Source organism: Cibotium barometz, chromosome 15, assembly GCF_041138505.1.
Source record: "Cibotium barometz isolate CiBa-2024 chromosome 15, ASM4113850v1, whole genome shotgun sequence".
In the NCBI taxonomy this organism is placed as follows: domain Eukaryota; kingdom Viridiplantae; phylum Streptophyta; class Polypodiopsida; order Cyatheales; family Cibotiaceae; genus Cibotium; species Cibotium barometz.
In genome coordinates, this window is record NC_141060.1 from 33,298,221 (window position 1) to 33,370,309 (window position 72,089).

At 41.4% G+C, this 72,089-nt stretch overlaps 1 protein-coding gene across 1 annotated transcript; it reads right to left on the reverse strand.

Annotated features, from left to right (window-relative positions):
- Positions 1-24,350: 24,350 nt before the first annotated feature.
- Positions 24,351-30,311, reverse strand: LOC147631198 (polygalacturonate 4-alpha-galacturonosyltransferase-like). Its single transcript, XM_086809533.1, has 11 exons — positions 30,061-30,311; positions 29,186-29,835; positions 28,786-28,820; positions 28,517-28,576; positions 28,113-28,250; positions 27,829-27,997; positions 27,698-27,741; positions 27,252-27,580; positions 25,912-26,269; positions 25,192-25,779; positions 24,351-25,089 (listed from the first exon to the last, which is right to left on the reverse strand). Exons 2-11 carry the CDS (start codon positions 29,349-29,351, stop codon positions 24,814-24,816), a joined length of 2,163 nt encoding a protein of 720 aa, XP_086665659.1. The 5' UTR covers positions 29,352-29,835; positions 30,061-30,311; the 3' UTR covers positions 24,351-24,813.
- Positions 30,312-72,089: the final 41,778 nt, after the last annotated feature.

A 72,089-nucleotide genomic window follows, 5' to 3' on the forward strand; every position in this document is an offset into this window, starting at 1 on the left:
GTAGCAATGTTTGGCCGAGGTCTTGACTAGCCTCGATTCGATTTAAATGGTGAGCTTCCAGTATGGTGGATGAGGGACCAAGGAAGCGGCCTATGAGTGAAGTGCTAGGTGACGTGCGAAGGATCCTAGAGGGTGCTAACCATACGGTGCTCAGGCTCTGGGTCGTCGAAGATACCCGCACGTGCATCGAGGAAGAAAATGGAACAAGGTGTTAGAGTTGTTTTTTGAACTCGGGCATGGATCTGGTTGATTTACCTTGCTGGTTCTCAACGGATGAGTCCATGGCTCTTTTATATGGATCTGTTGGTTGATCTTGCTGATATTCAACGGAGAGTTCATCTGGATTTTTATAAGTGAATATATTTTTGGGTACTATGAGCTAGGAACTATTGAAAAGGCCCCTGAGTGGACAGGTGGTGAGCGTCTTGGTTGCCAATGATGCCATGATGGAATGATTGGAAATTAGAATTCAACAGGATATTTTGGAGGATTATGATTAGTGATACTATGGTTTCATTAAAAGATTGTTTAAAAAACAGCTGAATCTCTGAAACAAGCAATTTCATATTGGGTGTGTAAGTGGTGTGACTATCTTGAAGTTTGCTTGAAGCGCCGGCTAGGGGGCCTGGGAGCTCTTTTCCCTGGTACCCCGGACAAAACATAACCAAATTCCTAAATGGATCCTATCACTATAGTGGTTGGTGGGGGCGGTTGGCTAACCCATGGGATTGGATGGGGTTAGGCTGGACTGATGGATCCCTAAAATGAGACTCAATTCTGTTATGGTACGATAGATGAAGTAAATCCCGGATAGTCTTGTTCTATGGAAAAGAATCAACGGCTGTGCCTCTCGATGAGGAAAAAAGTGTTGGTCTCCATGATCCAAGTGCAAGTTTCTTCCTTGATCTGACCATGTGACTTACGGGTTTGGTCGGATCAGTTTGGTTAGTTAATGCTCTTGACTTTGTTAGAATAAAAATATCCTGGAAGAATCGCCCGTGCTTTCTGAGCGAGGGAAGTTTATCCGGGTTCAGTTTTGGAAGAACCGAGGGATTAGTCTTTTGTCCAGATATACATGGCGAGGCCCCGAGTGAGAGGCTCTGCCCTGCACAAGAAGTGCTACTTCCGCTACTAGCACCCCCAAATTCGTTGCGCGAAGGAGACAGGGATCTTTCAGCTGGTATCAGAGCGAATTGGCTAAAGTGGATCAACCGAGAAGCAAGAAATGTCAAAAAAATTATGAAGTACCAGTAAAAGATGGTAATTGTGTGATGAAATTCATACAAATTGATATTCAGAATGAACATTCATAAATTGGAAATTGGGTCTTCAGATGGAAATACCGTAATTGTATGGAATCCTTGACTTGCTTGAGGCCTAGATATGATGGTTTTTACCTTATAATTCCAAGGACTTTGACTACCCGTATATACCATGGATATAACTACAGCTCTTTATTGATAATATATACGAGTAAATCTAAGACCTTGAAATTTTAAGCAAAATGCTATCCAGATGATGAATTCAAATGCTCGTTGATATGATTTTAGAATTTTGGTTGAGAATTGATGAGTTGATTTGGATTCTGATTAAAAGATGATGATTCTTGAATTCTAGTTGAAAGGAGATAAGTTAAACAAAACCACAATGAGGATGAATGGGACGGATCCCAGTAATGATGTTAATAACTGGGATGGTGATAATGACTTCAGCAAATCACTACGAGATAAGTGGATTGTGCAGACAAATTATTATTGTTTAACCTTTGACCGAGTGGCTCAAATTAAGGGATGACAAATTGAGGACCTAAAACAGAAATTCAAAAAGAACTTTCCAATGTGCATTTGGAATTAATTGAAAATGTGTATAAAGGACCTTAGCCTAAGGGTCTAGATTTTCAAAAAAATTTGGATTATGGTCCAATTAAGGTTCCTATGGACCAATAGGATTAATCCAATTGTGGGGATGAGATAAATCTAAAGAATAAAAGAAAATACCCAAAAATGAGTAAATGCTCACATAAGATGAAGAGTTGACTGAGTACAAGGTTTAGTAGTTAAAAACTATGAGATATTACTAAAAAAATGAGATATTTTGAAATAATGATACATTTTTAACACCTTGGTAAGGAGGGGGGAGACTTTGAGGTAGGCACCTATTTCACACATGTGGATGAGTTTTTAATTTTAAAAAAAGTGATATTTTTATCTCTCCTCTCTCTTGGATCAAACCAAATAAAAAAGGGAGCTAAACTGATCCAAATCTTGTCCAAATTCAGCCAAACTGAAGCTGGAAAATTCTAGAACTTAGTTGGACTCAGTTAGTGGCCTCCCTCACCTATAAATAGACCCTCATTCTTTTGTATTCTCATCTTTGAGCTATACCATGCCAGTATTACATTAAAATAATGTTATTTTCTATTATCCCTTAAAAATCATCTACTTTTGGAGAGATTGGAGCTTCTCTCTCTCTTCAACAATCCTAGGAGATTTCTTCTCAACATACTAAACCAATTGATTGGTTGGGGGCTTCCTTCTAAGATAAAGAAGGAAGCCAAATCAAGAGGTAAGATATAATTTCATGATTTTCTTTAATATTCTCAATGATTTCACTTCTTAACCCCTCTCAAGCTTGAGAAGTTTCAAATGATTTTTTTTCAATGCAAATCAAGCTTTTTATAAGGATTCTAATGATTAATCACAAAAAGTTTATATTTATGCTTAATTAGGATGCTTTTTATGTATATCTCTCTCTCCCCAAAAGAATGGTCATTCTTATGACTAATTCTTATTCAAATGGATGCTTGTCATTGATAAATTCTCAATTCAAAAATCAAACTCTATGCTAGTTAAGCTAGAGGTTAGAAAATGGCTTTTTTATGTTTTTATGCTAATAAAAGTATAGTAAACTTATGATTTAATTCCATAAATTGGATTAAGATCTAATGATAGTTATTCTATCATAATTATACTACAAAGTCTTATTCTTTCCAAAAATATTGAAAATTATCAGTAATAGCAGCGGAGCTATGGTAAAATTTTAAGAAATTAATACATAGCGCATTTTTATGCATAATGTGAAAAGAGGACTTCCTACCATATTCTAGGATTGGTCATCCTATGCTAAAAGAATGATTTTCATCACATTCTTGGGAAACTAATTTTTAGTGTTTATGTATAAATAATTAATTAAAGAAAAGAGAAATTTTTGGTATTTTTTATTTTTATGATAAAAGAGAAATTCCCATGATAATGGAGATCCATGTAATTAAATGAAAAAAGAAAAATTTTGGTATATTAAAATAATGAATTTTTTATTTAAAGAGAAATTTTAGATAAATTTATTTTATGCATAAGATATTTTTAAATGCAAAAAGAGGAATTCCCATGATATTTGAGATCCAAGAAATTAAATAGAAAAAGAGGAATTTTTAGCATAATTCAAATTATGAGAATTTATCAAAAGTAGAATTTTGAGCATTATTGGAAAATATGGGTAGAATTGATTTTTGTAAATCCCATGAATCTTTTACTAAAAAAAAGAATATTGAATATATTTCACTTGAGAAATTTGAGAAAGAGTATGAAAATATCCGTTGAAAAAAAGTACCTTTAACTAGGCCAAGCAATTAGCAAAAATTTAGAAAAGTCCCATTGGTATCAAAAATAGAAAATATTATTGAATGTGAATAGATGTGAATAAGATGTGATTGGGATGTGATAAGATGTGAGTGTGAAGTAAATGAATGTGGATGGGATGAGATAGGATGTGAGTGGATGTGATAAGATGTGAGTGTGAAGTAAATGAACGTGGATGGGATGAGATATGATGTAAATAGATGTGGATGAATGTGGATAGAATGTATGTGATGGGATGGGAATGCAATGAATGTGATGGATGAGAATAGATGCGATGAGATGTGAATGGATGTGAATGTGACGTGATGTAAATAGATGTGAATGGATGTGATGTGATGTGATGTGAGTCAGCATACATGTGAATGGATGTGATGTGATGCGAAATGGATGTGATGTGAGTCGACATAGAAGTGAATGGATGTGATGTGATGTGAAATGGATGTGATGTGATATGATACAAATGGATGGGATGTGATGTGATGTGAATCAGGATAGATGTGAATGGATAAGATGTGATGTGAATGGATGTGATGTGATATGATGTGAATCGGGATAGATGTGAATGGATGAGATGTGATGTGATATGAATCGGGATAGATGTGAATGGATGTGATGTGATGTGATGTGAATCGGGATAGATGTGAATGGATGAGATGTGAATCCGGATAGATGTGATGTGATGTGATGAGGATCGGGGTAGATGTGAATGGATGAGATGAGATGTGAATGGATGTGATATGATATAATGTGGATATGGGTAGATGAGAATGGATGAGATGTGATGAGGATAGATGTAATGAGATGTGATAAGGATAGATGTGATGAGATGTAATATGATGTGATTGGATGTAATATGATGTGATTGGATGAGAATGGATGAAGGACGATGAGAATACATATGATTGGATGTGGATTAAGCAAAGTGAATTGGTTTAGAAGAATGTGGAATAACGGAAAAATGATGTGGAACAATGTGAAAAGATGAGAGTTCGTTAGAAACTATATTTATATATTTTTAAATGATTGTTTTATGTCGAGAATGCTGGGGAAGCATTTTGACCATCTTGTGAATGAGGTCGTGGAGACCTAAGTGATAAAGTTGCAACAATTGATGGAGAGTCAATGGAGGACGTCTCGCGTAGTAAGGTCGGCCAGGGTCTTAACCAACCTCGGTTCGATTTAAATGGTAAGCTTCCAATACAGTGGATGAGGGACCAAGGAAGCGGCCTATGAGTAAAGCGCGAGGTGACCTTGCTGGTCCCCACCACGGATGAGTCCATGGCTCTTTTATATGGATCTGTTGGTTGATCTTGCTGATCTTCAACGGAGAGTCCATCTAGGATTTTATAAGTGAATATATTTCCGAGTACTATGAGCTAGAAACTATTGAAAAGGCCCCTGAGTGGACAGGTGGTGAGCATTCTGGTTGCCAATGATGCCATAGGTATATCAATGAAGGAATGATTGGAAATTAGAATTCAACCGGATATTTTGGAGGATTATAATCAGTGATACTATGGTTTCATTAAAAGATTGTTTTGAATCTGTGAAACGTGCAATCTCATATTAGTGGTGTGACTATCTTGAAGTTTGCTTGAAGCGCCAGCTCTAGGGGGCCTGGGAACTCTTTTCCTTGGTACCCGAGACAAAACATAACCAAATTTCTAAATGGATCCTATCATTATAGTGATTGGGAAGCTGGCTAACCCATGGGATTGGATGGGGTTAGGCTGGACTGATGGATCCCTAAAATGAGACTCAATTTTGTTATGGTACGATAGATGAAGTAAATCTCGGATAGTATTATTCTATGAAAAAGAATCAATGGTTGTGCCTCTCGATGAGGAAAAAAGTATTGGTCTCTATGATCCAAGTGCAAGTTTCTTCCTTGATTTGACCATGTGATTTACGGGTTCGGTCGGATCAGTTTGGTTAGTTAAGGCTCTTGACTACGCTAGAATAAAAAAATCCTAGAAGAATCGTCCGTGCTTTCTGGGTGAGGGAAGTTTTTTCGGGTTCAGTTTTGGAAGAACCAAGGGATTAGTCTCTTGTCCAGATATCCGTGGGCGAGGCCTCGAGTGAGAGGCTCTGCCCTGTGCAAGAAGTGCTACTTCCGCTGCTAGCACCCCCGAATTCGTTGCGCAGAGTGGGCAGGGATCTTTCAATTTTCCATGCTTGCACCAAATTTCTCAAGAAAATGTTGGGGAAGGTTAAGAAAACCAAGAAAATCAAGAACCCATACCTTTTCTTGAAAATTTTGCAAGAAGATGGATCAAAGGCAAGGCTCTGATACCAATGCAAGAAAGGGGAGAGGAGAGAGCAGAGAGAAGAGAGAAGAGAGATGCACTCATCACATGTGATGAAAAATAGGTAGAGGGAGAGAAGACACACACACAGGAGCAAACCCTAATGTATTAAGCAAACCCTAACCATAAAGGGAAGCCATTTCCCTTCTCACACAATGCATAAAGCCATTAATCCATAATCTACAACACACTACTTGTGTTGTGTCCACACACTGCTAACCCTAGCTAATGTCCACACACTATGACCAGCTAGACGCGGTCATTTATGTCTCACACATGTTACTACCTAACATGCCAGCACATAGTGCAACTGGCACAAGCTGACATCGAGCTTGAATCTCAACAGCCCCTCTCAAGGTCATGATGTACTGCCATAGATGAAGATGTAGATGAGCTTGGGCTATCAAAGCTCTCAACACTCCCCCTCAAGCTCATCCCATGTAGTCCCAACATAGTACGGAAGTACTCAAACTTCTCCCTGCTAAGTGGCTTTGTAAAGATGTCGGCCACCTACTCTTCACTCTTCACATACTGCAAATCCACTCTACCATCCAACACTTTCTCTCTGACAAAATGATAGTGGACCTCTATATGTTTGGTCCGCACACAAAAAAGTGGATTCTTGGCCAACTGTATGCTACTCATGTTGTCACAACGAATGACAACCTTACCATCAATAGGCTCACCCAAATCAGCCAAGAGACTCTTTAAGCATACTCCTTCACATGTAGCAATGGCTGTAGCCCTGTATTCGGCCTCTATACTAGATAAAGCAACAATAGGTTGCTTCTTGCTGCTCCAACTCACCACTGCACTTCCAAATGTAAAGGCACAACCACTAGTAGACCTCCTGTCATACGAGCTACCTGCCCAATCTACGTCTGTGTAGCTGTGTACATCTAAGCCTTTACCATGCTCATAAAGAAGACCATAATATGCAGTGGTCTTTACATAGCACATAATGCGTCTCACTACATCCAAATGAGGTTTTCTGGGGATTTACATAAATTGGCTTACTAGCCCCACAGCATAATTGAGATCCGGGCGTGTGATAGTCATATAAATAAGACTGCTAACCATCTTTCTATACATAGATGGATCATCCAACTCTTCACCAAAATCAACCCGCAGCTTCACATTCTGCTCCAAAGGTGTACTCAGGCTTACACCTTGTCATCCCATGATTTGCCAACATATCCAATGCATATTGGCATTGCACTAACCATGTCCCTGCATGATCTTTGATCACTTCAATCCCAAGAAAATATCTCAATCCACCCAAGTCTTTTATATCAAACTGCGCATTGACATGCATAACATCTGTAGCATGATCTCCTGTGACAATCAAGTCATCCACATAGATGACAAGCAAGACAATCCCATGATTTGTTTTCTTCACATAGAGTGAGGAATCTGGTGAAGAAACCTGAAATCCAAGGGAGATAAGACATCGGCTTATCTTATCACTCCAAGCACGAGGTGCTTGCTTCAAACCATATAATGCTTTCCTTAATCTGCATACATGAGTGGGGTACCTCGGCGGGTGTACATATCCTTTTGGCTGTGCCATATAAACTTCCTCTTGTAAATCACCATTGAGAAATGCATTTTTCACATCCATTTGATGCATTTCCCAACCATTTGCTACAGCCATAGCAATGACTGCTCTCGCTGTTCCCATCTTTGCAAATTGGACTAAATGTTTCATCATAGTCCAAGCCTTGGGTTTGTGCATAACCCTTTATGGCACTCAATGGAACCATCTGATTTGCATTTCACCTTATAAACCCATTTGCAACCAATGACATTTTTGCCTTGTGGTAAGCCAACCAAATCCCGAGTTTCATTATGAACCAATGCATCCATATCAACATCCATTGCCTTCTCCCATACATGCTTCCCAATAGCTTATGTATAGCATATAGGTTCCACATGCTTCACCAAAGAGGTCATATATGCATAATGCATAGCAAAGTCACGATATGTCAACCTGTCAACTGGATACCTGACCCTTTGGGATCTCCGCAATGCATGCAGATCACTCTGAACACCTGTCACTCTAGCATGTAGAGGCACATATCCTGTAATGCCAATTCCTTCAACCTTCTTTTTCCCTTTATCCACAGCACTACTCCCAGTGGTCACACTCTCATGTCTCAAGCATCCTGACCATGGACGTATATTGCTACTCTCAAACTCTCCTAGCCCCAGACATAGAAATAAAACTTGCTTGTGGCAAGTTCACATCATGCATATCAGAATCAATGACACTCTCATTCTTTGCCTTGTACCAACTAGCAAGTTCATTAAACACCACATCTCGTGAGATAACTACTTGCCTAGTTTGCGGATTGTAACATTTATATGCCTTGCAATCTTGTGCATACCCAACAAAAACACACTTTTTTGCCTTAGGATCCAACTTCCTCCTCCTCTCATCTGGCACATGCACATAAGCTATGCTACCAAACACTTTGAGGTGTCCAATGTCTGGCCTAAAACCTATAAGATGCATCTCTAGCGTACTTCCATGTATGGCTATTGTGGGTGTCTTATTAAGTACATATACCACTGTGGCATATGCTTTTGCCCAATAATAGTCTGGCATGATCTTTTCATTGAGCATTACCCTAGCCACATCACAAATGACTCTATTTTTCCTCTCAGCAACACCATTTTGCTGAGGTGTGTACTTGCAAGTTAGCTGCCTTCTTATGCCATGCTTTCTCAAGAAATTCTCAAAAGCATGTGAGGTGTACTCACCACCTCCATCTGTCCTCAAACATTTTATCCAAGAGCCATATTGCTTCTCTACAAAAGCTTTGAAGTCCATAAACTTTCCCAATACTTCACTTTTCTCTCTGAGAAAGTAAATCCAAGTCATTCTGCTGAAATCATCAATGAATGTTACATAATAGAAGCTGCCTTTAATGGATGGGTTTTGTGCAGGACCCCATACATCACTATGAACTATCTCAAGTGGCGTGCTACTCATGTTGCCTTCTTTAGGAAATGGCAACCTTGCTTGCTTTCCAAACTGGCAAGCATCATAGACATGCATATTCCCATCATACTTGAATCTAGGCAGCCCACTAACAATGCCTCTTGCCTGCATGTTCTTCAACCTTTGTATGTTCACATGTCCAATTCTTTTATGCCACATGTCAATGTCCTGTACCACATTTCGGCTTTTAGAGAACATGGGTGATTTCAACTCAGGAATCCCAGCATCCAACTTAAATAACCTACTTCTTTCTTGCCTTTGGCAATGAGACTACATCCATTTTTGAAATCCTCAACGAAGCAACCATGCTCGTTGAAACAAACCTATAAACCTTGTTCAACCATTTGACCAACTGAGGCCAAACTTTTTGTAATAGAAGGCACATACAAGACATCTGCCATAGACTTTGTTTCACCATTGTACATAACCAATGGTACACTTCCAACATGAGTGATAGCATGTTGGGAATCATCACCTATTTCCACATAGTCTTTCACATCCATCGGCTTCATATGTTCAAACCATTCGCCATGATAAGTCATATGGTTTGATGCTCCAGAGTCCATATACCAAGTGTCATCCTGTCACCATTTGTTATCATAGATCCCACGACATGTTTCATGGCAAACAAGTGATTTGCACTGCCATCATTACTGCTTGATACAAAATTTCCACCATTTGCATAATTTCCACCATGTTGTGCATAATGTCCACCATGTTGTGCTCTACCCCCTCTCAAATCATTTTGTTTGTGGTAACAATCACGTACATATGACCAAGCTTTCCACAGTAATGGCATTCCACATTTTGCATAGATGCTTGTTGGCCTTGCCAACATCCTCTTCCACAAGGGTTACCTCTGCCTCTTTGAGGTGTATATCCACAACCACCTCTAGCACCATATGTAGGCTGAAAATTCTGTTGTGGTGACCTATCCTACCATCCACGACCATTACCACAACCTCCTGATGCAAATCTCCCCCTGTCTCTAAATCCCCTTTGTGAATAGAAAGCCTAATTTCTGCCGTTATCATCATGGCTAGTAGATGCATCATGAAAAGAGTCACTGAGTTTGATTTCCTCAACAAGCAAGAGTGAAACCAACTCATCAAAATTTGGTAAACCTGTACTCTGAACAGAAATAGATGTATCAAAAGACTTGTACTCCTTGCCAAGACCACGCAAGGTAATGTCTACCAAATCATCATCAGGCATGGGGGCATTGATAGTTGCCAATGCATCTGCATACTTCTTTATCTCTTGAACATAATCATGAATACTCCTTCCTTTCCACTTCACATTATGAATCTGTTGTCTCAAATGAGACTTACGAGCACTAGTATCTGTTTCAAACAGCTTTACCAACGTATCCCATGCATCCTTGGGATTCTCAGCATCATGTATATGTATGAGTATAGCATCCGAGATACATATAGACAAGTAATGCAAAACTTTGTATGCTCTCTCTGACCATTGCTTATGAGCTACAACCTGTTGTTGTGTAGATTGTTGGGGTAGGCTCTGCACCTGTAACAAGGTTCCAAAATCCTTTTCCCTTCAGAAAGCTTTTAATCTTGTAAATATTTTTTAAGGCTTAAGATGAATGCAATATGGTTAACCCTAAACTATTACATGAATAAGAGAGCTTACCTTGACAATGTCAAGCCGAAGGATATGATAACAATGCAAGACCTACAAAACATAACATGAGAAAAAGTGATTAGTAACACAATTATGAGGAATTATCTATGCATGCATGCATGGTGCCTATGTATGCTCTAATATGTGAGAGGATCCCACATCATAATACTTGTGATGACTATGTCTATACATACACATGTAAACTCTATGAATAGAGAGAATACCTTATGCATAGAAAAGAGAGCATAAAAAATATATGCTATAAGCATAAGAGAGTATAAACATTCAAAAAAATTATACTCTCCGTCCATGCATAGCATAGAGACTTAACACATTTCAACTCCATGCATGCATAGCACTCCACATCAAAAAAACAATGAACTCTTTGCATAAGCTTAAGCCTTATGCACAAGCTTGAAGTTTCAATCTCTTTGCATAAGCTTGAAGCTCTATGCATAAGCTTCAATATCTTTGCCTAATCTTAACTCTTATGCATAGAGCTTGAGCATAATGCTTAAGCTTATACATAAGCCTTAAGCTTAATGCATAGATTAAGCTCTGTGCATAGATTAAGATCTATGCATTAAGCTTAAGCTAGATGCATGCATGCTTAAACCTAAGCTAATCCTAAACCCCAGCACCCAAGGGTGTAATTATCAAAATCAAGGTAAATAATAAATCAAAAACAAGAGAAAAGGTGAAGGGCTACCTAGAATCTCAGCAAATTAGAAGCTACAAAACAAACAAAAAACACAGCATGTTAGCTCACACACATACAAAAAATCAGAAGGAAGAAAAGGATAGGGGAAGGGCTTTGATTTAGGTGTTGAGATGTTAAGCTCAACATGAGCTGACACTCACGAGGTGCCTGCATGCCCGTTCGACATTTATGTCACTGGCGGGTTTGGTAGTTAGCACCGACATATCTTCGCCAAAGATTCTACACCTGGACTACACCGACTAGTCCACATCTACCCACTCCACTTAGCATGTTCACATTATGGAACACTTGTATATACTCTATTATGTGTGTTCGTCACTTTATCTTCTTTATAGACCTCTTTTGTTGTGTGAAGAAGAAGAAGAACTTTTCAGCCTCTCACCTTGTGTGTTCTCTTCTAGGGTTTGTGTGAGTGTGTGTGCTTGCAAGATCTCAAGCTCTCTTCTCCCCTATATCTTTTCATGGTATCAGAGCATGGTTCATGCTAAGGGATGAGTGGCAAGCAAGAGAAGCACAAGAAGCGGTACAAGGGTAAGAGCTTCATCTACTCCTTCCCCTTTGTGTTGGCAAGAGAAGCACAAGAAGCGGTACAAGGGTAAGAGCTTCATCTACTCCTTCCCCTTTGTGTTGGCTACTACACCCTTATTAGGCGCTCTTCAGGAGGCACCGGCAAACAAACTCTGATTGAGGAGCTTTCTTTGCAGGACCAAAGCTATAGGATAAAAATATAAATTTTGTTGGAAAAAAAAATTTGATCCAAAAACACGTTTCGAGCACGTCTGGACCTCCATTTTTTTAGTTCACACAAGCGTTCACGGGGTGGGCAGTGCAGGTAAGTTTTGATTCTCTGTAGAACTCTATTTTTGGAACTGCAAGAAGGGTGATTGGATGTGCAAATACTTTGTGTGCTGCAAAGAGGTCTCAAAGTTTCCATTGGGTGTATGTATGCAAATTAAGGTCACTGGTTGTGACACTTTGGGTGCAGTATAGTACTGCTACAAAGTGTCACTGGTTGTGACACTTTGGGTGCAATATAGTACTGCTACAGAGAATACATCAATTTGTGCAGGTCAAACAAGAGTGTTGTTTTTGGTAAATTTGTGTTGCAAACAGGATGTCGAATGATGGAATAAACCAAATTGTTACAGAGAAGCTTGGCAAGAATAACTTCCATGCTTGGAGGTGTATATTGACAAATTTCCTGATGGAAAAAGTTTACCTGGGACTACATTGAAGGTGAACATGAGGAGGCACTAGAGATACCAGAGATTAATCCAACTACCCTACAGATGTAAAAGAATTCAAAGATTGGAATCAAGGAGCAAGGAAAGTCATGTATTGGCTTTCTATCAGCATACAGGACACTATGATTGGGCATATACAGGATCCCAAGTCACCTAAGGAGGCATGGGACATTTGGTGAAGCTGTATAGAACTAACACCAAGGCACAAAAGATTTAGTTGAAGAATGAACTTCATACTATGGAAAAGAAAAATATATCTGTGAATGATTATGCTTTGAAGATCAAGGGCATTGTGGAATCCCTTGCATCAATTGGTGTTTTTGTTGATGATGATGATAAGGTGGAAGTGTGTCTACACTTTTAGCTTACATGCAAAGATTCGGTAGTATTATTTTATTATTATTTTAAGTTGAGCAAATGTTATTTTAAGATACATTGAGCATAATTTTACTCTATTTACTTGAATTCTTGCTTTAAAATGCTGAATTTCTCCGTTACGAAAGCCTCTTCCTCATTGGTTGAGTGCCACTCTCTCTCTCTCTCTAAAACTAAAAGGCCCAAAAATGAGCCCACAATTCTCCTAATGCGACACGCTTTTTGACGCTTATATTGACTCTTATTTAGACATACTTTTTGATGTACATTTTGCCTATTATTTTGACGGTCATTTCAAATTTTATATCGATGGGTATTTCAACAGCGTGGCCACCGTTGAAACTAGGCATTAGAAATAGGTCATCCTTTAGTAGTGCCATTTCTTATGGACACACAAAGATTTTCTCCCCATTGGGAGCTATGCCTAAGGGAAATTTCTTATGTGCAGAAGGGACTTAGTGCCAGGAACCTCTTTCCAATAGGGACTCTTTCCATTTTTAAAAATGGCCAAATAGGCCGTCTTTCAGGTGGAGATGTAAGTATGGGACCATTTCTAGTTTGCTCAAGTGTGCCTCTTTCCAACGTGCAACATGGCCCTATAGCCATGTGTAGTATCCACAAGAGGCTCTTCCCTCCATTGGAAGATATGGAGAAATGGCTATTTCATGTGTGCAGTAGGGGCCCTATCCCAAAGGTATCCTCCTCCCTAGAGAAATATATCCATAGAGGCATTACAAAGAACCTCTTTACAATAGAAGATATCGCCACATGGTTATTGTATGCGCATAGGAGGTTCATCGCTCCACTATTGGAGATATGGACACATGGCCATTTCTTATATGTACTTGGGATCCTCTTTCCCATGGGAAATCTAGCCCCATGGCCATTTCTTATCTGTACTTATTGGGATCCTCTTCCCCCCATGGGAGATCTAGCCCCATGTCCATTTCTTTTCTGTACTTGGGATCCTCTCCCCATGGGAGATCTAGCCCCATGTCCATTTTTTGTGTGCACTAGGATCCTCTTACCCTTGTTATGAAAGCCCTTTTAGTTTGCTTGCATGAAGTAAGAGCCCTCTCCCCTAAGGAATCCTTGTCCCAATAGGGAACATGATTATAGTCATATTTCTTGTGTAAATTGGGAATCTCTTTTCACTATCATAAGGGCCATTTCTTGCGGGCACAAGGAGGATCTTCTCCCCATTAAGAGTCATGCCCTATGGCCATTTCTTTTGTGCAATAAGGGTCATGTAGCATTTGCAATAGCAGGTCCTTTTTGAATCATAGATGTGGCTATATGACCATTTCTAGTGTGCCCAAGTGTGCCTCTTTCCAACAAAAGACATGGCCTCAGGCCATTTCTTGTATGCACAAGAGGATCTTCTCTCCATATGCAAATATGGACAAATGGACATTTGATGTGTTTAGTAGGGGCCCTATCCCAAAGGTATCCTCCTCCCTTGACAAATATGGCCATAGGGGAATTTCTTGTGTGATCCTCCACCAAGAAACATCTTTACAATAGGAGATATGGTTGTCTTTTATGTGCATAGGAGCTTCCTCTCTATAGTATTGGAGATATTTTCACATTTACATTTCTTATCTATACTTGGGGTAATATTCCCCATGAAGGATGTGTCCCCATGTCCATTTCTTGTGTGAATTAGGAGCTCACTCCCTAAGGGATCCTCCTCCCCAAAGGAATGTGATCATAGTGTTCAACCAAGGATTCTCTTTCCAATAGCATAAGGGCCATTCCTTGCGGGCAGAGGGAGATTTTCTCCCCTTTGGGAGCTATGCCATAGAGCCATGTCTTGTTTGCACAAGAGAAAAATGGCCCTAGGGACATTTCTTGTGTGCAATAGGGGGCCTCTTTCCATTTTGGGATGTGGGCCTAGAAATATACATGGTGTCCATTAGGGGGTCCTCTAATAGACAAAGACATGGCTATAGGACCATTTCTAGTGCACCCAAGCGTGCCTCTTTCCAACGAGTGACATGGTTCCTCCATGGCCATTTCTTATGTACACACAAGGCTCTTCTCTCCATACAACAATGTTGTAGAATGACCACTTTATATCCACTAGAATAAGGGCCATTTCTTGTGGACACGAGGAGATTTATTTCACATTGGTAGCCATGCCCTAGGGCCATGTCTTGTTTGCACAAGGGAAAAATGGTTCAAGGGCCATTTCTTGCACATCCACCAAGAGGGCCAGGGTCATATGGTGTGTGGAATAGGGGGACTCTTTCCTTTTGGGGATATGGCCCTAGAAGTATATGTATTGTCCAATAAGGGGCCCTTATTAGACAAAGATGTGGCTATTGATGAGTCATTTCTCGTGTGCCCAAGTGTGCCTCTTCCTCCCAAGAAGCAACATGCCTCAATGGCCATTTCTTCTGTGCACAAGAGGAACTTCTCTCCATTGGAAGATATGGATGAATGAACATTTTGTGTGCAAAATGGGGGCCCTATCCCAAAGGTACCCTAATCCCTAGAGGAATATTGCCATGAAATAGCCATTTCTTATGTGATCCAAGAAACCTCTTTATAGTAGGAGATATGATTACATGGCCATTTCTTGTGTGCATAGCAGGCTCCTCTCTCCACTATCAGAGAGATGGCCACATGGCCATTTCTTATTTTTATTTTGGGTCCTCTTCCCCATGGGAGATCAGGCCCCATGGCCATTTCATGGGTGCATTGGGATCCTCCTAACCTTGTTATGAAATCCCTTTTAGATTTCTTGTGTGAATTAGGAGCCCTCGCCCTAAGGAACCCTCCTCCCTATAGGAATGTGATCACAATCATATTTCTTATATCAACTAGCAATCTCTTTTCACTAGCATAAGGGCCTTTTCTTGCAGGCATAAGGGGGATTTTCACCCCACTCAGATCTATTGCCTAGCACCATTTCTTCTGTGCAATAAGGGTCATATAGTGTGTGCAATAGGGGATCCTTTTTAAAACATAGATGTGATGTGCCTCTTTCCAATGAGCAACATGGCTCCAGGGACATTTCTTGTGTTCACACAAGGCTTCTCTCTCTATACAAAGATATGGTAGAATGACCATTTTTATGTGTTTAGTAGGGTCCCTATCCCAAAGGTATCCTCCTCCCTAGAGAATTATGGCCATATTAGGGGCATTTCTTGTGTGATCCAAGAAACCACTTTCTAGTAGGAGATATGGCCACATGGATATTTCTTGTGTGCATACAAGGATCCTTTCTCTACTATCAAAGATATTAGGGGTCCCTATCCCAAAGGTATCCTCCTCCGTGTAGAGAAATATGGCCATATTAGGGGCATTTCTTGTGTGATCCAAGAAACCTCTTTCGAGTAGGAGATATGGCCACATGGATATTTCTTGGGTGCATACAAGGATCCTCTCTCTACTATCAGTTTGATCACATGGGCATTTCTTTTCTATAATTTGGGTCCTCTTCCCCATGGGAGATTTGGTCCTATGGCCATTTCTTGTGTACTCAAGGTGGTTGGATGTCGGTTACAAAGTCTTGTTTTGACTTTTTACTTTCTACATTCCCCTATGTGCTGTGACCAACTTTGGCTCATGTGCTACTTTGGCACTTCCCTCCCTTGATGGTAGATTGGGTACAATTTTTAGGCTTTTACTCTTCCTCTCTCTCCCCTTGTGCTAGGCTACTTTGGCATTATACCTACTTCGGCTATGAATTTCAGCTTGAGTGCATCATATGGCCTCAAAGGCTGATTACATCACACTTTTTGTAGAGACAAGAGGGGTGAATTTTTAGCTTGGGTACATCATCGGTCCCAGAGGCTAGTTACAAACACTTTTTGTAGGAAGTAGGATTTTTTCATAGCAATTGTTTGTTTGAGAGATTGGTAGTGAGATGATTTTTTATCGCGTGCTCATTTGGCCGCTTTTACAAAGGTTTTTACTCAGGCATTTTTGGAGTAGTGCTCCTTCTTGGTCACAATATTTGGTGATAAATTTTTCGGTGATGATAAGTCCTTTGATAATGATCCAATTAAGGACTTTATGTGTCAATGCACATTTTATGAAGATGTATTTGATGCAAGCATGCTATAAGGTTTACAATATGAATATTTTGACACATGTGATGATGCCCAAACTATACATGTTGATGACAAGACACCCAAGACGACTGCATTTTTGAGTTCGACATTTTTTTTGCGTGTGAACAACCTCTTAGAAGGGATCTGTTTTGCACCAAGAAATACTTATCTCTTAGTTTACTTACGTTTTCTTTTTTAAATTATTAAAAAACGTTATCCGATGTCTGCCTCTATGAACTCGACGCTCGCTGCCGCCCGCCGCCGCCGCCGTCGCTGATTCTGCTTCTTGTCGCCCTTGTGAGCTATCTCTCTCCTAACGGCGGCGGTTGCCTGTTGAACCACGATAGTTCTCATGGAGCCACGGTGCTTCAAATGTCTATGTTTTAGAGCTCACATCGTTGTGTTAAGAGAGTGTCTATAGGTGTAATGATGACAGTTGCATTTGACTTGTGAGATAAACAAGATAATAATTTCTTGATGCCAAAATAATGCCAATAGAAATGGGTTGAAGAAATGTTGAAAAGGGTCATATAACTTTGTAAAGGCACCACTATGGCAATTACTTAGTTTTCACTTTGGTAAACTTCCTTTCTTTTAGGCTTTGATGAAGATTGCAAAATCCATGTAAAAATAATGCTATAAACCCTTGTAGAGAGGAACTTGGAAATCTTTTTTTTATTAAAAACAAACCCACAATCAACTCTTGTAGATCCTCTTGGAAGGGATATAAAAGCTTTATTTTTTAAGCTTTTGAGAGCCTTACAAAAAAAACTTAGTAAAATTTAGTAAAATCTTGGACTTGCTTAAGCTTTTTATTAAAAGCGTAAACTCCCTTCTAATCGGCGATGTGCAGGTCGATTTACGCAAAGGAGAAGACCGGCCGTCGATTATAGAGATTCACCATCGTGGGCTTCAGATGATTCAAAGATTAGGGAGTTGAGTTTTCTTCTATGCTGATTTAATCCATGCAGATGGATCTGAGAGAGAAAGAATGTAGAAGAAAACCACTTTGAGGCTTGTACGTGCGGTTTTGTGAGCTTTTGCTCAAAGAATTGACATCAATTGATAGCCCTTGACTAAAAGCTCCATCCAAGGGTCCAGAAGTTCCACAACCATTCAAATCTTTGGCCTAAAGGTCTTCCAAGGTTTCTCCCCTTTATCCTTTGGTTTCTTCTATGTTTGTCCTTCTTCAACTACATACACCCATGCTCTAATACCACTCTCAATTTAACTACATAGACCCATTCTCTAATACCACTCTCACGTGACCTTATGTACTTCTTGAAGAAATAATTAAAAACTCACAAATACATCAAAGATTAAAATATAGACTTGAATCAAATTGATATGATAGACCATATCATAACATAAAACAAATTAAAAACTCACAAATACATCCAAGATTAAAACATAGACTTGAATCAAATTGATATGATAGACCATATCATAGCGTAAAACAACAAAAATAGAATAACATCACCATCGAGATACTATTGGGTACAATCTCCTCCCTCATGCGTGTAGCTCCACTTCCACAATGAGTATTTTGAGAATTCTTATTCAATAAATAGCCCAACGAAGTCTTTCCCAAGGAAGTATTAATAGTTATGCGTACAAAATTGGGCTTGCTTTTCCACTTTTACAAAAATAGCTCAAACACTAGAGCTTGTTCACACACTAAGTGTAAATAATCAAAACTCTTGTAACTTATGTGCTAGGAATATAGCAATGCCATGCACAAGCGTGCACAAATAATATGTACAAATATTTGGCACGTGGCCAACAAAATAATACGGAATAATAATGTTCCAAGATGATATAGACAAGATCCTGCATATGCGATACATGCACTGCTCATCACCTATCTCACAAACATAAACACATTAGTTGTTTCAATTAATTACCCTTCTCTACAATTAATCCCAATATGAAACATTGATAGGCACAAACACAACATACACTTACCACTTGTTTCACTATGATAAGAGTATCCTTATACACATCATCTAGAATGGAGTGTACTGCCACTTGTTACACTTTCAATTAACATGGCACATCAATTGTATAAACCACTTGTTACGCTTCAACCGTGTGCAGCTGTCTAGCATAGTCCACTTATTTCACTTTGACCACAATACAGTTTTCAAGCATGGCACTACTCGCTACACCTCAATAACATACACTCGTCAAGCATGGTCTCAAGCTATACCAATAACACTAGGTAATCGATATTTAATGTGGGGTCACCCATGATACCAATTCACTAGGATGGCACATCAATGTCTAGGCATTCCCGCACAGCTAAAGAGTGGACATTATGTAAGATACATCTCTAAGTCAAAGTCCTTAGGCCCAAACCAATGTTGAGAACTTTATACTTAAATCTAAATCTTTGAAACTTTTCTCCATGGCTTTTTCTACAAGTGTTGGAATTAGACGTTCTGTGGCCCATAACAAATTAGCTCAAAATTTCTTTACAACAAGCTCAAGATATTAAAATGCAAAATTATGTAGCCATTTGTTATTTGGAGATTTGTGATAGTAGTTCCAAACCCAGGTCCATGAATGCTTGTCACCAATCCAAAAGAAAGCACACCTAAATATATTTTGTTTTTACTAATTTGATTTTTTTTCCAAAGAGTGCTTTGAGCCAATTGTTTTTAGCTATAGATTTCTAAACAAGTTGACATTGTAGCAAAAATTGTGAACAAAATTATCCAAGACAGGTTAATAACTTATAAAAATCACACACAAAGGGACCTAATGATTATGCATAATACATCTGTATTAGGATTATTTGCTAGCATAGGCTAAGCATAGGCCTAGTGCATGGTTCCACACATGCACTATGCACTAGGCCTAGCGCATGGTTATGCTTATGCATTAAGCATCATGTATAATGCAATGCATAAGGCCTCATGCATTGCCTTGGTCTAATGCATTGAGCCTTCATTAGTTCGTATGCATAACGGACTATGTATAATGCATGCATATGCACTAGACCTTATGATAAGGCATTGAAATCCTTTTTTATCATTGTTTCCTTATGTGCAAAGGCTTTGTGTTTGCATGCAGAGTCCTTACACATAAGACCTATGCATATCGTATGCATAAGGCCATTGCATCTACACATAGTTTTTTCTCATACTCACCTAATACACTTTCTTTTTCCTTCTCTAATAGTAACCCACCTCCCCTGAACATACACCAGTGTAGCTACACGTAAAGAAAAATGAGGAGAAGGAGACAAAGGAGGAGGTAGGGAGTTTGGGAAAGAAGGGGCCATCTTAGGCCCATTACACATCGCCATACCCCTGCCTGCCCATACTGATGTGGTGGGGGTATCCACCGCCCATAATTCATGGGCAGGCAATCTCCCCCGCCCATACATGGGCGGTGGGGTATGTATAATGAGCCTTAGTAGTTCTTTAGTTTACATGGGCGGTGGGGTATGTATAACGAGCCTTAGTAGTTCTTTAGTTTGGGAAAGAAGGGGTCATCTTAGTAGTTATTTAGTTCGGCACTTTGTAAATGACTTGTAATTTCCTAGTAAACATCAAATTTGCACTTAATTTATACATGTCTACCTTCTTCTCAATTAATATTTCTTCAATGTTTGTACATGAAAGCTTTTTCTAATGCATTTTGCAAGTTTATAAATATGCAAATATAAAAAAGGGATAGATTGGAAAAAACCTCCCAATTTACTTCTTTTTTTAAATCTAAATTTTCAAAGCCTAGATATAAGCATTATTAGCACTTTTGTTAGTGCATATATGAGCACTTATAGAAGCACACCCCTAGCAACACTTATATTATATATCAACACACTTAGGGAGCCCACAGCCTCATTTTTTTGTAGTGTGCTCATGATAGGCAAGCTAGTTGGTTGTCAACCATACTTGTAGTTCCTGAACAATTCTAATGCATCATGTTGGTTGTTGCTCAAGGAGTATGCTAGCTCATCCTAAGCTAGCAAGTTGTTTGTGAAGTTGCATACCAAGACAGAGAAGTATGTTAAGGGGATATAATTGTGTCCATGTAAACACTTGAATGATGCCTTGGACATTAAATAATAATAAGAATAAGTTGGCTTTATAATTTATAGAGAAGTGATTTAGTATAGGATTGGCCACTAAATAAGAACCATATCAAATATTTAAAAATGGATCAAGGGTTTTTTCTCAATGAAGGATGCAAGGGTGGCACATGATTGAGGGCATGAATGCAAGCTAACACATGTAGGCAAGCATGAGGTAAGATGGAGATGTGCGCATGGCATAGACTCTTGTGCAAAATGGAGAAGAAGAATGGCCCCCTCTCCATGCGAGAATAGCAATGTAGACATGAACCATCAACCAGCTCCCATGGCGCACCATTAGTAGTCATAATAATAATACTCTCAAAAAACCTAGAAACGCGTATAATAACTATTTATAGCGTAGAGTTTGATTTTGTTTATTTTTAATACCCTTCAATTCTCAACAAGGAAGGAATGTGTCAATTCGCTTTGAGGTGTCTCATGGGAAAAAAACAAAAGAGTGGGGAACATCACTAAAGAACATCCCAACAAAAAAAAAAAGCACATCAAAAAAAGCAATGGGGAACCTCAATTTTTACATCCAAAAAAGTATGAATGTTGGATATAGTCCCCCCAAAAAAAAAAAAGAAGCACATCAAAAACCTCAATTTTTATATCCAAAAAAGTATGAATAGTGTATATTAATTTTAAAAAAAGAACATCAAAAAAAGCAAGGGAACCTCAATTTTTACATCAAAAAAAGTGTACATCAAGATTATGAATAGTGGATATAGTCCCCCCAAAAAAGTGTACATCAATATTATGAATATTGGATATAGACACGTGAAAATAGTCACTGACAACCAAACATCAATTCATGATAAAGATGCAAAATTGGTATCATATCCTCATCAAGCTCCTTCCAACCATCTTGTCCTTTGAATACAACTAATATCCTTTTAAAAAATAATCAAAAACAAATAGTTTTGTGTTTGTTTAAGAAAAATATATTCAATAACTTATTAAAATGAACAAGCACCTAGGATGAGAACAATCACCAGGTGACCTTTCTGCCCCTGCACACAAGTTCAATTTTGACCTATCCCTCAGCTCACTTCACAAAGGGGTGAAATAAAAGAGTGTGTGTTCCTCCTCTCTCTCTCTCTCTCTCTCCAAAAAAAAAAAAGGGAACAAATGCTACAATAGAAATAATAAAGGAATCTAGATAGTTATAAAACCTACCACACTTGGTTACACTAGTTCATTCTTGTAACCATTAGCTACTATATAAGACTGAATAAATGACAAAGGCTTATAAATTAATTCAACCAGCTCTTACCTAATAATCAATGGTCATATTATTTAATAAAATAAGTAACACAAAAATGGGTGGTGATAAATATAAACAAAAGCATTTATTCAACATTTTATTTGTATAAAAAAGAGTTAAATTTGAGGTTTATAATAAATCAAATACATCTATCGATCGAATGATGAATATAGCATAGCCCAACAAAAGGTTAACTAGCTAACAAACTAATTAATGCGAGGATCAACCAACCAACCAACAATTAAAGCTAACGGTTAGTCCTTTAGGCCCTATTTAAACCTCTAGGCCCCACCTCGCAACCCATACTCACCACAAAATATCATAACATACCTCAACCAAGAGGTATGGATATAATAAAGAAACAATGCCTAGTTGAAAAACATTTTAACAATTGATATTCTTTCAAAAATATTTTTTCTTCAACGAAGTTTCATATTCTTTCAAAAATATTTAAATAAAAAAAGTCAATATCTTATTAAGGAGCAGCTTTATTTGAAACAAAATAAAAGCTATTAAAGAAATAACCTAAGATTTTACATATCTGGTTAAGGCTTGTAAACCAATCATGTGGTTAAGTTAGTTCATGATAATTAACTATCTAGCTAGTTAAGCTAGCTAGTCTAAATAAACAACAAAATCTTATGAACTAACTTAACCAACTAGATAATTAAACTGGTGTGTTTGAAAAGGCTAGATACTTAGATTAACCAATGAGCTGGATGCCACATTATTCAAAAAACAAATCAACAGATACTTTGTCTAACCAGTGAGATGGATGCCACATTAAAACAAATACACAGCTGGTTGGTTTGACCTTTTCGTTTCTAAATCAGAAGGCAAACATAAACAAGTAATTTATTGAAGAACGAGGGTATCCACATAAAAAAGAATCAAATTATATATTGATATTAAAATATATAGGATATATATATCAAACAAAGGATGAATCTAGCTAAGAGAAGGTTAACTGGCCAACATCAAAGGATTAACCCACCCATAGAGGATCAACACTTCAGAGAATTAACCACCCAACAATTTTGCAAATGTTGGCCGCTTGATTGAGAGTCATTCAGGGGGTAAAAACTAAGGGAATCTTTCAAGGCAGAAGAAGACACTGTACTGTCACGGGCATTTTAGCAGGGAAGTGGATGGGTTCCTTGATTGAAGAGTGAAATGGAGAAAGAATCAAATAAAGAAAGAGCCCTTTGATTAAAAACTTCATATCCGAGCTTCGAAACATGACTAAGGGAATCTTTCAAGGCAGAAGAAGACACTGTACTGTCACGGGCATTTTAGCAGGGAAGTGGATGGGTTCCTTGATTGAAGAGTGAAATGGAGAAAGAATCAAATAAAGAAAGAGCCCTTTGATTAAAAACTTCATATCCGAGCTTCGAAACATGATTAACCATAGCTGCATAGTAGATGCAATAATAGGAGCCATGGTGGGGGTGGGGGTAAAATTTTGAACTCATAAACCATCGAGTCCCCTCCTCCCTCTATCCCTCTCTTTCTCTCTCTCTCTTTCTCTCTCACACACACAGCCAGCCAGCCAGCCAGCAAAGGCCATGATGCCCGGGAAAGGCCTCCCCCACAGCCTTTCCCTGCTAATTCAATTTGAATTCAAAACAACCTCTGACGCATCTACTTGCTTGCATCACTTAAGCCACAATCGCTGCGCTTCAGACTCAAAGCATTACAACCTGCCATTTCTTGACTCGTTTATTGCTCCAAAAGCTTCATTCTCTTGTGCTTTATCTATATGTTTCAACTTGAATGAGGCTCTTGTATTATATCAAGGAAAAATACAGTAGAGGAGCAAAACAAACAAGGTTATTACACTTAGAACTTCACAAATAAATGCTACTTTGTTGGATGATCTGGATGCACAACCTGGCCAACCAGTGGTCAGGCCTTTATCCCCAGCTGCATCTCAAATGATTTGTAAACAGGAGGCTGCCTCATTAGCTGTAATCTCCGGAGCAAAAACATCAATTAACAACGATCGCAAATGGTGTGGAAATAGTGTGCCTTATCAATTAACAATGACTGTAAATAACATAGAGCAAGCAACTCTATATTTGGTTTCTCTCAAGTTCCACACAATACACCAAAATTGGATAACTTGAGTATCAGGACTAAGGCTTAAACTCCTTCAAAGAATCAAAGACCCAACTGTAGGGTTTTTAAAATGGTTATTAACCATTGCAATCGAAGCCTATAAATAACAGTCCCAAATCTTTGGCAGGATTCTTCTCCTGACATTTTGAGAGCACATCTTGCATGTTTATGGTGAGACTGAATATAACTAACAATTGGAGAGCTCAACTTGCATTTCACGTCTTGCATGTTTGTGGTAAATTGGCATTTTGAGAGCCCATTTGCATGTTTGCTGTAGATCTGATGACTTGATGTTGTGCCTCCAGGAGTCTGCCAGATCAAGGCTACCAAGAGGTATGGGAATTTGGACAAGTTTTACATGTGAATGTTGCAATGTTGCAAGAAATGATGAGTGTGATCTAAGTATTTTGTCCAATATGGTTTGTACTTGGACATGGCTAGCTCTAGCCACGGCTTCATGTTGCCGTTGAAATGCACAACAGCAGCCTCTTCTATATCCTCAGCTTCAATGTTTGCATCATACCCTAGGCCCAACACATGCCACCTTTTGTCCAAAGCATAAGTCAGGTTATAAAAGGTAATCAAGCCAGGCGGCAATGTCCCCAACTTCCACAACTCTCTCTGCTCATTCTGATGAGACACACAAAGAAAATTGTCATCACTTAAGTCCTAAATATCTTTAATAAGAATGCAAACAACGGTGAGAAAATTAAAAAAAAAAGCCACACATACCAAAACTTGCCATTTGTGATAGATACCAGTCATATCACGCATCCTCCACTCTTGCAAATCAAAAAAGTTCATTCCATAAGCCCATCCACATGCGTTTGGATCGAAGTTCTCAGAGATCAATGGATTTGAAAAATTCAAGTACTTATCAAACCGATGGAAACTCTCGCCACATGTTTCCACTGCTCCATTGACATTCCCATTCAAGTCTATGGACCACAGGGGAGTCAGGTCTTGCTGCACCACAATGTCATCATCTAGAAAGAGGATTTTGTCCAGCTTTGGATAAACCTCGGGTAGATAGAAACGCAGATGATTCAACATGGACAAATACTTGGGGTTCCGGTACTTCAAATTTGTGGAGGCATCAGCTAAAGTTGCTGGGTGATCAGCTTTGAAGTAGTATTCCTTCATGGCTGCAGTCTGAAGTTGGCGCAAGACTGGGCAGTAGGAAGAGTTCAACCATTTGAAATCGTCGATATTTTGCACATCAATGGTGGCATCGCCCGGTGCGTTAGCCAGGAACCACATTCTCATGGCTGCATAGTTCAACTTGTCAGTGACCAGATGAAACACATGTTTTTCTGGCTCCTGCAAACATCAAGAGCATGTGAACTCTTCATGTACACATGTAAACACCAGACATGCTAAAGAAACTACATATTGATGCACTTAGATTAGATGATGTCAAGAAAATGCAGAAACCGCCTTTATTTGCAATACCTTTGCATTATGAACCGTAGAGTTTACAACCACAGCAGCTGCGATGACGTTGTCTGAAAACAAAGCATAATGAAAGAAGCTGGGATCCTCCAGCTTTTCCTGACCCAAAAAATCCCTCTCATCTTTTGGCAGAGAGTTGTACTCAGAGGTCAACAGCATGGATAGGCAATGCAGACCTTTAGGTATGGTTTTTGCTACAAGTTGCCTTAGAACTGCGCTTTGCTTATTAAGGGCCCTAGTCTGGTCCTCAGAGCCCTGCAGCATAGCCCTTAATTTCTTGGTGACTAACTTGCATTCATAAAGGTGCTCCCTTGCTTTTGAGAGCACCTGCCCCATAGCCTTTATCTTCTCTGAAGCGCTGCATCACAAAAAGAGGTTTTAGTAGTTGTACCTAGGAATAATTGCAAAACTAGGCTTGAACATCAACAGTGACAATTAAATGTTGTAGTTAAGGCCTCGATCGATTGACATCTGTAAGGAATGCAAAAGCAGCTTCTATACGGTGGTACTGGCAAGGCTTGCTGTGGCTGGAATTGCTCGAGCCCATCTGGTGGCTGTTTCACCATCCATGTTCTCGTTGAACTTGAGCAGCTTCAACATCTTCCAAATCTGGATCTGCCCCTGTTTTAACATGGCAGTCGAACGGTGCCCAGAGGTGGAGCCGCAACAGGTTGGAGGGTGGGAATCGGAAGAAGTAACTGAGATGCTTTTCATAGAGCATCCCAAGTTCCGCACGTGTAAGAGCCACAGCATCCCACCTCATGTCAACAGGAATGATGATTCTATGAGCAACTCCCAACAAACCAAAAAAAAGGTTCTCAAAATGCTCATAGAATCATCATTCCTGTGGACAGGTAAGTCTACGGATCTGACAAAGTCACTCGTGTTTCTGGCTCATGAGCTCCGGGTGGTGGCCCAGAGCTGCTGGGCCTCCCATTGGATTAGTGAGAGTGTGATTGCTGAACTCTAGGTTTTGGTATTGTCTAGACTCTAGCATGCTTTTGGCGGTTGTCTAGGACTTCACATGTGCAAGTTGCGATCGCCAGGTTGTCACACTAAATTGGCTAGCTTCCAGAGCAACAATTAGGCAGCTGTATTCAGACCAGGTCAGCAGCCATTTTTCCAACAGTAATATTGAATTGTCACAACTGCACATGCCAAGTACGCATGCATGCGCTTGAAGAATATGAATGCATTTTGTGCATGAAAACTATGCTCGAAATTTTTCTTCAAAACATTGTGGCAAGTGATGTCTGCTAACAAACAAGCAAACAAGCACATGCGCGCGCGCGCACGCGCACACATACACAAAAGACAAGTTATTAGATACCCAACTTCACCTGCGTGGCAAATCAGAATCGACATTTGCCTCCCCCAAAACACGACGACTTTCTTTGATGCGTGCATTTAGCTCCCGCAGAAGGTCGGCATCATCCTGAGCATTAGCTAGGCTTGTGTATACTCTGGCCATTATCAATTGATCTCTCATGAGCCTAACCAGAGCATCTGATTCGTCATTGTCCTGCCTCCATATGCTATATTTCTTGGCAAGGCTGCCATCAATGTCTTTCTTTCGGTTAACAGCCTCCTTTTCTAAGTTTGCCTCGGCTTCTGAATTGTGTTGTGTAAGTTCTGTAGCTCGCTTCTCCCTTCTCTCCAACCTCATTTGCTGTCATTGAGGGACGCAGCAAGGCAATACCATGAGTACCATGAAGAGGTCTGCATGTGCTAAGCCCCATTGATGTTTCAAAAAGCATGTCCATCTATGAAAGCTAGAAGCACTTACTTGCCTTGTAGCTTTGCCTGAGGCATCTCCATCAGTTTCTCCATCTGGAAAATGAGATGCAAACGTTTATCGAAATCATAGGAAAGTTCACTGGAGCAGTTCAAATTCAAGGGAGTAGATCTAAAACCCACCGCTAGTATTTTGCGAAAGGTGTAAAGCTTCTTCGGTACCAGGCTTTAGAGCATCCTCTGTCTGAGTTCTTCCTTGCTCCTCCTCATGTACATCCAGCGCTTCTCTTCTTGGGATTAGAATGACTTGAGTGGCTTGCCATCTCTCTTTCTTATTGTCGTCAGACTCTGCCTGCAGTCACATATGGCCAAAATGCATTTTAATATGGCTCCAAAGAGTTTGACCACAAACAAATGAAGCATTGCGATATGATTATCCCATTAGCCACGCTTTAATTCATTGTAACCTGGAGTGAGTCTGCTTTTTCTGAGCTAACATCAACTGGCTTCTCTACAACCCATGATGATGACAGGTCTTTTCTGCCTTTCACATTCAAGCTCAAAGGACCAGAATCATCTGTATTGATCTTGATTACCTCAACCACCTAGCCAACAACGTCATATCAGAACACCAGAGCCAGAAGACAATTTATCAAAGCCACTAACGTCTGTTATACCGTAGCATGCACAGACAGACATATTTCATCCAACGTGACCAATAAGCCATTGATGCAAAAGAGACATTCATCTTGCCCTTGAAGTCCCTCTCGAAGCCATGTCCATGTCGCAAACATTATCATTGCTACGTTTGACATTTGGAGCTTCTCATTTACCAGTTACATAAGTCGAATCTCTGAATAGATTTACTGACCTCCTTCGGAAACAGGCTTTCTATCTGTTGTAAAGCATGGAGCCTTGTAACATCCTCCCTCTGCATGCCCATTAGAAGTCAATGAGCCTCTCTCAAAAAGTGTGTGGAGCCTGTTACCTTTAATCAAACACTTCGTTAAAAAAAACTGCAAGAGAAAAACAATATCTCTGTGGTTCAGAGACAAAATCTCTTTTCCTTTTGTGATTGAGGGAAAAGCCATGCTTAGAAAAAATGAAAAACTGGGATATAAGAAATACAAAAGCTCTTACAGTGTCAGGAGAGCCATCTAAGAACACTTCACGACCTGAAAGAAGGAGAAGAAACACAGAGAAAGGCCAATGAGAGCAGTTACAGAGAAGGAAAATTTTAAGCTAGCTAGCTCTGTGTGTGTGTGTGTGTGTTTCGGGCGGGCGTGGGGGGGGGGGGGGGGGCGGCGCTGTTACAATGGTTTGCACATCAGGCTCTGAATGAAGAGATCCCAAGTTCAAATCCTTGCAATGCCCGCAGATGGGCCCTCTCACGGATCATAGATGATCCACCGGCTAGTGCATGTTAAAAGTCCCATTATCATCATCATCATATCTCTCTCTCTCTCCGGGCGATGACTGTAACCTTACATTAATTTTGGCATTTTGGCAGTTTGAGAGGCAACAGAACAAATGCCGTTACCGGATGCAGATGAGAAATTTGCAAGACGACCCGCCAAGAAAAGCAGAGGAGTGGCCACAGAGACCAGCAGCAAGCTGATGACGGGCAGCCGGAATTTGGAAGCTCGGATCCGCAAATGCTGCTGCTGCGATGGCAGACTTCCGTTAGATCCCCTTCTTGGAGGCATGCTTCTATTTCCCTCCAAAATATGTATGCGCTCCCCTCTAATCACAACATTCAATCCCCACCAAATCTCTGAAGGATTTCCGGGCACTCCGAAATTTTCTCTAATCTCTGTGTGTACCTCTAATCACAAATCTTTGTCATAATCTCTGTCTGTGGCTCTATTCACAAATCTTGGCCCTAATCTCTAAGCGTACCTGGGAATCGCCCTAATCGCTGTGTTTACCTCTAATCAGAGCTCTGGATCGCATAAACCCCTTCATAATCCACGACTGCAAGAAGAGCTAGGCCCTCATCTCTGTTAATAGTCAAAGTCAGGGATGTTAATGATTGATCATTGCAGCACAAGCTATGGCGTAGCCGTCTCTGGTCCCTTGCGTACGGATCATTGCAAGAAGAGAGAAATGGTCGCTTGAACTGCAAGGAAGAACACCTAGGTGGTGGATGATTACAAGAAACGGTGTGGCAGCTTCAAGAGCAAGAAATGCCTGTCAGAAAAAAAGATAAGAGAGTGAGAAAGTAAGGTTTTTTGTTTGCCAGAGCGGGTTAAGGCCCGCCATCTCTCCCTTTCGTTAAACCAAATGTTCTCTTTTTTTCTCTCTCTTTTACTGTGCAGATGCTAATGCAAGAAACGATAAGACAAAGGCAAGGTTCTTTGTTTTGGTGTGTTGTCTCTCTCTGTGTGCGTGTGTGTGTGGGGGGGTGGGGTTGACCTCCAGCAACAACGTGCACTTGCCGTTCTTTCTATATGTGTGTGGCGACAGCGAGGGCAAAGCCGCTGGGTTTTTTTCACGCGTTTACTGGCCTGTGCCGCCTGTCCGCGGCACGATCTTGCACCGGCCTTGCTCACTTCAACGAAAGGAAGGGTTCAACACAGTGAACACACCATAGCTACTACCTCGATCTCAACACAGCAGATGCTTCTGTGGCCTGAAGGTGAAGCCCTCTCTCTCTCTGCGCACCCGACTTAAGTTTTGCCCCGTTTATAACTCCCACCACTCAAGAAGCTCCTGTTTTAAAAGTTTACAACGGTTGCATTGAATTCTTTTTTCCATTTTCCATTGTAAAAATGTGCCAGGCTCGCCTACCTCATGGGCGCGGACTCCAAGGAATCTCTTGTCCGGACAAAAAAAAAAGGAGTGGCAATTTGTAAAAAAATAACCCTCATTTTCTACACACTGTCTCTCTCGCCAGCAGAAGCAGAGGAGGCTGACTCTCGTGAATTGTTTTTGGGCTCCGCGTTCTGCTCTTCTTCACGAGAAGCCTGCACAGTCCTACACTAAAACAGGAAAAAAAACCAGTCTTTTTCTCTCTCTGCACATTTTGCTTCTATCTGTTTCCTGCTGGCAGCAGCTTTAGGCTGGCACGCACTCTGCCCCCTCAATGGCTTTTGCAAGCTTTGCAACGCATGAGTGTAGAGACCGTTCTGATTAGCAACGTATTGCCTTCACATGGGCGCCCTTACCAGCTGACACCCTTGCAAAAGAGGAAAAAGATCCCCTTCCACACCCACAACTTTAGGGTGGGTTCACACGTCGCAAAAAAAAGGCCCCATATTAGCCCGGAAATCTCCCTTTGCAGCACTCGCAATGTCAATAATGTTTTGATACCCTCTCCCATCAACAGATGGGCATAGACCAACTCGTTTTAGAGCTCTTGGCCATGTGTGGTGGGTCTTGGGTTTTAAACCCCATGTATTGTAGCCTGGGATTGTCCTCTTGTAAGATGTGTCCTTCACTCGGAAGACCACTTGAGGTTGGACGCTTTTTTCCACCCTCAAACATCCATGATGGTGGATTTCAGTGAGCCAGCATTTGTAGCCTTAGGTGCAACCTTGTTCTGTCACTTGCATCTAAACCCAACCTTAGTTGACAAGCACTTGGGTGGGAGATGAGTCTGTAACCACCCTAAGTTGTCCATTTGCCACCACGGGCTTCTCTACATTCACACTTCTGTAAGCATGCATGAAAGCCATCACACTTGATGCCCATCATTTCCTCCCTTTACAAACTAAAACGGCTCCGCAATAAAGAAATATATATGCTAGATCTTGGGTGGATACTAAGTGTAGCCCATCATCATTTTATTTGCTACTATTGGAGAGTGATGCATGTCCACTAGCATACAAGGTACAACAAATGAGGTTCTTGCTGAATCTTGAATTCAAACTCCAAATGTATGATGAGGCCCTTCCCTTACTTTTACCCATGGGAATAGAGTCATCATTGGGTCCTATAGAAAATGAGTTTGTTTTTTTTAGCACGATAGTTCATAAGGGTTGCAATCTTCAAATGCCCCAACCATATATGTTTTCCAAATGCTCAAGTACATTCGATAAGCAGCAATATGGCTAGGCATGCTAGCTTAGCAATTGTGGTTGCAATATGGAGGATTGTGTAAAGCTATGACAACTCAAGTGCCTAATGGAAACTTAATGTCCCAAATGTGTCTTCCAAGGGCAATATTTGTAATCATCCATATGATTCAATCTGCCAACTTGTCAACTACATTGCTCTCTCTCTCTCTCTCTCTCTCTCTCTCTCTCTCTCTCTCTCTCTCTCTCTCAAGTGTGGTAGAATGGCTAGTGTAATTGCCCTTGGGATGACATGTACCCACCTAGGTTCAAGTCTCTTCGTCGACTGGTCTCTCTAGATCAATAAGTCGATGTTAAGCAGCTCTCTCTCTCTCTCTCTCTCTCTCTCTCTCTCTCTCTCTCTAACGTCGCAGCCTCACCATAGCCATGGGAGAGAGGAGGGGAGGAAGACTTGGCTCAAATTCACCACCCAACCATAGAGATAATGAGTGTGTCCACACACACTCACCTAGTTATGTGGCCTACCTATACACACTGGCCAGCCATATATGGCTGCTCGGTCACCCGACCATATGGTCACCTAGCCATATGGCCACCCTGTTACCTGGCCATATTCCCGGTCACCCGACCATATGGCTACCCGCGATCACCTGGCCATATGGCCACATGGACACCAAGATATATGGCCCCACCAGATATGCCGCTCGACCGCTCAATCACCCGGCCTTTCCACTCTACAACGGTTCTGGCACTCTGACCACTAAGCACCTCGCCCCTGAACCCCACTAGCGCACACCGGTCATGCTTTGATGCCTGCTAGTGGCCAAGTCGTAAGCGTATTACATGCTACATGACTCTCTCTCTCTCTCTCTCTCTCTCTCTCTCTCTCTCTCTCTCTCTCTCTCTCTCTCTCTCTCTCTCATGCATGTGAATCTCCACCATATGTGCATGCAAATCAAATGTTTAGAAGAGATATCATATATGTGTGTATGAAGCTACTACACATAGCAAAAATCACTATGAATGTTTTATAGGATGACACAATCTTCTTTTTTGGTGAAGCTATGAATCCACCCTTTTTAGAAGTATTTGTAAATTTTTTTTGTGAAACCACTATGAATCCACCCTATTTAGAAGTATTTGATAAGTGCATACCTTTTCAAGTCACTTTGATAAGTGTATACCTTTTCAAGTCACTTTAGAAAGAGATTGTCAAAAAGGTGTCAAAAAAAAGTATGTGCACCTTAGTTGTTTGAATGTATGCGATCCAAATAAACATCCAGAAAATAAGAATATGGATGGGTTCACAATAAGATTGTGACCCATGTATCATGCTTCAAAGGTTACTTTTTCAACTTGCCCCACTCCTTGAAATGGTTCTTAATGAGTCAAGAATGTAAGTTAGTTAATGTAGGGATGGAACCAAATGAAGTGATTGAGATGTTTCACAAAAATAATACGTTTTATGAAAATAAGTTTCCGTCTCGAAACAACTTGAATGTGCCCCATGCATCATGTCATCACTTGATAGAGTTAGGCAAAATGTCGCTTTAACTTTCAACAACAAATAAACATCATAATGTCTAATGATAAAGTTAGAACACATCCTCTCAAAAATGTCAAGTATATCTCAAAAGCTTCCATTATTGCTAGTCTCTATGAACAAGAGGACACAAGAGGATGTGTCACTTGTAGAAGGCCTTAAAATCTTTAGTTAGGTATGTGGTACTAGTTTTTTCTAGTCTCTATGAACAAGTGGACATAAGTGTATACATGACTTGTGGAAGGCCTTAAAATCTTTAGTTAGGTATGTGGTAATAGTTAGGTATGTAGTAATAGTTAGGTATGTAGTAATAGTTGGTTGTATGAAGTTACATATATGTTTACATGCATCTTTCATATTATTTATTAAAAAAAGAATACTACCATCACAAGAATTGAAAGCTCCATGAACACATTGGCAATAATCATATGAAGATTCATTTGCATGTACATCAACTAAATAGTTAAGTTTGTATCTACATATATAGGGCCCACGGACTATATTTGTTGCAACGAGTATCAAATGCTAAGAATGAAACTCTTCTATCTACATAAAAATAAGAAGTAATATAATAGGATATTCAAGTCAAGAGGTTACCTTGCCTTTACCAAACAAGTGTCATTTTTGGGAGCTTTACCTTCGATCCACAAGAAGCAACTTCTCAGTTGTGGGTGTGCTCACATCCTCACTCCTTTGTCACATCAACCGGAACACCCTTGTAAGCAAACTCTCTCACATATTTGGTTTACAACCTTTCATTACATTCAATTTCAAATTCAAAAAATGCTTGTAGAATCTAGCATGGTGAGAGTTTACCTTTGGCACTAGATGGAGTGGCCAAAGGGGAGTGCATCTTGAACTCACCGTGCCATGATTGCCATGGTAAAGTGGTAGAGTTCTTGGTGGTGAAGACATGGCACAAACTTGTGCCCTGAGAATTTAAACTTGGGTACAAGAGTTGGAAGAGCTTGGCTAGGAGATTAGCAAGCTTCAACGTGCTTCTTCGACTTCACTTCATCAACCTATTAATTATGGCAAATGATGTATTCTCATTGGGCAAGGTGTTGACACATTGGATAGTTGATGCATTACAAAGGGCAGACTGTTATGCATTAGATGCAATTGGAGACACTAATTGGATAATCCCAGATGCCTATTGATGTATTTTGAATGCCTTGTGATAGTAATTACAAGAGGATTTGTTGGAAATCAAATAAGTTTTTTTGCTTATATTGAGATTTGACTCTAAAAGCAAACAAAATGCTGTCGAAAATTCTAAAATATTTCCCCTGCACACCAATACCCTAAACCCTAAATTCAGTCATAGGGGTTTTTAGGTCTTACCTAGGACTTTATACCCTCTTGTAGTGCTCCATAAGTACTTCACATCAAGCCTTTAAGATCTTGATTCCGACATCATTTGGGGGGTGAAATTAGGCTTTACCAAAAATTACCAAACCCTAATTCAATCATATATCCTAGATTGTGTCACAAGGGTCTTTACATATCCTTTTAGTACTTCATTAGACCTTCCAATCAAGCCCTTAACTCTTTGATTCCGGTTTCATTTTCTAGGTCAAAGTGACAGTTGACTTTTTGACAAAAGTTAACTTCCACTTTGACTTTGGTCAAACCTTTTGGGGGGATGATAGTACTTTCTAAGACAATCCCAACAAGCTGAAGACCAGCAAAATCGAGTTAGTTTTGATCATCTTATAGCCAACTTTCCATTTTCAGCAGTACTTCAAAAAACCGTGAAACAGAGAGGTCTAGCGCACATCCAAAGTGGGATCCAGGGTGTTATATACTTTCTTATTTCTATTATGGACATGGTAAACTAAAGATCATTAAATTTGGAGTTCGTTTGAGCAAAATAAGACCTATTTGATGTTTTGGTAATTTTTGAGTGCATAGAGCAGAGTGCTAAACCATAATTAAGTCAACAGGGTTTAGGGTTGTTTTGAACGAAATCGTTGGGCTTCAATAGGGTTTAGGGTGTTGACTAAACCATAATTAAGTTGATAGGGTTTAGGGTGTTGACTAAACCATAATTAAGTTGATACGGTTTAGGGATGTTTTGAAAGAATTGTTGGGCTTCAATCCTTATCCCATAAGTTTTACAACAAGCTTTCAATCTCGTTAATCAAATTCCGAAATCACAAGTTGGATCAAATCTTGTACCGGGGCATAGTTGACCAATTTTGGGTCCGATACATTGTTTGGGAGTCATGGGTGACTATGATAAGAGGATGATGAAAGTTATTATAGGGATGAAGATGGTTATAGTATCGATAATAATTTTGCAATCAAAGTTGCAGCACAGATGAGGAAGATTACATCGGAGAGAATACTTCCGATGAGGATAGAGACAATCCTGAAGATTTAACATGCATGGATAATGATCAATGTGATGAAGACTATGAGTATGATTGTCAAGGGCATACGGGAGGTATGGATTTTAATGCTTAGTCCTACAAGAATAGAGTTGGCTATGATTCTTTTTGTCACTCATAGCCATGATGATTGGATCCATGAAAGTGAAGTTAAATCTCAACTCAATCAAGGTGGCTAATGATTCTTCCTATGAGGTCACTCTTAGCAATGATTATTGGAAATTAATTGAGAGTGATCTTATGAACTCAATTGATGAGGATAGTGATGAAGAGGATTTTGATGACATGCAAGCAAGAAGCAATATTTTTACCCACAGGCAACCTTCTTCAAGCATATATGGCATACAAGGACAAGGCTTCTCTCAAGCAAGGCCAACCGGAGACTTTTCATTTTCAAAGGCAATGGATGGAAATGACTATCAAAGGCCTTTATCAATTGAGATTCAACAAAGGACAATATGCTTTTGAAGACAAGGATTATGGAACATTATAATGGTAATGTTTAAAGTCAAAAGGATGCGGACGCAAAAGCAAGATTTAGGTTTTCCTTAATGTATAAACTTATGCATACAAGGTTTTTGAAACCGATGAATGTGCAAGATTTTCTTTAGTATATGGTGTCCACTCAAGTGGATAGTCTATGGTTCAAAAGAGAAGGGCCATTTGCACAAAGATTGTTTGCATTCAATTCACTTACATGGGACTCAAGGATTGGATTCGTAGTTAGGATGCCTATTTTCATACCTTTCCTTGTGGTGAGCTTGACAAATTGAAGAAAGTGACTTCTCATTTGCACAAAGATTGTTTGCATTCAATTCACTTACATGGGACTCAAGGATTGGATTCGTAGTTAGGATGCCTATTTTCATACCTTTCCTTGTGGTGAGCTTGACAAATTGAAGAAAGTGACTTCTCATTTCAAGGGAAGAGCTAGATCTTGGTGGTTGAAGGAAATTAATGCATAAGTATAATTGGAATTTGTAGAATTTGGCATATGATTTTGTGCAATACTTTGTGACCACCCAAGAGCAAAGTGCTTTAAAGATCGATGCATGGTATTCTCGTATGAGGACTCTCTATCTAGCTATATGGAGAGAGATTGGTATCTTTCCTTCTTCGTTCCCGACATCAAAGAGAAGGAAAGTATAGAGGGTTTTGTGCAAAGATAAGACAAAGACTTCATGAAACTATCTCAAAGTATTGTGCAAATTGATGAGGAAATTGGTCTTGATGAGATCATGGTGTTGGGTTGGTGGGACTTGTTCACATGCATACCCAAAGGGTCAATCACAAGGGAAAGTTTGTTGAGCTAAGCAAGATAGAAATGAATGAGTTGGTAGTACCCATTCTTGGATACACTTCATGCTTGAGTGGGGATGGAATGCTTCAACTCATGTTGAAAGATTTGGATATCAAAAGGGATAAAAGAGGTTACCCATCATAGATAAAAGTTCTTTTCATTTTCCATTTGATACGAGAGGATACATGCTTAGCTTTGCCTCCGATTTCTGACACTGGCCATTTGACCCTGGGGGTTATAGTTGTAGATCAAATAAATGTGGTTGATAAAGTTTCCATAGTTGAAACTAATTTAAGTTCTGATAACTTAAATGGCCTTGGTCAAGACCATAATTTTTCAAAACCTATTTTGTCTTAATACCAAGGCTAAAACCGAGAAAATAAAACAAAAATATGCAGTTTCTATAGGTGATTTATGTTGGAATTAGGGTTGCAGGAAAGCACACAAAGCTTGGAGAAGAAGAAGCAAGAATGCACACAACACAAAGTGTATTAGATTGTGTCAATGTACAAAAGATAAGCTAGCCCTAGAATGATGGGCGTATATACAATTCGGGGGAAAAAACCTCCTAAAGAGGGAAAAAGTGCCCCAACGGTCCTAAGTGTGTTCACACACATCACTGCCTATATATATGGCAACAAATCCCCCTGGGAGTGATGGTGTGAACGAGAGCTGGCACTCATGTATAGGGGAGTGCCATGCCCAAAGTAGATCAATCCACAAAGGGGAGCAAGCCCAAAGCTTTGTGGAAAGCTTCGAACTTCTCACGAGGAAGCGCCTTTGTGAAAAGATCGACGAGGTTGTCCTATGTTGGCACATAGGCCAAGCTGATCTCTCCTGCTGAGAGTCTCTCCCTGACATAGTGATAATGCACCTTAATGTGCTTTGTGCGAGCATGAAAAACTAGGTTTCTCGCAAGTGCCAATGCGCTCTGACTGTCAGTGAAGATAGAGGTGGTAGACTCCTGTCCAACACCCAAGTTAGCCCCATAATCTGTCTGAGCCACACATACTCAACCGTAGCTGTGAAAGCTGCCCTGTACTCAGCTTCACAACTAGAAGTGGCCACAGTAGGTTGCTTCTTGCTCAACCAAGATATGCATGAGCTACCGAGCATGAAATAAAAACCACCTGTGGACACTCTTGTGTCATAGCAACCAGCCCAATCTGAGTCCAAAAAAGCATGCAAATCTGGCGGCAACGATCCCCCCTTGGGATAAAACAACCCAAGATGTATGGTGCCACTCAAGTAGCAAAAGATGCGTCTAACTGCCTTCCAATGCTGAGACCCTGGGCTATGCATAAACCTGCTCACTTGTGAGACTGTAAACTGAATGTCCGGCCTCATAATGCATACATAAATGAGGCAACCAACAGCTGTCTGATAGAGCGTGACATCAAAGTGATCTCCAGCATCATGAAGACTCAACTTCAAACCTGTCTCCACCATTGGAGTAGCAATAGGCTTGCAGTCTTCAAGGCCAAATCTCCGTAACAATGTCTCAATATGCTTTGTCTGACACAAAGCAATACCTCCATCACACTGCTTAAATTGTATCCCCAAATAATGATGCAAATGTCCCAAATAATGATGCAAATGCCCCAAATCTGACATCTCAAAAGAGGCATTCAAATCAGCCTTAAAATCAGCAATATGACTCTCATTTGGTCCTGTGAGCAGCATGTCATCCACATAGAGAGCAATGATTAGATATACATCATCCACACGTTTAACATACAAAGTGCTTTCTGTTGGACTATTCTGAAAACCATGTGTAGTCAAATATGCATGTATCTTTTCATACCAAGCTCGTGGAGCTTGCTTTAAACCATATAAAGCCTTTTTCAACCTGCACACTTTGTTTTCCTGCCCTCTTTGAACAAAACCACGAGGTTGCGTTACATACACCTCCTCATGCAAATCTCCATTCAAGAACGCAGTCTTTATGTCCAACTGATATACATTCCAACCATTATGAGCTGCTAATGCACAAATGCTACGAATGGTAGTCATACGACAAGTGGGAGCAAAGGTCTCATCAAAATCAATGCCCTTTTCTTGAGCATAATCCTTTGCAACAAGTCTAGCCTTATAGCGATCAACACTGCCATCTAGCTTTCGTTTCAACTTAAAAACCCACTTACATCCAATGGCCTTTTTACCAATAGGCAAATCACACAAAGACCATGTACTATTCTTCATTATAGCATCATATTCACTTTGCATTGTAGCCAATCATTTTTTTGATTTTTGTGCCTCATCAACAAATGAAAGAGGTTCTTTCTCTTCACACATACTAGACACAGCCAAAGCATAACAATCTGATGCATAAGAGGCATGCTGAAAACCTGAACGAGTACGACTAGACATAGGTGCATTAATTTTACTATCACGCAAGGTTTGCACTAGCCATTTAGGCATACCTCTAGCCTAGTCATTTTCAGCCCTATCTTCATAAATTACATCCTGTGAATCTACATTAGAAATAGGCTGATCTATGATGTCGTTTGAAATCTACATAGGCTGAATATTTGCCTCATTAGGACTTACATTTGAATTCCCACCTGTAAACAGAGGCAACAACGTATCAAATACATCCCGTGAGCTCACACCTGTCTCTTTGGTACATGATAACAAAGGCTGCACAGCATCTTCCACAAAAACAACATCTCGACTAATCAAGATACGCTTTGACTGCGGATGATACAATCTGTAACCCTTGCTCTCAGCACTGTAACCAACAAAAATGCATTTGACAGCCTTATCATCCAATTTTCTACGTTGTTGCATAGGCACTAAAGCATAGGCCAAGCAACCAAAGACACGCAAGTGACCAATAGAAGGCTTTCTGCCATGCCAAGCTTCGTATGGAGTAATAGACTGCAAGGCCTTAGCTGTTGTGAGTTCATATGTAGCACACATGACAGCCTCAAGCCAAAAAGCATGTGGCAAAGCTTGGCTCTTGACCATACATCGTGCCATCTCCATAAGTGACCTGTTTTTTCTCTTAGCAACACCATTTTGCTGAGGGGTATACGGCACTGTACATTGGTGTTTTATCCCACGACTAGCTAGAAATGCATTAAACTCTTTAAACATGTACTCCCCCCCTCGATCAGAACGGAGGGTGCCCACAGTACAATTGGATACATTTTCAACCATAAGGAAAAACTGTTTGAAGCACAAAAACACTTCAGACTTTGCCTTCAGTGGATATACCCATGCATGCCTTGAGTAATCATCAATGAAAGTCACGAAGTACAAGTGTTTACCAAATGATGGAGTTTGCATAGGCCCACATACATCACTATGTACAAGTTGCAATTTGCGAGTGGCCCGCACAGAACCATCCTTTGGAAACACAGAACGCTGCATTTTGCCCAAAATACAGCCTTCACAAACATGTTTCAATGGTGCCTCAAGAGGGGGCAATGAAGCAACCATATCAAATTTCTGCAAACGCAGCAAACTAGCAAAGTTTAGATGACCAAACCAAGCATGCCATAGTTTTGCATCTGAAACTGCCTTTTCATTAGAAACTGCATTTGCTAAATCTTCCACACACTTGTCATAAGAATTGAGCCTATATAACCCACGAAACAAGGTGCTAGATACAATAATCGTATCACCAGAAGTAATCATGAATAGTACATCCGTCATCCACAAATTTGACTACAAGTCCAAGTCTAGCAAGCGCAAAGACAGACAATAGATTCTTCTTTATCCATGGCACATACAAAGCATCGAAAGTGCTGCCATTTGCAGCAGTAAGCATAATTTTACCAATGCCCTTCACTGGGTAAGAAGCATTATTGGCACATGTGACAGTATTCCCATTAGGGATAGCCTCAAGAGAAGTAAACATATCACGATGCGAGGTAATGTGCTTTGTAGCACCACTGTCAAAATACCATACATGAGAGTCAACAGAAACTGCCAAACATGCATCATGTACAGATGGGTCATACTGGCAATACACGCTAAACGCCCATTCTGTATCCTGCACAACATTTGCATAATCTGCATTTGTAGAAGCATCCGCTATTGTGGTGGCATTTGACTCTTTCTTCTTTGCCTCTTTAGCCTTTAGCTTAGGGCGATTCTTAATGACATGATTAGTTGCCTTACAATAGTTGCACTTGGTCTTTTTCTTGCCTTTATCAAGAGCCTTCTCAGACTTATTGTTGCTACCTGTGGAAGGAGAAGAAGTTACAGACCTATTAATAGGAGAAGAAACAGTGGAAGGGGCTACCTTACCACTTCCTCTCTACTGCTGGGCAGCAACAACAGATGCCTGATCAACTGCACGCTGCCTAGCCCTGTTTTGCCTGAACTGCGCTTCTTGCAAGAGCTTGTTGACTAAAGTGTCATACTTGACAACATCAGGTCTGTCCTCAGTAACAAGTCTCCACGTGGAAGCAAAAGTCTGATATGACTTAAGTAAAGCATCAAGAATAGTCTGCACAAGAGAACGATCAGGAATAATCTCACCTACAGAAATCAACTATTCCTTGAGATCTTTAATCTCAGCAAGAAAAACATTCATGTCATCATATTCCTGCATAATCTTCGATTTTAGCTCTTTACGTAGGTAAGAGATTTTTGTCTCGTTACGACTTGCATACAAACCAGCTAGAATATCCCAAGCCTGTTTTGCTGTTTTAGTTGAACGAATATGTGGGGTGATGTTACGTTTGACAAAAAGTGTAATCAAGGCATGAGCCTGTGCATCTTTACCATCCCAACGAGCTTGTTTAGCAGTGGGTAAAACAGCAGTAACAGTAGAGCTGCTAGAACCTGCAACATCCTCAAACAGATCCTACATCCACAGAACCTGGACGTATATCCATACCCTGCACAATGTTCCACACTCCTTTTGCAACCAAAACATGCTGCATCATGTATGCCCAAAGTGGGTAGTTGCTGTCTCCATCCAATTTGTCATCAGCAGATAACATGCGAAATACATCATTGTTGTTATCAGCCATGGCCACTGACTAAAACTGATGCAAAAGCTACCTGTAATGAAGCAAAGACTGAACAGAAAACAACTCGTGCTATGTAGCACGGTCCACAATAGAGTACGTATGCCTGTTTTGTAGAAAACTGCACTGTTGAAATTTCTGCACAAAATGACGAAAACACCTGTACAGAACTTGAAATGCAAAAACGGAGCCCGAAACGACCTCAGATGCAATTTCTGAGAACGCACAGCCCTACGGACTAATTTACAAAGTATAGGGACCTCTGCAAGCGCTCGTGAAAGCTCACCTCAATTGGAGAACGTGAGTCGGAGGGTGCCGACGGCATAGCCCTGGGAGCCGATGCTTGCTCTAATACCAATCATGGTTGCAGGAAAGCACACAAAGCTTGGAGAAGAAAAAGCAAGAATGCACACAACACAAAGTGTATTAGATTGTGTCAATGTACAAAAGATAAGTTAGCCCTAGAATGATGGGCATATATACAAGCCGGGGAAAAAAACCTCCTAAAGAGGGAAAAAGTGCCCCGGCAGTCCTAAGTGTATTCACACACATCACTGCCTATATATATGGCAACAATTTATTGTAAGAGTTTAGGGATGTGTTTCTCAATGATCTCCCATATAGTGTTCCACCATCTAGGGAGCTTGACCATGGCATTGATGTGCTACTAGGGTCAAAATCTATAAGCAAACCTACTTATAGGTTAAGCCACTCCAAGGTAAAGAAAGTGGAACAAAAATTGGCTGTGTGTGAAGAAATGGTTTATACACCCAAGTTCTTCACTATTCATATAGTGTTCCACCATCGAGGGAGCTTGACCATGGCATTGATGTGCTACTAGGGTCAAAATCTATAAGCAAACCTACTTATAGGTTAAGCCACTCCAAGGTAAAGAAAGTGGAACAGCAATTGGCTGTGTGTGTGAAGAAATGGTTTATACACTCGAGTTCTTCACTATTGGCTTTGCCCATTCTTTTGGTAAAAAAGAAAGATGGGTCTATGTAGATGTGTGTAGACTATCGTGCTCTTAATCAGATAACGATTAAGAACAAGTATCTGATGCCTCGCATTGACGAGTTGTTTAATCAACTCAACGGTGAAGCATTTTTCTAAGATTGATCTTAGATCAGGGTATCATCAGGTTAGGATTAGGGAATGTGATGTTACCAAGATCGCGTTTAGGACTCGTTTTGGACATTACGAGTTCCCAGTCATGCTGTTTGGCTTAACGAATGCTCCAACAACATTTATGACTTTGTGATGGACAAGGTTTTACATCCATACTTGGGAAAATTCGTAGTAGTTTTCCTTGGCAACATACTTATATATAGTAAATTGAAAGAAAAACACTTACAACATTTGCACGCTCAGTGTTTAAACTCCTTAGAGAAAATAATCTATTTGGGAAGGAATCCACTTGCAAATTTTTTGCTGAGAAAATCCATTATTTAGGCCATATTGTCTTCGTGGAAGGTACATGAATAGATCCTGAAAAGGTGGATGCTATTATCAGATGGCCTGAACCTAGAAATCTCGAGGAACTATAGCTTTTTCTAGGTATGTTGGGGTTCTAACAACAATATGTAAAGAACTACATAAAGATCGCAATCTCCTTAAGCGATGAGTTGAGAAAAAAAGATAAAACTATTTGTTAGGGGGATCCTCAACAAAGAAGTTTTGAGAAGCTCAAGGTGGCCATCACGAGACACCAGTATTGAGAAAAAGATAAAACTATTCGTTGGGGGGTTCTCAACAAAGAAGTTTTGTGAACCTCAAGGTGGCCATCACGAGGCACCAGTATTGAGCATTGTGGATCCCAATGAACCATTTGTTTGGGAGACAAATGCTAGTGGCAAGGCCATTAGGATGATTTCATTGCAAAGGGGATGCCCTATTGCATTTGAAAGCAAGAAGCTTGACCGTGCCCAACGTAACTACTCGACTTATGAGCAAGAGTTACTTGCTATTATGTTGAGATGTCAAGCTCAACATAAGCTGACACTCACAAGGCACCTGCATGACTTCGACATTTACATCATTGGTGGGTTTGGTACTTGGCATATCTTCGCCAGAGATTCTACAGCTGGACACTAAACCGACTAGTCCATACCTACCCACTCCACTTAGCGTTGATGGCACGGAAGCGGTAAAGCTGTTTACACCTTTATAGAATGCCACACTTCCACACACGCATGCAAACACACCAGAACACCAGACCAAAGAGCATGAACAAGACTTATATTTTAGAACAGACCTTCACCTTTATAGGGTTGGATATTAGAGATATCCATGAACAAGACTTATATTTTAGAACAGACCTTCACCTTTACAGGGTTGGATATTAGAGATATCCTCAGAACTAGCTTTATCTTGCATCCACTCGCAATCAGTCCACTCCAGCTCCTGGTCGCTCCAAATCTGTTCACTCTCTTGCTTTTCTGCAGCCGACCTCTTCGTTCTCTGCTCTGCTCCTCAGCTGAAGACCACTCTCTCCTACACCACCAGCACACTGCCAGTCCTCAAGCAAAAACAAAACCCATGCACACCTCTAAACCTCCCTCTCTCTCGTCGCTAACCACACCTCACCAGAGAAGCATCCCTCCAATTGCTGTCAACACCTGCAGCCAGCCTAACATCCAGTCCAAGCCACACAGTACCAAGGCGGCTCCTTCCAGCCGAAACCATCAGTCACCATAGCAGCCTCCAACTTTCTCTTTCTCTGTCGCCAGCAGCAGCTGCAGCAACACAACCACACTTCTCTCTCTCCAAAGGCGGCAACTCAGTCCTTGGCCACCAGTTGCACCAACACCTAAACCAACTCTCTGCTGTCGCTCACGGTTTTCTCTTTTTTAGCTGCCAGCCCCACCGTCGACCACCCCAAAAACTAGGCGATTCCTTTATCCTCTCTGCGCACACCAGAGGCCCAAGTCCTTATCTAGTCGGCACCCTCCATCCGTGACCAGCAGCAGCAGCAGCTACATCTCCAAGGCGGGTCCTTCCACAAGTCGGCACCAGCCTCTTCTCTCCCTGTTTTGCAGAGCCGCCCACGTCTCCGCCAGTAGTAGCCACACCAGCTCAACCTGCTCGCGTGTATCCTCGTGACACCACCACCAGCCTTTTCCTTTTCCGCGACCCCCAGGTGGCTCCAGCACGCCTTCGCTTCCACGCTTATTCTGCCTGATGCTAGCACTCTCTTCTCCTTTCGCGAGCAGCTCCTAAGCGGCTCCCACACGCGAGCCCACGCTTTAACACCAGTAGCTGCGCCAGTTTTCTCTTGGCACCTGTCTTCACTGCGTTCACCAGGGAGCCTTCTCCTCTCGCCCTACAGCTACCTCTTTGCTGCGCGCTCACCTGTGTGTGCAGCTACGCCCGAGAGCACCTCGATCACCCTTTGCTCTGCCACTTCTCTGCGCTCCTCAGCTGCACTCCACTGGTCCCCCAGTCGTCACAAGGCGGCCCACAGAAGGCGTCGCTCACAGCCCGTCGGCTTCCACGCCAACCTTGCTTCTCTTCTTACGCAGTCAGCCCGCTTGTCACTACTTCCACTCGCTAAAACCTTTCGCTGTCAGCCCGTCAACGAGGCTCCAGCTCCTTTCTTTGGCGCCTTCTGCACTACCGACTGCACCAACCAGCCCACGTGCCTTCTCCTCTCGCACCTGCAGCAGCAGCCAGGCCACCAACTTCAAGGCAGTCTCCCTGTGGTCTCTCTCTTCAGCTGCGCTAGAGAGCCTCTAACCAAACAAGGCGACGTTTTCACCTTTTTTCTGCAGCCCATGCCGACTCCCATGCTTCGCCAACCTTCTGGAGCAAACCCGCTGGCAGCCATTCAAAGCTCCACGTGGTCATTCTTTTTAGTTGCCACGTTTATCATTAATTTTATTTTGTTCTAAGGCCTGCCACCTCAACATTCCTTTTCACACCATTGCTCAAGCTACATTGGCCACATCATCTTTAATTGCCCATTGTATATTGGACGCGCACACAATTCCAGACGATCGAGTAGTTGATATCACCTCCAGCGGACCTCCCCAGTAGACCACTTCCGGACAAGCCTGTGCTTCCAAGATCTGATCATTTCTCCTGTGTATACACTTCCATTAAAACCAAAAGCTTGACTACCGCATCCACGACGCCCACACTGAGTCAATGGGTGCTCCCATGACTTTATCACAACACGAACATCACTCATGTACACATGTACAAGTTGAGTTTAAGGTTCTCCAAAAACTTCACACATATTTAGCAACCCCCTATTTTTTGCTGAGACATTTATGTCCAACAGCCGCACAAACAGAAACCATTTATCCCCTTGGATCAAACAGAAATCTCGGTGCATCTACCTTCCAATCCCTCAAGCATTTTCCTCTATCAAACAACCATTGATACATCCTGTCATAGTCTTCCATTTTCAGCAACCCCCTTTGCTCTTTATATATGGCCTCATCACCATCTACTGTTGCACTTCCTCCTCCATACCAGCTCACACAGTTTTGTGATGGAAACATCCATTCCTCACCTCTACTCCCCTCTGACACATCTGATTCCCACTCATAATCATATACCAAAATAACAAACATCTGATCATCAACTCCCCCCTCTTGGTCATCCAATTTACAACCCACATCATTGGCTTCCAACCCTTCCTCTGGGCAACCTGCCAGACTAAGAATATGACCAAACCACTCATCCATATGCTGAGCATCAACATGTGGTGTGTCCACCATAAACCCATTTCCCTTCAACCCATCAACATTAAACACAGCAACTTCATGCACTGTAGACTCATCATTGTCACTTCCCTGTAGTTTCTCTAGCTTCAAGACCATTGGCGATCCTTCAAGATTCTCCACATCTTGCACAGGCATCCCTACCAATTCTAAGCTCCCCAAACTGCCAGGCAAAGCATCCTGGTCCCCTCGACCAACAACAATAGCCTCACACACATTCCCACTACTCACAACCGACCCATTCTCTTGGGCATGACAAGGAACACACACCTTATGATCAGCAACCGCACCTGCGAAATCTATCACACCATCATCCAAAATAGCATCCAACTCATCATCAGTCACACCATCACTCCCTTCATGTTGCACAACTGGCATGCAAATAATCTTCTCCAAGGAAACCAATTCCAACAGATCATCCAATGCATTATCAAGAACACTGTCCAGCTCATCATCCACACTCTCACAAGTTGCAATATCCAACTCATCACCCGGATCATCCATATGTGCTCCATCCATAGTATTTTCATTAGTGACACTTTGATCATCACACTCCACCTTGACTGGCTGAAGTACTGGTACCTGCAAGTCATTGCTCTTTTCTAAATCAAAAAGATCATCCAAATCATATCCATACTCAAACACATCAGGCTCCTCAGCATTAGCATCACTTTCACAATCCACAGCATCATCAATACTCTCATCCTCCTCCTCCTCATCTTCTGAAAATTCTGCAGGGCTGATTCCAGAAACCTCATCCTTCTTCATTTCCAACAGATTAATCTGTCCCATTTCCTGCTCTGCAAATGTGACCTTATGGACTTCACAAACATTGGGCTGAATTGCATCCTTCATCTGTATACTAGGGTCCATCACCCTATTATTCATTCCCATAGACAATTGATATATACCACCATTAGCTTTGGCTGGTCTCTCACATTGTGGACTGATATGACCCCACTCACCATAATTCCGGCATTGCACATCACACAGATACCCTCTCCCTCTTCCAATATTTGCTGAATTTCCTTCAGAACCAGATGATGCATCAGTTTTCCTTCCCATATCACTTATGCTTCTTCCTCTTCCTGCAGACTCTATCCAATTCACGCTTAAAGACTTCATGAGCTCCACTGCTTCATGAACCTCCCTCTTCAAAGAATCCTCCTGTTTAGGAACAACAGCAGCTTTTCTTCCAGGATGCATACTCTCAAACTCTGGTATCTTCACAAACCTCTTTGGCTCTTCCTGCATTCCCAACTGCCTCAGATGCTTCACCTTCCACTCCTTCTCACGAGCAACTCTGATAGCCTCCTCAAAGCTATCCAGGTTCTTCAGCTCCACCTTCAAACGGAGGGTTGGCTCCAGACCAGCCACAAACCGCTCCCTCTTTATCATCTGTGGGGGTACTTCAGGAATCAAAGCCTCACACCATAGACTCCACAGTCTACCAAACTCTATCAAATACTGATCCACATCCTGACTATCCTTCTGCTGAATGTTACACAACTCCTTCCATACTTCATTCGGACTCTTCACATGGACAAACTGTGCCAAAAATGCAGCTCTGACTACATGGTACTCAGGATCCTGTTGATGAATGTTTTTGTGTGTAGTCACAAACATATGTAGCCATGTTTTTGCATCACCCTGCAAGCAATAAGTCAAAATCTGAGAAAGGATCTCCGGGGTTGCCCTGTCTTTCATCAAAGCTATAAACTCCATTTTCTCCAGAAACCTGACTGCACTCTCCTGTGGGCAATCCCCAATACTCTGGAAAATCTTGAGCCATTTCCCAAATCTTTCTTCACACAAACCCCTGTCTTCTTTCACAAACCAGAGGAAATTTGCTCCTCTGTGGAGGCACCAAAAAGTGATGGCACGGAAGCGGTAAAGCTGTTTATGCCTTTATAGAATGCCACACTTCCACACACGCATGCAAACACACCAGAACACCAGACCAAAGAGCATGAACAAGACTTATATTTCAGAACAGACCTTCACCTTTACAGGGTTGGATACTAGAGATATCCTCAGAACTAGCTTTATCTTGCATCCACTCGCAATCAGTCCACTCCAGCTCCTGGTCGCTCCAAATCTGTTCACTCTCTTGCTTTTCTGCAGCCGACCTCTTCGTTCTCTGCTCTGCTCCTCAGCTGAAGACCACTCTCTCCTACACCACCAGCACACTGCCAGTCCTTAAGCAAAAACAAAACCCAGCCACACCTCTAAACTTCCCTCTCTTTGGTCGCTAACCACACCTCACCAGAGAAGCATCCCTCCAATTGCTGTCAACACCTGCAGCCAGCCCAACATCCAGTCCAAGCCACACAGTACCAAGGCGGCTCCTTCCAGTCAAAACCATCAGTCACCATAGCAGCCTCCAACTTTCTCTTTCTCTGTCGCCAGCAGCTGCAGCAACACAACCACACTTCTCTCTCTCCAAAGGCGGCAACTCAGTCCTTGGCCACCAGCTGCACCAACACCTAAACCAACTCTCTGCTGTCGCTCACGGTTTTCTCTTTTTTAGCTGCCAGCCACCACCGTTGGCCACCCCAAAAACCAGGCGATTCCTTTATCCTCTCTGCGCACACCAGAGGCCCCGGTCCTTATCTTAGTCGGCACCCTCCAATCCGTGACCAGCAGCTGTATCTCCAAGGCGGGTCCTCCCACAAGTCGGCACCAGCCTCTTCTCTCCCTGTTGTTGCAGAGCCGCCCACGTCGCCGCCAGTAGCCACACCAGCTCAACCTGCTTGCGTGTATCCCCGTGACACCACCACCAGCCTTTTCCTTTTCCTCGACCCCCAGCGGCTCCCCAGCACGCTTCCACGCTTATTCTGCCTAATGCTAGCACTCTCTTCTCCTTTCGCCAGTAGCTCCTAGGCGGCTTCCACACGCCAGCCCACGCTTTAACACCAGTTAGCTGCGCCAGTCTTCTCTTGGCGCCTGTCTTCACTGCGTTCACCAAGGAGCCTTCTCCTCTCGCCCTGCAGCTACCTCTTTGCTGCGCGCTCACCTGTGTGTGTAGCTACGCCCGAGAGCACCTCGATCACGCTCTGCTCTGCCACTTCTCTGCGCTCCTCAGCTACGCTCCACTGGTCCCCCAGTCATCACAAGGCGGCCCACAGAAGGCGCCGCTCACAGCCCGTCGGCTTCCATGCCAACCTTGCTTCTCTTCTTACGTGGTCAGCCTGCTTGTCACTGCTTCCACTCGCTAAAACCTTTCGCTATCAGCCCATCAACGAGGCTCCAGCTCCTTTCTTTGGCGCCTTCTACGCTATCGACTGCACCAACCAGCCCACGGGCCTTCTCCTCTCGCACCTACAACAGCCAGGCCACCAACTTCAAGGTAGTCTCCCTGTGGTCTCTCTCTTCAGCTGCGCTAGAGAGCCTCTAACCAAACAAGGCGACGTTTTCACCTTTTTTCTGCAGCCCACGCCGACTCCCATGCTTCGCCAGCGTCGCCAATCTTCTGGAGAGAACCCGCTGGCAGCCATTCAAAGCTCCACGTGGTCATTCTTTTTAGTTGCCACGTTTATCATTAATTTTATTTTGTTCTAAGGCCTACCACCTCAACATTCCTTTTCACACCATTGCTCAAGCTACATTGGCCACATCATCTTTAATTGCCCATTATATATTGGACGCGCACACAATTCCAGACGACCGAGTAGCTGATATCACCTCCAGCGGACCTCCAGTAGACCACTTCCGGACAAGCATGTGCTTCCAAGATCTGATCATTTCTCCTGCGTATACACTTCCATTAAAACCAAAAGCCTAACTGCCGCATCCACGACGCCCACACTGAGTCAATGGGTGCTCCAATGACTTTATCACAACACGAACATCACTCATGTACACATGTACAAGTTGAGTTTAAGGTTCTCTAAAAACTTCACACAGCGTGTTCACATTATGGACTGCTTGTATATACTCTATTATGTGTGTTAGTCACTTTATCTTCTTTGTAGACCTTTTTTCACTGTGTGAAGAAGAAGAAGAATTTTCAGCCTCTCACCTTGAGTGTTCTCTTCCAGGGTTTGTGTGAGTGTGTGTTTGCTTGCAAGAGCTCAAGCTCTCTTCTCCCCTGCATATTTTCATGGTATTAGATCTTGTTTCATGCTAAGGGCTAAGTGGCAAGCACGAGAAGCACAAGAAGCGGTACGAGGGTAAGAGCTTCATCTACTCTTCCCCCTTTGTGTTGACTACTACACCCTTGTCGTCGGGAGCTCTTCAGGAGGCATCGGCAAACGAACTCCACTTGAGGAGCTTTCTTCATGGGAGCAGAGCTATAGGGCAACTATACAATCTGTTGGACAACATTTTTGGAAGCAAAAATGCGTTTCGGGCACGTTTGGACCTCCATTTTTCAGTTCGCATGCGTCACGGACACTATGGGTAAGTTTCAATTCTCTATAGAACTCTGTTTTTGGAACTACAGGAAGAGCGATTGGTTGTGTAGACACTGTGTGTACTACAAAGAGGTCTTTAAGTTGCCATTGGGTGTATGTATGCAAATTGAGGTCATTGGTTGTGACAGTTTGGTGTAGTATAGTACTGTTGTGCAAAGAATACAATAGTTTGTGCAGGTCAAACAAGAGTGGTGTTTTTGGTAAATTTGTGTTGTAGACAAGATGTCGAATGATGGAATAAACTAGATTGTTGTAGAGAGAAGCTTGACAAGAAAAAATTCCATTCTTGGAGGTCTAGATCGACAAATTTCCTGATGGGAAAAGGTTACTGGGACTACATTGAAGGTGACCATGCAAAGGCACCAGAGATAGCGGAGATTAATCCAACTGTTGCAGATGTAAAACAATTTAAGGATTGGAATCAAGGAGCAAGGAAAGTCAGGTATTAGCTTTCTATTAGTATGTAAGACACCATGATTGGGTATAGATAGGATGCCAAGCCACCTAAGGAGGCATGGGACACCTTGGCGAAGTTGTATGAAACTAACACCAAGGCACGAAATATTTAGTTGAATAATGAGCTTCATACTATGGAGAAGAAAAATATGTCTATGAATGATTATGCCTTGAAGATCAAGGGCATTGTGGAATCGCTTGCATCTATTGGTGTTTCTGTTGATAATGATGATAAGGTGGAAGTGTGTCTACGTAGTCTTGGGTCACAATACAAGGCATTCAAGACGTCTATTCAGACTCGAGAGAACATTCCCAACTTCATTGAAGAGAAGAATCTGGGTGAAGATCAACAGTGTTCACAAAACAAAAACAGTTCAAAGCAACATGCGTTCTACACAAGTTCAGGTGGTGGCCAAGGTCGTGGACGTGGCCAAGGTGGTGGCCGAATAGGTAATCAAAATTATGGTCAGTAGACAGCAACAATCCTAGGATTCACAACAATAACACATAGGTGGAAGACGCTAGTTTAGAGGCAGGGGGAGTTAAAGAGGTCGTGGTAATTGGAAAAGGTAGCATAATGATACACGAGGCTATTTTTAATGTGGTGAGCCTGGACATGTGTAGGCAAATTGCTACAAGAAGCAGAGTGACATGCGAAATGGAAAAGTGCAGCAAAACAACTATGCATCCTCTAGCAAAAATAATGAGGATAATGAGAGGTTGTTTGTTATGCAACACATGTAGTTAATGTTGTGTCTAGAAATGGTGTAGCAGCATGTAAGGATGATGTATGGTATGTTGATTCAGGTGCTTCAAACCACATGACAAGTCATGGTGAGTGGTTCAAGGACATAAAGAGTCTTGAAAGACTAGGTTTTGTTGAAACAGGGGATGATATTGCTTATCCGATTGCCCATGTTAGAGATGTGCCATTGTCTATGCAGGATGGTAAGGTGAAGTACCTTGCAAATGTACTTCATGTTCTGAACATTACAAAAAATCTGGTTTCAGTTGGCCAGATGATTGAGCAAGGTTTACAGGTCAGGTTTAACCTTGATGGCTGTTATGTAGAAAACTTTAAAGATAAGTGCAGGTCAGAATCTGGTTTCAGTTGGCCAGATGATTAAGCAAGGTTTGCAGGTCAGGTTTAACCTTGATGGCTGTTATGTAGAAAACTTTAAAGATAAGTGCAAGTTGGTTGCAAAAGGCAACGTAGTAGGCAGAATGTTTACATTGTGGTGGATGATGTAAATATGCCTGAAGTGAGTGCTGCAATGTTTGCAAATGGTTGAGGAATTGTTTCAGATATAGTCATTTGGCAGAAGAGAATTGGGCATGTAAATGTGCAAAGAATGAAATCTATGGAGACTAAAGAAATTGTGATAGGGCTGCTTAAGTTTAAGGTTGAAGGTATGTAGAAAGTATGTGATAGGACTGCTTAAGTTTAAGGTTGAAGGTATGTAGAAAGTATGTGAAGCATATTAATGTGGAAAGCAAACGAAGCATGTATTTTCACATGACAGAAATGTGAGCAGGAATGTACTAGATGTTGTGCATTCAGATGTATGGGATCCTGCGAAGACTATGTCTATGGGGGGCTAAAGGTACTACGTAACATTCATTGATGACCACACGAGGAAAGTGTGGGTGTATTTCATGAAAGAAGAAGAGTGAAGTGTTCACTCATTTTCAGAATTTTAGAGTGGGCTGAAAAACAGACAGGAAAGCATGTGAAGTGCCTAAGGTCAGATGGAGGGGAAGAATACTTCTCCAATGAGTTCTCTGAATTCTTACGAAAGAATGGCATTCAGAGACAATTTACATGTAGATACACTCTACAACAAAATGGAGTTGAGTGGAGAAATAGGCACATTACAGAGATAGCACGAGCATTGATGGTGGCAGAGAAGAATATGCCGCATAACTATTGGGCTAGGCTGTGTCTATAGTAGTTTATATCATGAACAAGACTCCTACTACAACCATACATGATGTAATGCTAGAGGAGAAGTTTACTAGCAAGAAACCTGATATTACATATGTAGTGCACAAGATCGTGCAAATACGTATGCGGACAAGGGTCATAGAGAAGTGGCCTTTGAAGAAGGTGACTTTGTATATTTGAAAGTCCCTGCGAAGTCGAGACTTTAAAGACGGGAAAGTATGCAAACCTTTCACCTAGATATTGCAATCCCTTTAAAATCCTTAACAAGATTGGTGGATTAGCATATAAACTTGAGTTGCCAAAGAGCTCTCGAGTTTATCGTGTTTTTCATATCAGTAGCCTGCAAAAAATTGTTGAACATCAGGAGAACATAGTTTCTCCAAGCATTCTAGTGGAGTTGGTAGAACCACCAACTATTCCACATGAACCTGAGAGGATTCTCAGATTTAGATATCGGAACACGAGGCATACTGTGTATCATGAGTAAGTGGAAAGATCGTGAAGATGAGGCTTCTTCATGGCTAATCAAGAACTTTCCGGAGTTTATTTTCATGGATGAAAACTCTTCTTAAGGGGGGCATCAATGTTATGTAGCCCATATCATCTACGTACAGGAGGCTTGTGAGACCGTACCATCGGAGCGTGGACAACGAGTGAGCCGGGGTTCAAGGGTGAGGACCCCCAGGACAGAGTTCCAGGGGGCACTCGGGCATGTGTGGGCAGGAAAGCCCCTATATATGCCTAGGGGTGGGGAGCCCCTATATATGCCTAGGGGTGGGGAGGATTCCCCATTACCTCTCGGGCTATAGGTGGTGATCTAGGGCTTCCCTCCTCTACGTATGCCCCATTACCTCTCGGGCTAGGTGGTGATCTAGGGCTTCCCTCCTCTACGTATGCAAATCTCCTAAGGAAGGAAAAAGTTGCTCGACCCATTATTATGCCTACGTCCACCCATTATTATGCCTACGTCCACACATCACCACCCTGCAAATGGCTACATATTTCCCTACGGGCATCTCACAACACACACAACTACATGCATCTGCAACTTACCTCACCAATGCCAAATCTCTAGGTACATTTTTGGATGGCGCATCGCTTGGAAACCCTTAACTTTGTAGGTACCTCCAAAGAGCTTCCATCATGCATACAACCTCTGCTTCAACTTCATTTCCACACACCCAACCTCACCCTAGCTGGCATAAGCCCAAATGTCTCTAAGCATCACATTGCAAGCTTTGGACATAATATCATGTCACGCTAAGAATATCCAAGCCAACATCTACTCATGAAAATCATTTCATGGTGCTCCTAACACTCATTTCGCCAAAGGGCATGGGCCATGCGACCTTGAAGGGTCCAAGCCATGCCAACAAGGGAAGGAGGACTCGCATTAAGAACTCCTACATCATCTATATCTTTCATGCTGACTCACCAAGGTACCCACCATTAGGGATACCTTACCAAGCTACCCACCACTAAGAAAACCCAAATTTTATCACCACTATGCCTTGCATCCAACTACTGCAGATCGGTCCTGAAACATACCACCTAGCCTCGTATGCCAACTTCATGGACCATCCACACATTTCTAACTCAGAAATAGGTTCACCACTAACTTGGGTGACGCAAGGATGCCATCACCATTCGAAAAGAAGGTATGTTACATAGATTAACATGGTTTCACCCACCACCCACCACCCAACCTACTGTATGTTACATAGATTAACATGGTTTCACCCACCACCCAACCTACTGTAAGATTCTTTGCCATCTTACCCGCTCGAAAAGGCACCTACCTTTTGTAAGATGGCAGTGGAATATATAAAGCAGCCTTACCTTGAGATTAATGTTAAACAGAAAAAGTCTAAGAACCTCACATGTATGCTTTCTTAAGATTACTAGCATGGAATGAACCATTTTTAAGTTTGGCTAGCCTAAAGTGAATATTTGTGAGCTCTCTATTCTCACTTATATGTATGCTTTTGAATCTTGCTTGCTTGATGGATGCAGATAGGTTTGTTTGTAGATTTCCCTCTTGCATTAGCTTCTTCTTTCCCCACCTTGTGAGAGAGAACCATGGTAAAGTACATTCTCTTTTTGCCTCCAATCATTCTTGGGTAGACACACAGGTAAGTGGACTCTTGCTTAGGGTGTTGCATCCAGTGTGACAATGAAGTGAGGATGCAGATAATGAGTTAGCACACCTACAACTGGGAAGTTACTTATGTCAATATTATGATCTCAATCCCCATAATGTCCATGCTCTTTCACAACACTAAAAAACCACCAAGGCATCAATCCAAACACAAGTATGCCTCTTACAAAGGCATGTCAGAAGCATGGGCATTCAACACCTCCATGTACATGCGTATTGAGCATTCGCAAAAGCATATCATGTGCCATTCCAAGCATTGATTTATGTTTCCATCATGTAGAATAGCTCTCATCAATCAAACAAACACATCCAACATGTGGTTATAGCATTCATGAATATGAATGAAGCATATAATTCCATTATATGCTATTCAAATGGAATAGGAATATCCATGAATATCATGTATTGCATTCAAGTGGCACCAAGAAGAAAGAACCCCAAATTTTTTCTCTAAAATTTGCTCAATTCTCATATGAGAACTTGTGAATGCACAATGGAATCATTAGAGTGTTCATTAGCCACAAGACAATGTAATTAGCTTGCAAGGCCGAATCAAGCAAAAGAGGTGGAGTGAATCAAGCAAAAGAGGGGGAGTGAATCAAGGAGAGATTAGTGGGATTAGATGCTTGGCATCTTGTGGATGTAAACACCATAAATTGAGGCATTGGCCTAATGAGTATTTGTTGGTTTTTGAGCATCCATGCCTACATTAAGCTATCAATTAATTACTCTCACTAATCTTATCTTAATCATTATCTAATCACTTTGCTAATGATGTTGATTCTTGCATTTGTTAATCCACCATAGCTCATCACTTTGCTTGCATTTTAACATAGTATCAAAGCCTAGCTTAGGATCCATCCAATTTATGAGCTTATTTATCTTGCTAAATCACCCTATTAATCACAATTACTAGATAATCTCATTTTTAGTCTATTTTTCAACTAGTCTCTGTACCCCCAACTGGTGGAGGAGCTCTCTCTCTCTCCAGCATAACATTAGCCCAAACCCTCTTTGCCACACTTGAGGAGACTCCTAAAGCTTCAGCCAGTCTTGTCAAATCGCCAACGGGAGCTGCTGCAAATCGTGATTTCGTCGGCGCTTCATTTCTGGAGAAAATCTCAGATCTACACTTACACAGAAGCAATTGGCCTAATTCCTCTTGGCCCTAGGGGTTTTCAAGGGTGCTCTACATGCTGGTGATCTCAGATTTGTGAAATTCCTCAAGGAGAAGTGGCATCAAGCTCTTCATCAAATCTGTAATAAGTGACTTTGGTAAAACAGAGATTAAGCATTCAATGTTTGGTCAAATCTTTTGTTTCTTGGCTTGATCCTCTACTAAACTAATTGCTATTAATGCCTTTGAAGGGAGAGTATTTGCTTATGAGGAAAAATCTCTAGGGGCTAGTTGAGGGAAGAGATGAATGCCCAGAGGTGATTGGGGAGAATGAGTGGAAGAGCAGGAATGAGAAAGCATTAGGACTCATTGCACTGAGTTTAAATGATGAAATCATTCACCACATCACAGGGATACAATGGGCAAAAGATGCATGGGATGAAAATAAATTATTTAGCACTCAAGAAAAAAATTCAAAGATAAATCTACTAATGCAATTCTACAAACTTGATATGAAGGAAAGTAAACCTTTAATGACACACTTGAACAAATACAAAAGCATTAAGCAACAACTGGTAGCCCCACTGGTAAGAAGGTAGAGGATGATGAGGCACTAGCAGTGCTTCTAAGTGTGGACAAAGGAGAATATGAAAACATTGTGGAAACCTTAAAGAATGTACCTAAATTGAAGCTGCATGAGATAGAAGGAGCTCTACTAGAGCAAGAGACCAATGTCAAAGAGAAGAAAGGGGTGGACCCAACAGCTGGAGAGGAAAAAGCTGCATGAGATAGAAGGAGCTCTACTAGAGCAAGAGACCAAGGTCAAAGAGAAGAAAGGGGTGGACCCAACAGCTCGAGAGGAAAAAGCATTCTTCACATGAGGAGGACTCTCACGAGGAAGAGGCAGGGGAGGAGGAAGGACCTTCACTTGCCACACACAAGTGTGGGAAGCCAGGACACATGGCAACAGACTGCTATACAGCAAACCCAGTGAAGAAGGAACATCATCGGTAAACTTCATGGAGACTCCTAAGGAAGTGGAGTCAGTACTTGCAGCCTCCCATAGACATGGTCTTCGTAGGACCCCATACATCTGAATGCACAACATCTAGTGCATTTCTGCTCACATTTTTGTTACGTGGAAACATATGCTTTGTTCGCTTTCCAAATTGGCATGCTTCACATATTTTTTGCATACCTTCAACTTTAAACTTTGGCAGCCCTGTCACAATTTCTTTAGTCTGCAAAAAAAATCCGCTGCACGCATTGAATGCAGTGCAGGTAGCGGACTATCTTCTACATCGCTGGCGCCTTGCTTTTGTGACCCACGTCACCTGCAAGCATTAGTCACACCGCTTCTTGTGCTACACGCCAAATGCCTCAAAATGCTCCTATGCTGCAGCTAGGGGACCCGCTCTTCACTCTTCTTCTTCACAAGCTTCTTACGCTACCTGTTGTTGCAGCTCCCATGGCGACCTTACACGCAGTCGCCTTCTTCCAGGGCACCCAAACATGATGATGTTGAGAGATGTAATCGTGGTGTTGTGTATGTGGGAAAGCACCCTAGAGTTGCAAGATATTGTGGTGAGATATGAATACCACATGTAATATTGCATGGTGTGTGAGTGTTGACCAAAAGAAGTGGAAAAGGAGTTGCCACATAGATGATGATGTGTAAAGTGGGATAAGGCTAGAGAGCCTATATCATTGTATGGTTCATTGTGATATGCAATACAAGGGAATAGTGTTGAGTGTGCAATCTCCCTCTCTCTCTAGTTATGGAGTTCTTAGTGTGGTTTAATCCACCTTAATCTTATGCTTAATCTATGTCCTTCACCATGACCAATCCCATTTCTAGAATCTTAACATGGTATCAGAGCCAAATGGGATTGGTCATGGTGAAGGACATAGATTAAGCATAAGATTAAGGTGGATTAAACCACACTAAGAACTCCATAACTAGAGAGAGAGAGGGAGATTGCACACTCAACACTATTCCCTTGTATTGCATATCACAATGAACCATACAATGATATAGGCTCTCTAGCCTTATCCCACTTTACACATCATCATCTATGTGGCAACTCCTTTTCCACTTCTTTTGGTCAACACTCACACACCATGCAATATTACATGTGGTATTCATATCTCACCACAATATCTTGCACCTCTAGGGTGCTTTCCCACATACACAACACCACGATTACATCTCTCAACACCCCCTCTTAATCGAGGTGTTCCACAACTCACCCATCATCCATCACCCATATCAATGTAGCATTGCACAATCGCAATCGCTACCTCTCAACATTTGTAACCATCATGGTGATAAGTTATCACATATTAGTAAGGTGAAATATCCCCTCACTCACCTACACTAACGTGAAACCTATCAAGCTCGAGTCTACAATCCTGTCCTCACCCTGCTTTGTTGTGGGTTAACCATCATAAGCAGTTGCCCCAACTCTACAATACTTAAGAGTTGGTTTCCCTAGGTGGGGGAATACATAGTTGCCCCAAACCGATCATTTCGGAATGGTTATTCCCAAGGGAACATGTCCTTGATTTAATTTTACAACAATTTTAGAATATGTTACTAGTCTTGTCAAAATATTGCATCCACATTTCACGTAGCAATCATGCAACAAACAAACTCACATGAGAAGAATTCCCTAGTTAAATGCATCAGACAATTCTCTTTTCTTAATCAAAACCTCTAGGGTTGGTCCACTTACACGGCGAGGTGGAGATCCAATATTTGCAGTTATGGGAAGGTGGGTTGGTCCTCCACTTCCTTGGAGAACATTTATAGCTACTGCTATTTGAGGTTCAGTGGAGTCCTCATCATGATCAATTACCCTAGGATGCCCACGTCTTCCACGTTCTGCACATCCTCCATGAGCCATTATTCTTTGTCGTGGTGGTTGAACCTTTTCTTGCTGCTGTCGAGAAGTAACTCACACGGCGTGGGAGTCGAACGAAAACATACATAGAATGTGGGGAGGAGAGAGAGCTTGAGTTCCTTGCAAGCATGCGCGTACGCGCGCGCGCGCGCACACACACACACACACACACACACACACACACAAGAGTGCAAGACACAAGAGAGATGGATGGACACAAGAGAGATGGATGGCTGAATTTTCTTCTATCTTCTTCTCTTCTCTACAACCATATAACTAAAAGATAAGAGTACATACATAAAGGGAAAGTACTCTCCTACAACAACATACAAAGTAGTCGATCTATAGTGTGAACTCGACTATATGAGCTGGCACTATAACTATGCCACAACTCTAGTACTCCAAAGTGGTTATCGCACTGCTTGTGATTCACTGGTGGCATATCAACCATAATCGCACCAACCATGCTAGTGAATTAAGTGTAGAAGCTATTAGCTAGGCGGGTCATCAATGCTCGTTGTTGTAGCACTAGTTGAGGTTGATATCTCAACACTCATCCTCAAGCTCGACTCCACACACTGCACTCCAAGTAAGCTCCTAAACCTACGGAGCTTCTCTGTGCCCAATGCCTTTGTGAAGATGTCAGCCACCTGATCCTCTGTGGTACTGACATATACCATATCTACATCACCTGCTAGAACCTTCTCCCTCACAAAGTGATAGTGCACCTCAATGTGCTTCGTTCTAGCATGGTATACTGGGTTACTAGCCAACTGATGCTACTCATGTTGTCACAATAAATGACAACTTCCCTATCCATAGGCTCACCCATATCACCAAGTAGCTTTTGAAACCAAGCTACCTCACAAGCTGCCATAGCAGCACCCTTATACTCTGCCTATGTACTCGACACAAGGTAATTGTTGGCTGCTTCTTGTTGCTCCAACTCACAGCAACACTCCCGAATGAGAACATAAAACCACTGGTATGTTGAGATATCAGCAGCAACAACAACAGTCTCAGAATTCACAACAACAACAACACGCAAGTGAAAGAGGCCAATTCAGAGGCAGGGGGAGTCAAAGAGGTCGTGGAAATTGGCAAAGGCAGTATAATGATACACATGGATGCTTTTATTGTGGTAAGCTTGGACATGTGCAGACAGATTATAAGAAGCAGGCTGACATGCAAAATGGGAAATTGCAGCAAAACAACTATGCATCCTTGAGTAGAAACAATGAGGATAATGAAAGGTTGTTTGTTATGCAGCATGTCGTTAATGCCATGTTTGAAAATGTTGAAGCAGCACATAAAGATGATGTATGGTACGTTGATTCAGGTGCTTCGAACCACATGACAAGTCATGGGGAGTGGTTCAAGGAGATGAAAAACCTTGAAAGACCAGGTTTTGTGGAAACAAGGGATGACACTGCTCATCCAATTGCCCATGTTGGAGATGTGCCATTGTGTATGCAGGATGGCAAAGTGAAGTACCTTGCAGATGTACTTCATGTTCCGAACATAACAAAGAATCCGATTTCAGTTGGCCAGTTGATTGAGCAGGGTTTGCAGGTTCGTTGAAGACTTTGAAGACAAGTGTAGGTTGGTTGCAAAAGGCAACAGAGTGGGATGTTTACATTGAATGTAAACATGCATGAAGTGAGTGCTGCGATGTTTGCAAATGGTTCAGGAATTGTTGCAGACACAGATATTTGGCATAAAAGAATTGGACATGTGAATGTGGAGAGAATGAAGTCTATGCAGACTAAAGGAATTGTGATAGGGCTGGCAAAGTTTAAAGCTGAAGGTATGCAGAAAATATGTGAAGCATGCCAATTTGGAAAGCAAACAAATCATGTATTTCCACATGATAGAAATGTGAGCAGAAATGCACTAGATATTATGCATTCAGATGTATGGGGTCCTACGAAGACCATGTCTATGGGAGGTTGCAGGTATTATGTGACATTTATTGATGACCACACAAGGAAAGTGTGGGTATACTTCATGAAGGAGAAGAGGGTGAGGTGCTCACTCATTTTTAGAGTTTCAAAGTTATGGTGGTTGAAAAGCAAATGGGAAAATATGTAAAGTGCCTAAGGTCAAATGGAGGGCGAGAGTACTTCTCCAATGAGTTCTTTGAATTTCTTAAGAAGAATGGTATTCAGAGATAGTTTACATGCAAATACACTCCGTAGCAAAATGGAGTTGCTGTGTGAGCAGAAAAACAGGCACATTGCTGAGATTGCGCGAGCATTGATGGGAGAGAAGAATATGCCGCATAGCTATTGGGCTGAGACTGTTTCTACAGCAATTTACATCATGAAAACAGGACTCCGATTGCAGCCATACATGATGTAACTCCAGAGGAGAGGTTTACTGGCAAAAAACCTGATTTGTCTCATCTGGATGCATTACATATGTGCATGTGCCAGATGAGCTGAGAACTAAGCTGGATCCAAAAGCTGAAAAATGTGTGTTTATTGGGTATTCCCTTTAAGGGATATAGGTGTTATAATCCTGTTACATGTGAAATGTGGGTAAGCAGGGATGTTGTTTTTGATGAGATGAGCAGCTGGTATGCTGTTGAAAAAGAAGCTATTGTGATGTGAGTGGCAATGTGGTTGAACAAAATGCAAGTCAGCAATCATAGTCTTTGAGTGGACCAGGAGAGTCCTCATCTAAAGGTTCAGTTGATAGACCATGGAGTGGCAGGCTGCATCATAATACCAGTCCTGCAAATGTGATTAGTACATCACATAAAGGCAAAGAGAAACTGGTTGAGCCCCTTAGTATGCCTGACATTTCTGCAGGGCATTCTCATGTTGATGGAGAGTCTAGTGGCTCAGAGATGAGCCTTGATGAGGATCTTGGGATACCAACTATGAGAACACCTGGTGTAAATAAGGCTATGGAAGCCATGAATGCAAAGCTGCGAAGATCTGGGAGAGTGAAGAATCCTGTGTAGAGGTTTACCTATGATGGTTATGTGGCACATCACTATGCATACATGGCAAAAGTTGTGCAGGTTATAGAGCCCACCACGTGCATTGATGAGGCTGCTAGAAATGTGTGTTGGGAGAAAGCTATGGATGAGGAGATGGATGGACTATATGGAAATGAGACTTGGGATTCAATGCAATCGCCTGAAGGCAAGAAAGCCATTGGATGCAAGTGGGTGTACAAAGTAAAACATAACAGTGATGGAAGCATAAGCAGGTACAAGGCTAGATTGGTAGCCAAAGGATATGCGCAGACATATGGCATTGATTATTATGAGGAAACTTTCAGCCCAGTTGCCAAGATGGCAACAATGAGAGTTGTGATAGCAGTGGTGGCTACGTCAAAGCAATGGTCTTTACATCAGATGGATGTAAAGAATTCATTCTTGAATGGGGATTTGCAAGAAGAGGTGTATATGTTACAGCCACCTGGTTATGAGGATGTGAGTCACCCCGAGCATGTTTGCAGGTTGAAGAAAGCCTTGTATGGCTTAAAACAAGCACCAAGAGCATGGTCTGACAAGATTTTTGAATATCTTATCACTATTGGCTTTCATGTAGCCAATGCAGATTTCTCACTGTATGTGAGACACAGTGATAGAGGGGTTGTGCTTGTTGTCATCTATGTAGATGACCTGATCATTACGAGGGACCATGATGCAGAGATATTTGATGTAAAGATCTTGCTTAGACAGAAGTTTGAGATGAAGGATCTGGGGGAGCTCAGATATTTCTTGGGCATTGAGGTGATTAAGTCACCACATGGTATTGGATTACTGTAGAGACAGTATGGCTTGGACATGTTGTCCAAGTGTGGTATGATAGGCTGTAAGCCTATCTCAGTGCCATTGGATCAAAATGGCAAGTTGAGTGCAGATTCAGGAGAGATTTTGGAGGATCCTACTATGTACAGGCGCATAGTAGGAAGCTTGATCTACATGATGATCACCAGGCCAGATTTGAGCTATGCTGTTGGGTTGGTGAGTCAGTTTATGTTCACACTATAGAGAACCCTAGTATTTGGTTGAGTACCTTTTCATATTGTGTGTACTCTTATCTCTGTATATGGTGTGTTGAGTATTGAGTGAAGAAGAAAAAGATTTTTAGCCTCTCACCTTGTGTGTTCTCTTTTAGGGTTTTGTGAGTGTGTGTGTGTGTGCTTGCAAGAGCTCAAACTCTCTTCTCCCCTGCATCTTTGCATGGTAGATCTTCCATTATGCAATGCTACCAGTCCAATCAATATCTATGTACCCATGTAGCTGTATCTCTATACCAGCCTCATAGAAAAGTCCATAATCAACTATGGACATTATGTACCTGTGAATCCGTCTAGTCACATCCAAGTGTGACTTCCTAGGGGCCTGCATAAACTGGCTCACATGTCCAACAACATAACTCAAGTCTAGCCTAGTAATGATCATGTAGATCAAGCTACCCAGTATATATTGGGGTCCTCCAAAGGCTCACTTCTATCTGTAGAAAGCTTTGTATTCAGCTCCAATGACACTGAAATAGGCTTACATCCTATCATACCATACTTGGACAACATGTCTAAGACATATTGCCTTTGGAATAACAAAATTCCATGAGGTGCTCTCGCCACCTCTATGCCCAAGAAATACTGTAGCTCACCCAAATCCTTCATCTCAAACTTGCTTCAAAAGCCTCCTACCATCATGTATGTCAATATCACTATCACCAATAGTGATAATTAAGCCATCCACATAGATGACTAATAGCATGATCTCTCTATCTGTCTTTTTTACATAAAGTGAAAAATATGCATTGGATATCTAAAATCCAATGGTAACAAGATACTCCCCAATCTTGTTTGACCATGCTCTGGGTGCTTGCTTCAAGTCATACAAGGCTTTGCGTAGTCTGCATACAAAATATGGGTGTGCATCACTCTCATAACCTGGTGGCTTTATCATGTAAAATTCTTGCAAATCACCATGCAAGAATTCATTCTTTACGTTCATCTAATGTAAAGACCAACCCTTTGCAGCCATAGCAAAGAGACAACTCTCACGGTTGCCATTCTTATATCCAGGCTGAATGTCTCTTCATAGTCAATGTCATAAGTCTGCACATAACCTTTGGCCACCAATCTTGCCTTATACCTGCTCATTGAACCATCAGCGTTATGCTTAACTTTATACACCCACTTATATCCAATTGCCTTCTTTTCCTTAGGCAAAGACACTAACTCCCATGTTGCATTTGAATCCAATGATGCTGCCATCTCCTCATTCATGGCATCTTTCCATTTCTTATTTCCAAATGCCTCCTCAAAACAAGTGGGATCCAATTCCTGTATTACTTTAACCATTTAAGCATAATGATAGGCTGTATATCCATCATATCTCAACCTGTCAATAGGGTACCTAATCCTCGTAGACTTGCGTACACTTGGATCACTGTCAGGTGTCCTTAAAAAAACCCTTGTTCTCCTTACACCAGGAGTAACCACAAATGGAATGCCAAGCTACTCATCATGGCTTTGCTTAGAGTTGCTAGAGTCACCATCCACATACGAGTGACACGCTGACAGATTAGGCACAAAAGGTTGATCTACCTTTTCCTTCCCTTTGCATGATACATGTGTACCTACATCTGTTCCTCAACCTACTTGACCATGGGCTAACATTGGATCCACTTTTAGAGGACTCTCTAGGTCCACTAATCACCTGTGATTGCTGCTCTACCTATGATGCAACATCAGCACTTCTTACATCTGCATCTTCTATTGCCTTCACTCCTGGTGCATACTAGCTACTCATCTCGTCAAAGACATCTTTGCTTACTTGCATCTCGCGAGTGGTAGGGTTATAAAATCTATAACCTTTCTGCTCCATAAAATAACCAATAAAGATGCATTTCTCTACCTTGGGATCTAACTTTGTTCTCACTTCATCAGGAACATGCACATTATATGCAATACACCCAAACACTTTCAAGTGAGACACATCCGGTCTTATGCTTGTAAAATTTTGTTCAAGCGTCATACCATAAATAGCTGCAGTGGGTGTCTTGTTTATAATGTACACAACATTTACTACTGCTTCTGCCCAAAAATAATGTGGCATATTCTTTTTAGACATCAAGGCATGTGCTACTTCTACAATTTGTCTATTTTTTCTTTTTACAACACCATTCTATTGCGGAGTGTACCTGCATGTAAACTATCTCTTGATTCCTTGCTTCATTAGAAAATCACTGAACTCATTGGAGAAATATTCTCCCCCACCATCTGATCTTAGGAATTTTATTTGCATGGCTTTTTTATTCTTGACCAAGGCTTTAAATCTTTGAAAGTGTGCAAACACCTCAATTTTCTCCTTCATGGAGTAAACCCACACTTTCCTAGTGTGGTTATCAATGAATGTAACATAGTACCTGCAACCTACAATTGTTGCAATCTTGGTTGGTCCCCATACATCTAAATGTATGACATCTAATGGCCTTGCATTGACATGCTTTTCATGTGGGAAAGCATGTTTGGCCTGCTTATTACCAAGTTGGCATGCTTCACATACTTTGTGCATAACATCAACCTTAAACTTTGGAAAACCTGCAATAATATTTTGGGCCTGCATAGACTTCAGTGATTGTACATTCACATGACCAATGCGCTTGTGCCATATATGAATATCTGCAATAACACCTATTCCATGTACAAACATGGCTACCTTTACTTCAGGCTTGTTCACATCCAAAGTAAACATCCTGCAATTTATGTTACCCTTTGCAACCAAGCGACACTGATTTTTGAAGTCTTCCACAAAACATCCTTTGTGGATTAAACCTCACTTGCAGACCTTGCTCAACCATCTGTCCAATAGAAACCAAGTTCTTTGTAATATTTGGAACACAAAGTACATTTGCGAAGTACTTCATTTTTTCACCTTGCATATTAGACAATGGCACCTTACCAACATGCACAATGGGATGCCTAGTATCATCAATTGTTTCTACATAACCTGTTTTTTTTATTTTTTTTGCATGTCTTTAAACTACTCAGCAAGACTGGTCATGTGGTTAGAGGCACTAGAATCCACATACCATGTATCTTGATATCTTGACACATCTCCTGTTATGGAATTGTGCATGTGCTGCATCACAAACAACTGCTCACTTCTGTCATCACCTCCCTATTTACTAAATGATACATAGTTACCTTGCTCTGCAACTTTCCACTTTTAATGTCATTCTACTTTTTATAGCAGTCCTTTGCTATGTGCCTTAGTTTGCCACAATAATAGCACTCTATGCTATTTGCATTTTGATTTCTTTGCCAACCACCTCGGCCTCTTTGGCTCCCCCTGCCTCTAGACTAGCCTCTTCCACCTATGTATGATTGCTGTTTGTGAATCATTGGACTATTGTTGTCCCATAATTTTGATTTCCTTGTTGACCACCACATTGACCTCGACCATGACCTCTACCTTTGCCTCTACCTGAATTGGAGTAGAAGGCTTATTCTGATCTGTTCTTGCTTTGTGAAGAAGAGTCCTCACCTAAAGACTTTTCTTCTATGATTAGCATAGACACCAAGTCCCAAAAGTTGGGAATATTCTCCTTGACTGCAAAATGGAGGTCTTGAATGGCTTATACTCTTTGCCAAGCCCATTCAAACAGACACTCACCAAATCATCATCTTCCACCAATACATTGATGGACCCAAGGGATTCAACAATGCCCTTGATCTTTAAAGCATATTCATTGATAGATATGCTTTTCTTTTCCATAGTATGCAGCTCTTGCTTTAGCTGCAATTTCCTTGCCTTTGTGTTGGTCTAGAGCATATGCACAAGATTTTGCCACGCAATTGCTGGAGTTGGAATCCTATATCTGTTGTATCATCGTGTCTGTGACACTGATTGAAAGACAATACATGACTTTCCTTATACCCTGGTTCCAATCCTTGAAGGCTTTTATGTTTGATGGAGTGGCATTCTCTTCAGACAACTCAGGAGGCTCCTCATTGTCTCCGTCGACATAGTCCCAAAATCCTTTACCCATAAGGAAATTGGTCATTCTGAACTTCTAGGCATGGAAGTTGTTCTTGTCTAGCTTCTTAATGACAATCTGATTTTTTCCGTCACCAGACATGTTTTCCTGCAATAATAATCAAAAAATTACAACAGATAATTTTTGTATGCAACTTCTAACACAACAGTATCTTCTATGACTACTGAGTAGTACTTCAGCACAACCTCTAGGTCACCAGATCTGACCAAAGTACATGTACATGTATTGTTTACACCCAATGTAAACAATACATGTGCAAACACTGTCTGCACTCCTAAAATGCACTATTGCACGATAGTAGCCAAATTTTGACCAGAGATAGTTCTCTACTAGAACTTCTCAAAACTGTCAAAAATACCTTGCAATGACAGAATGGAGATCCAGACACACCCAAAACTCCTCAATCGGAGATATGTAGCTATCGAAGCTATTGAGGTATGTTGTACCTAAACCAAGAAGAGAAAGAGATGATGGTACTCTTACCCTTGTACCGCCTCCTTGCTTGCTTGTTCTTGTCTCTTGCTTGCCTCCTTAGCTCTCACATGAACCGGAGCGCTGATACCATAAAGAGAATATGGGGGAGAGAGAGAGCTTGAGTTCCTTGCAAGCACACACACACACACACATACACACACACACAAGAGAGAGTGCAAGACACAAGAGAGATGGATGGTTGAATTTTCTTCTATCTTCTTCTTGAAGTTAGAGCCTCTAATTTCTCAGTTCATTCTCCCACCATTAGGCTTTATGTAATGATATACAACTAATAATTAAGATGTAATTATTTTTTTATCTTAATAGAGAAAAATGAAAGAAATAGAGAGGAATACTGATTGAAAGAAAGAGAGAGATATGAAAGTAGGAGAGTAAGAGAGATGGAGGGAGACCCAGAGAATGAGAGAGGGATTAGATATTAAGAGAGAATTTAAAGGAGACTAAGATAGAAAGTCCCAAAGGGAGAAAGCAATATGTGAGTGTTGGGAGGGTTCTCTAGTAAGAGAGTGTAAGAGTGGTGGCGAGGGATGAGAGAGAGGGGGTCAATAATAGCAAGAGTGGTGGCGAGGGATGAGAGAGAGGGGGTCAATAATAGCAAGAGTGGTGAAAGACTACACAACATGAGTGAAGCAAGGAGAGTGAGGGGGTCAATAACAGCAAGAGTGGTGGCGAGGGATGAGAGTGAGGGGGTCAATAACAGCAAGAGTGGTGAAAGACTACACATGAGTGAAGCAAGGAGAGTGAGGGGGCTGGTTGGTAACTAGTTAGTGGGAGAGGACTCCGAGGGAGCCAAGGCGAGGGTAGCGAGGCTGGTGAGTAGAGGGAATGAGGGAGTTGATAGGGGGTGAGCTCAGGAGGTAGGGAGAGTAAGTGAGATCTGGACTCGAGGGTCGCCAAATGGGAGGGAGATAGAAGGATAGATAGCACATGAAGGTGGCGAGGGGACAGTTGGGGGGGCGAGGGAATCAAAAGGTAGTAAGGGGGTTGGCTACCGAGGAAATGCGAGAAAGGTGTTGAGGGGGTGACTGGTTTGATTCGAGAGAGAGAATGAGGTGCCGTGGAAAGGTGAGTGAGGGAGAGGGGGTATGAGCGATTAATTCATGTCGAGAATCAGAGAACAAGATTGTGTGCACTTGGGGAGTATATTGAAGTCATGCTGGTGGGGGAAGTGTATGGCTTGTCCTGCTTGCCTTTGGCCATGGCCTATCACTATTGGGGAGAAAAATCACAAGTCCACTAGGCCATGTCACCACACACTTGGCCCATGGCCGCTCATCTTTGCCATGGCCACTCACCATTGGGGAGAAAAATCACAGGTCCACTAGGCCATGTCACACCACACTTAGCTACTAGTGTTTTAAGAGAGTGGGGACCGCATGACCTTTCTGCTTTTGACATGCTTTAAAACCCCTTGAGGTCGATTGGGAACAATGCATCCACAATGCAAGAGGGTTCTCATCATCCCAGCACTCTACCATAGATAATACATATTTTGGAACCCTCTTGCATCCACAATGCAAAAGGGTTCTCATCATCCTAGCACTCTACCATAGATAATACATATTTTGGAAATTTAGTTTAAAAAAACTAAAACACACAGAATGCATTTTGCATTATAATTAAAAGAGATTTTCACAAGTAACCATAGTGCACAATTGATCTAATAGCTTAGTGTAGGCATGGATACTCAAAAACCAGCAATTTTTGATTAGGCCAATGCCTCAATTTATAGATTTTATATCCACAAGATGCCAAGCATCTAATCCCATTGATTTCTCCGTGATTTGTGTCACCTCCCCTACATCTTGGGACACCTTTTCCTAGAATCTTTCCACACCCCTATATTCAGTCATGCTACCCTTGATTCTCTCATTCAATAGATTCTTCTCACCTTTTCATTGCTACCCACTCAATTATAGACTTCCTTTTACAATCTCTAGCTAAGGGCTTGTTCGTGCACATACCCATTCACTTGCATATTTCAACACCTCCCCTCAAGTGAATAATTCTAGCACACCTGGACCCTATACCAAGTTTCCCCTGCGAGACCAGTGCCTCAAGTCCCTAACTCATAGTCCTTGGCACTCTCTCTCTATGCATCCAAGGCTACTAGAGGTGCTTGTGACTTTGACTAAAGTGCTCACATATACATCTACCACATGGCCTACATCATCGGTGGGCTGAGAAGTGGTGTTACTCTACTAGGGTATGTTACATTGGGTTGTGGGGTTTCTCTCTCTTTCTCTCTCAGAAAAGATGTCTTGACTCCTCTACATTAGGAGTCTCCATGAAGTTTGCCAATGCCGATCCTTCTTCATTTGGTTTGCTGTAGCAGTCTCTAGTCATGTGTCCTAGCTTCCCAGAGTTGTGGCAAGTGAAGGTCCTTCCTTCTTCCCCGCCTCTTCCTCATCCTCATGCTCGTGTGAGGCCTCCTCAAGTGTAGAATACTTTCTCCTCTCCAGTTGTTGGGTCCTATCCTTTCTTCTGTTTGACCTTGTTCTCTTGGTCTAGTAGATCTCCTTCTATCTCATGCAGCTTCAAATTTGGTACATTCTTTAAGATTGCCACAATGTTCTCATACTCTCCCTTGTCCACTGGACATTCATGTCTTCCCTCAATTAGCCCCCAAAGATTCTTCCTCATGAGCAAATACATGGTTTTTGTTTGCCATGTATGGAATTGCTCCCCGTTGAATTTAGCTACTTCTTGTGCAGTGCTCATGATGATGTGAAGGGGGTCTTACCTCTTGATCCAATTCAAGATTCAAGGGTAGTGTCTACCCTTTTACAACTCCAATCTGATGTTTAATGATGATTACAACAAGTTTATCAGCATAAATACACCAAAAACTACATAAAGCCAAGGATACTTGGCTTGTATTGGATGGTTGGAACATCAAACCAACTTCAAATTGCAATCTAAAGTGATAGAGATCTGTATCAGATACCCAATGGTAAGTTTGAACCATCAATTGTACCAAAATATAGTGATTAGTGCTAATTAATCACTGATTAGTGAGATTAAATCCCTATTTTGTGTGCAAAAAATAGAGTGTATGGGGAGGCCAGATCTGGTGCCTTAGAGTTCAAATGATCTCAAATCCTTTCAAAGGCATCAATAGCAGTTAGTCTAGTAGAGGATCAAGCCCAAAAACAAAAGATTTGACCAAACATTGAATGCTTAATCTGTGTTTTGCCAAAGTCACTTGTAGATTTGATGCAGAGCTTGATGCCACTTTTCCTTTGATGAAATTTTGAAATCTGAGATCATAGGCTTGTAGAGCACCCTTGAAAACCCCTAGGACTAAGAGGAATTAGACTAATTCCACTTGTGGGAGTGTAGATCTATAGTTTGCTTCAGAAAATCGGTGCCTCCAAATCGACAGTTTCACCCGACGATTTGACACGTTGATGTAATGAGCTAATGTGTGGGGGTTGTGCCTAGGTATGGCTGAGGGCTTTTTAGCTAATGTTAAGGCTGGAGGGAGATCAAGCCCCTCCACTGACTGGGGGTGCAGAGGATTAGTTGAAAAGAGACTAAAAAGAGGATTAATTTCTAATCACGATTAGCAAGGTGATTAGTAGGGTGATTAGGCTTAAAAATTAGCTGAATCCTAAGATATGGCTCTGATACCAAGTTGATTTTGGAGAAATGGGATGAGCTATGGTAGATCAAATGCAAGGATCAACATGATTAGCAAGTAATTAGAAGGTGATTAAGATAAGATTAGTGCACAATTAATCTAATAGCTTAATGTAGGCATGGATACTAAAAAACTAGCAATTTCCTATTAGGCCAATGCCTTAATTTATAGATTTTACATCCACAAGATGCCAAGCATCTAATCCCACTGATTTCTCCTTGATTTGTGCCACCTCCCCTACAGCTGGGGCAACTTTTTCTAGAATCTTTCCACACTCCAAAATTCACTCATGCTACCCTTAATTCTCTCATT

What these genes read in the sequence shown, in the direction of transcription:
- LOC147631198 (XM_086809533.1), bottom strand. Translation starts at nt 29,351, where the DNA reads ATGCCTCCAAGAAGGGGATCTAACGGAAGTCTGCCATCGCAGCAGCAG. An exon ending in CCTTTCGCAAAATACTAGCG is followed by an intron (nt 27,742 to 27,828) that starts GTGGGTTTTAGA and finishes CTCATTTTCCAG; the next exon opens with ATGGAGAAACTGATGGAGAT. An exon ending in CAGGCAAAGCTACAAGGCAA is followed by an intron (nt 27,581 to 27,697) that starts GTAAGTGCTTCT and finishes CCTCAATGACAG; the next exon opens with CAAATGAGGTTGGAGAGAAG.